The sequence below is a fragment of the Bos javanicus genome, chromosome 24 (assembly GCF_032452875.1).
Source record: "Bos javanicus breed banteng chromosome 24, ARS-OSU_banteng_1.0, whole genome shotgun sequence".
Taxonomy (NCBI): Eukaryota; Metazoa; Chordata; class Mammalia; order Artiodactyla; family Bovidae; genus Bos; species Bos javanicus.
Genome location: NC_083891.1, coordinates 6,154,802 through 6,226,890, shown reverse-complemented (window position 1 = coordinate 6,226,890; position 72,089 = coordinate 6,154,802). Strand labels below are relative to the sequence as shown.

Below are 72,089 nucleotides of genomic sequence, written 5' to 3'. Positions count from 1 at the left end.
CCACAATTATGCTGTTTAACATCTGTAGCATCTCATATAATTAGCATTTTGGTATGTGTGTGTTGTGAGAACATTTAAGGTCTACTCTCTTTGCAAATTTCAAGTATGTAATACAGTGTTATTAACTGTAGTCACCATGCATACCTCAGATCTCCAGAATTTACTTATCCTGCATGACTGAAACTCTGTGACCTTAGATCACATCTCCCATTAACCCTAATCCCCAGCTCCTAGCAGCTAATATTCCACCCTCTGCTTTTATGAATTTAAACTCTTAGATTTCACATCTAATTGAGATCGTGAAATATTTGTCTTTCTGTGCCTGACTTATTTATCTTAGCGTAATGCCTTCCATATTCACCCATGTTGTCATAAACAGCAGGGTTTCCCTTTTGTAAGCCTTCACATTATTCCAATGTATATAAATGTATACACTCCATCTTCTTTATCCATCCTTAACTGTCTGTGGACACTTCAGTTGTTTTCATATCCTCTGGTTGTTATTCAGTCACTAAGTCATGTCTGACTCTGTGACCCCGTGGACTGCAGCACGCCAGGCTTCCCTATCCTTCACCATCTCCCAGAGTTTGCTCAAATTCATGCCTATTGAGTCGGTAGTGCTATCTAACCATCTCATCCTCTGCCGCTCCATTCCTCTTTTGCCTTCAATCCTTCCCAGCATTAGGGTCTTGGTTACTGTGAATAATGTTACAGTGAACTTGGGAACACAGATAACTCTTAGCGTTTCCTTTGGTTACTTGAGCAGAAGGGGCATTGCTGGATCAACAGACAGTTCTTATTTTTTAATTTTTTGAGAAAACTACACTGTTTTCCTAAATGGCTGTACCACTTTACAGTCCCAGCCACAGTGCACAGGTGTTCGCTTTTATCCACGTTCTCACTGATCATTGCCTTCCGGTGTTCTTGCCTGGAGAATCCCAGGGACTGGGGAGCCTGGTGGGCTGCCGTCCATGGGGTCGCACAGAGTCGGACACAACTGAAGCGACTTAGCAGCAGCAGCAAGGCAAGATGAATGTATAAAGCCCTTCCTATGTTTTCACATACCTTATACAAGTCTCACCTTGTACTTTCCATTCTGCTGACCAGAATCCCACCCTTTATTCAGACTCAGTTTCCTCACACAGGGAAATGATATTAGCAGCTATACATTGAGCTCTTGAAGTTATCATTCGTACCGGGGTAATATTTGTTTCTAGGTCATTTCAGTGAATTTTTTTTTATTTGTGAATCTATATTAGTAGTTTCAATTCAATTTCATAGAATTTAACCTCATGTTTTTAAACTGTTTCCCCTTGTGTAATATGGTATATTAGAAAGCAGTGGCTAATAGCAAACCCATTATTTAAATGGCTCTCAAAAACAAGTATTTATTTCCTGCTCACGTTATCAGAGGCTCCGAGTCAGCTGCAGCTCTGTTCGGCTCTCCTGTGCTTACACAGCTTGGCTCCAGAGGTTTTCTTTTTGTGGATCATTGACTGAAGGATATATGCTGTGTTTAGGATTATTGCATCACCACGTCCCAAATCAAAAGGCAGTGTAATATCCTTTTCCTACAGGACGATAAGACAAGTCTCATGATAAGTGGAAGGGATGATACATAATTGTACAACAAGGAGAGCCAAATAATTGGTAGCAATGATCCAGTCACTGGTCTGGAGAAAATCAGAAATTCTACCCAGAGAGTGAAGCAAAGTTTATGTACTGTGATGGTTACTTTATGTGTTAACTTATTGGGGGATGTTCTTATAAAAACTATCTCTGGATGTGTCTATTAGGTATCTAACACAAACACAAAACTTTAACTGATGATGCTTATTGATACTAAACAGGCTTACAATGGGAGATGTGAGGATAATGTAGAGTGCTGCGTAAGTTATTTAAAACACAATATGTTTTCAATCAGGAAATGTTAATGATATTGCCAATTCTTTTTACAGACACACAGATATTATTTTACTCAAATGAAAGTCAAGTTATACTTTTCATCTTTGAACTTATTATGCTGCTGCTACTGCTAAGTCACTTCAGTCGTGTCCGACTCTGTGTGACCCCATAGACAGCAGCCCACTAGGCTCCCCTGTCCCTGGGATTCTCCAGGCAAGAACACTGGAGTGGGTTGCCATTTCCTTCTCCAATGCATGAAAGTGAAAAGTGAAAGTGAAGTCGTTCAGTCGTGTCCGACCCTCAGCTACCCCATGGACTGCAGCCTTCCAGGCTCCTCTGTCCATGGGATTTTCCAGGCAAGAGTACTGGAGTGGGATGCCATTGTCTTCTCCGTTGAACTTATTATACAAGCCTGGAAATATAAAGAGACTAGAACTTGGATTAAAAGAAAGAAGAAAACTTTCAGGAAACCAGTTTGGTAATATTTTAATATCTGCTTCTAGAAAGTACAGGTAAACTAGGAAGGATGCTGGAGTGAAAGACACTTTCATTCTTAGATGTGAAGTTCAAGGAGCAGTCTGACTATACAAAAATGAAAACACTGGGCAGAAAATTCCTGAGAATTCTGTTGACTGTAGTTTATTGAGTTCACATTTATAAATATTTATCTGCATCTTTAATCCCTGCAGTTTCTGAAATTCTTGACTATTTTCTGTCACAGAAATTCACAGCTCATCCTCTACTTTGTGTCTATGTATCTTTTGAGCTTTAAATAAAACAAGAGAGTTGGCAGTTTTAGGTTACATAGGCATAGTCATGATGGAAGAATAAATGGGACAATGCTGGGTCTTTTTCTCTCTGCTATTGCTTATAAGTTTCTACTGGATATTACTCTTAGGGAAAAAGTCCCAATCAGTCAGAATACTTTTAAATATTTGGTCATTACTGGGGCAAACAGGCCATGCCAGTTAAGCTCCCTAGTTTCATAAGCCAAAGTCATGTGCCAAGAACAAAATGACAGTGTAATTTTAAAACTATTAGCTTTATTAAACCTTTATTTAGAGTGTTTTTTTTTCACTATACTTAACATTTTAAATGATATTTATTGAATTGTTTCCACCTGAAGAGTCTTATAAATATGCTTCAAATTTTCCCACCATTTATTTAACTAATATATATGGCATGTCCATCAAGGCCCAGTTGCTATGGTGGCCAGTGAAGTTGAAACAGGGAAGAAAAAGTACACTTCCTAACATTTTAGTGTTTATGAGCTTAGAGCAAATGTAGAGGTACAGAGACTAATCAAAGTATAATGTTGACTATGCTCTCATTTGTAGAATGTATTTTATGTCTGTAGAAATTGCTCACTGCTGCATAAGTCTCGCTTATCTGAACGTATTAAATTTTGTGAGGATAACAGTGCATGGGGAAGAAAGGGGTCCTATTGTTACTTGTATACACTTCTGTACATTTGAAATACATTCATATGTGTTACCAATCTGATTAGAATAAACTGCTTAATAATACAAACTTGTACAAAAAGATGAAGCTGCCACACAGCAGAAGTATGGGCTCCTCTTGAAAGACAATCAGAGAGGCTCCTCAGAGGAAATGCCACCCATGGGTAAGATGAAATTTTAAAACATGCTTAGGAGATACGAAAGAAAGTCAAAGTGATGAGTAAATTGTAGGAGACTGGGGAAGAAGCCCAGAAAGGATAGTGTTTCCCATGGAGAAGACACTTTCAGGATGGGGTACAGAAAGAAAACTAGAGAAAGAGTGAAATCTGTGCAGTGTGCAATTATATGTGGACACAATATATATATTGTTGTATATGAACCTAGAAATAAACTACAGACCAATAACCCTCGTGAACATAGAGAAATCCTTAACAGAATATTAGTAAATGGAATTAAATAATACATAAATGCAATAAGACACCAAAGCTTAATCAGGGCTGATAGTAGGAATGCAAAGCTGGTTCAGTATCTGACAATAAATCAAGGTAGTGCACCGGATTCATAGACTGAAGAAGGAAAATGACATGACCCTATCAGTTGAAGAAAAGGCATTTGAAAAATGCAACACATTCAGGATGAAAAGTCTCAGAAAACAGGATGGAGTACTTCCTCCACTGGATAAGTAGTGTTTACCCCAAAATTCTGCAGTTAACATTATAGTTCACAGTGAAGAACAATGCTTTCCTCCTAAGATCAGGAACAAAGCAACAACGTGAGATTGGCACCTCATTCCAATGTGAGATGGACCTCTCCTTACGGGTTTCCCTTGTGGTTCAGTCGGTAAAGAATCCGCCTGCAATGCAGGGAACTAGAGTTCAGTCTCTGGGTTGAGAAGATCCCCTGGAGAAGGAAATGGCAACCCACTCCAGTATTACTGCCTGGAGAATCCCATGGATGGAGGAGCCTGGGGGGCCACAGTCCATGTTGCAAGACTGAAGTGACGACTGAAGAACTGGACACAGCTTAGCAATTAAACCACCAGCAGCTCTTGTTCAGTTCAGTTCAGTTCAGTCACTCAGTCGTGTCCGACTCTTTGCGACCCCATGAATCACAGCACGCCAGGCCTCCCTGTCCATCACCAACTCCCGGAGTTCACTCAGACTCACGTCCATCGAGTCAGTGATGCCATCCAGCCATCTCATCCTCTGTCGTCCCCTTCTCCTCCTGCCACCAATCCCTCCCAGCATCAGAATCTTTTCCAATGAGTCAACTCTTCTCATGAGGTGGCCAAAGTACTGGAGTTTCAGCTTTAGCATCAGTCCTTCCAAAGAAATCCTAGGGCTGATCTCCTTCAGAATGGACTGGTTGGATCTCCTTGCAGTCCAAGGGACTCTCAAGAGTCTTCTCCAACACCACAGTTCAAAAGCGTCAATTCTTCGGCGCTCAGCTTTCTTCACAGTCCAACTCTCACATCCATACATGACCACAGGAAAAACCATAGCCTTGACTAGACGGACCTTTGTTGGCAAAGTAATGTCTCTACTTTTCAATATGCTATCTAGGTTGGTCATAACTTTCCTTCCAAGGAGTAAGCACCTTTTAATTTCATAGCTGCAGTCACCATCAGTACCTGTAAATGGTATTACATTTTAATGTTCTCTGTCTCTATACCTGGTAATGAAAGTAATTGTTTTTCTTCATCTACCTCAATAAATATTGTAGCTGTTAAATTCACAAATATCTCCTAAAGCTTAATGGAGAAGGAAATGGCAACCCACTCCAGTGTTCTTGTCTGGAGAATCCTGTGGACAGAGGAGCCTGGGGGGCTGCTGTCCATGTGGTTGTGAAGAGTTGGACGTGACTGAGTGACTTCACTTTCACTTTTCACTTTCATGCATTGGAGAAGGAAATGGCAACCCACTCCAGTATTCTTGCCTGGAGAATCCCCCAGGGACGGGGGAGCCTGGTGGGCTGCCGTCTACAGTGTCGCACAGAGTTGGACACAACTGAAGCGACTTAACAGCAACAGCAGCAGACATAGAGATAGAGATATATGCCAGATAAAACTTGAACAACAATTCCTTAGGAGTCTCTCATAGCTCAGTTTGTTAAGAATCCACCTGAAATGCAGGAGACCCAGGTTCAGTTCCTGGGTTGGGAAAATTCGCTAGAGTATTCTTGGGCTTCCCTTGTGATTCAGCTGGTAAAGAATCCGCCTGCAATGAGGGAGACCTGGGTTGGATCTCTGGGTTGGGAAGATCCCCTGGAGAAGGGAAAGGCTATCCACTCTAGTATTCTGGCCTGGGGAATTCCATGGACTACAGTCCATGGGGTCACAAAGAGTTGGACACGACTGAACAACTTTCACTTTCTTTGGAGTCCTGCATTCAATTTTATTTGTATTTTCATTTTCCATATTAATACATACTCTAACAGTTATGACTGGAAACATGATTTTGATTAGAAACACATGATCATAAATTCCCCCCACCCTTTGTTTTCCAGGACATCACCTTCCAAGGTAAATATACAAGTGGAGATGCTGACAAATCCCAACACCTAAATGATAAACAAGCTGCACTGCAGATGCAGGAGCTTTCCTGTCACCAGAGAGGGAGCAAGAGGGGAGACAGCCTTAGGTCTGGCTCGCTCCATGATGCAGCTTCTAAAACTCCGGTGAGAAAACACATCCCAGGCGCCTCTTCCTGCTTCCTGGTCTTGAATGAAAGACGCCCATTTACAGAGTCATTTTCAGCAGCAATTTCCAGATTTAAAGCACCGTGGTCAGTAAAATTCTATTTAAATCAGTCCTGGCTTATGCACTCCCCAGCGGATTCTAACAGAACTTGTGGCTTGTGAAGAGTCTGCTTCACTTCCTCCTCCCTCTGAAGGAAAAGCTGACCATCAGTGTAATAGGGGAGCCAGCTCTGTGTTACACTGAACATTTCTCAACATTTCAGGATTATTTTATAGTAAGTTATTTCTGCCTCTGTACTGACATGTCTTCTAATGTAATTAACTAGAATTTCCTTTCAAAGTCATGAGAGGGGCTTCCCTGCTGGCTCATATGGTAAAGAATCTGCCTGAAATGCAGAAGTGGCTTCCATCCCTGGGTCGGGAAGATGCCCTGGAAAAGGAAATGGCAACCCACTCCAGTGTTCTTGCCTGGAGAATCCCGTGGACAGAGGAATCTGGTGGGCTATGGTCCAGGGGGTCACACAGAGTCACACGCATCTCAGCAACTAAGACTTCCCCTTTCAATGTCAGGAGGGTGTCCGTCATTCATCTTCAGCCATGGTATGTTTCTCACCAGGCAAAGTTACTGCTACTCGGAGGATTCCCCTGCTATTGCCATAAACACTACTGTTTTTTCACGGAGTCTAAAGATGATCCACAGAAAGAATGATACAGAGTTGATTTATAGATAAATATGCATACTCTATGTTCCTCATGCATGCGTGCTAAGTTGCTTCAGCATTCCTCATCTTCCCAAATTTTGAGAGAACTAAAATTACAGCATTTATGGTTGTGTATAGACTTGAGATAAAAGTAGTTATTTACTTATATTATATTTTAACAAAAGGCTTAAATTTGTTATAAGAAAATAGGACAATGTCAATTATAAAATTGTGAAATTCAACTTTCCAGGGTTGTTGTTGTTCAGTCACATCCGACCCTTTGCCACCCCATGGACTGCAGCACGCCAGGCTTCCCTGTCCTTCGCTATCTCTCACACTTTTCTCCAATTCATGTTGATTGGTGATGCCATCCAACCATCTCATCCTCTGCCTTCCCCCTTTCCTCCTTTCCTCAATCTTTCCCAGCATCAGGGTCTTTTCCAGAGTTGGCTCTTCACATCAGGTGGCCAAAGCATTGGAGCTTCAGCATTAGTCCTTCCAGTGAATATTCAGGATTGATTTCCTTTTGGATTGACTGTTTTATGTTTTCAAGGATAAGCATGTATATTAATAAACATACATCTTTTCAGACTTTCTTTAACAATATACACATGCTTATACAAACAGATTTTACAAAAATAGGTGCATAATATTTTATATACATTGTTTTTTTACAGTTTCAACACGGTAACATGGTCAACTTTCCATACTGGGCATAGAAACTGAAGTACATTATTTTAATAGTTTTATGAGTATTCCATGGTATGATTTTTTCCCTACTGTTAACATATGGGTAACAAACACATGAGCAGTTATGAACAATTCTGAATATTCTTTACTGTGCCTGCATTTCTACAACCCTGTGAAGTCAAGGCTGATTGTAGACTTTTTACCAAAAGCTTCTTTTTTGATGGATAGCACCCCAGTGACATGAAGAAAGATGCTTCAGTCGAAGGGCTTGCTGTCTTCCTTAACTCACAGTTGATGAATGGACTTGAAACCCTGCAAGTCCCCCTGAGAATGGGATAACCTCCAGGATGATAGCTGTTATTCTTTGCTTTGGCGCCTTCTTCCTTTTATTAAAAAATTTCAAAAATATCCAGTTCTTCACACATACTTTAGAGAATATATTTGACTCAAATTATATTTAGATAAATATGCAATGTCCTTTTTAATTCTTACCAGTGAACATTATATAATTTATATAAGTGAAAATCAAGAATAGGAATTCATGATGGCCTATGTAATAATCTTTTTCTCTTCTTTAAAGTCCATAAGTGTCTTGTTTATATTTTATGATAGACTACCGGAATATAACCAAAGTCCATGCACTGTGCCTAATGTCTACCTACCCCCACCCCCCATATTTTAAGAGGGGTAATCATATTCTTTTGACTGCTGGGTGTTTTAATATTTTCCCGTTTATGGAGATTTATACATAATTGCTGTTTTATACTGAAACTTGTCACCTTTCATTTCCTTGCACTCTTTTCAAATTCAATTCTTGGTGATGGAAATTGTTATGAAAAAATATATGTATTCCTTGGGTCTAAAGGCCTTGCTAAACTACAGTCCTATGAGTAACAATTTATGACTATCACATACCTAATTGTTATGACAGTTTCTATGACAGCTCATAAATAAAGCAAAAGCAACAACCAAATAAACACACAACTTTAAACCCCTGACATTCATTGTAAGAGAGCACTAAAGAATTCTGTTGAAGGGGAGGAAGGTGAGACAGCTTCGCAGAGATATCAAGGAAGAATGAGAATATCCAAGCACCAACTCTCACTTAACTTTTTGGTCAAGTTCTAGTCCTGTCTGTGTCAACTTAAGCTAGTTCTTTGCTACCACAAGAAAACGGGAGTTTTGTGCCAGAAAAAAGGAAGCTGCTACCAAGAACTTGGAGACATCCTAATAGTTACATGACTATATTCTTGGAGGCAAAAAAATAATGAATTATCTTTTCCTCTTTTATTGGTCTATAGTTGATTTACACTATTGTGTTAGTTTCAGGTATACAACAAAGTGATTCAGTTATATATATTCTTCTATATAAATATGTTATATATATATAAATATTCTTTTATAGTTTCTTTTCCAACATAAATTCTTAAAAGATATTGAAAATAGTTTGTATGCTATTTAATGGAAATCCATTTTTTCATCTATTTTATGCATGGTATTGTGTATCTGTTAATCTCATACTTGTGACTTATCCTTCTCCCTCCCCTTTCCCCTTTGGTAACCATAATCTTATTTTCTGTGTCTGTGAACCTGTTTTTGTTGTGTGAATAAGTCCAATTGTACTATTATTAGCTTCCACATGTAAATAATGTTTGTTTTTCTCCACATGAATTATTCAGTATGTCCCATCCATGTTGCTGCAAATGTCATGATTTCATGTACTGTGTCTTTGTGGTTCAGCAACATTCACTGTGTGTGCGTGTGTGTGTGTGTGTGTGTGTGTGTGTGTGTGTGTCTGCTGTATCTTTATCCATCCCTCTGTTGATGGGCACGTGGGTTGCTTCCATGTCCTGCTGCTGTGAACACTGGGGTGCATGTGTCTTTTCAAATGAGAGTTCTCATATTTCCTGAATACAACCCCAGGAGTGGGACTGCTGGATCATATGGTGGTTCTGTTTTTAATTTTTTGAGGAGCCTCCATACTGTTCTCCGTAGTGGCTGCACCGATTCAGAAAAAGAAATTACCCTTCTGAGTTTTCTGTGAATATTTTGACAGTGTGGACAAATCTTAGATGGTGGCAATATCTGAAAATTTAACAGGAGAGGGATGGAAGTAAAATAATAACAAGAATCAGGCAATAGTAGTAGTAATTTTTAAAAAACAGGGAATGAGGAGCAAGAGCTACACATAGAACATTCTGGGGGCCCAGCTTGCATCTGATATTGTGTGGTTGACAACACACTTGGCTGGTTCTATTCCATTGCTTTGGGGAATGTCAAGGAGTTGAAATTATTTGTGGGTAAAGCACAGGCTTCCCAGGTGGCGCTAGTGGTAAAGAACCCACCTACCAATGCAGGGAACAGAAGATAGATAAAAGTCCCTGGCTAAGGAAATGGCAACCTACTCCAGTATTCTTGCTGGAAGAATCCCCAGGACACGGGAGCCTGGCAGGCTACAGTCCGGAGGGCCGCAGGGTCAGAAGCGAGTGAACCTCTGAGCACAGAGGATGAGGTAGCTCCAGAACTGGCCGGCAGGGGGCCTCAGCGACCACCTTGGAGTGACCCGGCTAGAACCTCAGTGTCCCTTCTTCCTCTCACAGGCGTCCTCAGTCTGGACAAAGTGAAAACTGTGATGATTGGAAGGGTTTGGAACGACTGAGGGGAAGGGATAATTAAAACTGGAAAAGGGGGATTTGTCCGAAAACCTGGGATGAGGAATGAGAGTTTTCTATCATGTTTTGGCAGATGAGAGGCTAAAAAATGCTGTGAAGACTTCGTGTTTGGCGAGAATGGAACAGTTGTCAATGAGACTGATGTGTTAGATTCTACTTAATATACCTACGGGGACTCAGATCAACAGTAGCAATTCTCAGTTTTCGGTCATGTTGAAAGGGGCTTTTTAAAATTGTTATTATTTTGTGGAGATATAACTGATACATAGCACTGTGTGAGTTTAAGTCACACAAGTTTTCATACATTCATATGTTGCCACATAATCACTAGCACAGCCTTAGCTAACACCCCCATCGTGTCCCTCAATTATCATTCCTTCTGTGTGTGTGCTCAGTCGTTCAGTCGTGTCCAACTCTTTCTGACCGCATGGATAGTGCCAGGCTCCTCTGTCCATGGGGATTCTCCAGGCAAAAGTACCAGAGTGGCATGCCATTGTCTTCTCCAGGGCATCTTCCTGACCCAGGGATCGGACCCACATCTCCTGCATCCGCTGGCAGATTCTTTACCTCTGAGCCACCAGGGAAGCATCGGACCCGCATCTCCTGCATTGGCCGGCAGATTCTTTACCTCTGAGCCACCAGGAAAGCACTCCTTTTGCATAGAGAGCATTTAAGATCCATTTCTTAGTCACTTTGAGGTAGAGAATATGGTACTAACTGTAGTCACAGGACTGTGTGTGAGATCTCTTCTAACCGCAAGATTGTACCCTTTGACCTTTTAAAAATGTGATCTAGCTCCTGTAGTCAACCGCCTGGCCTGAGCCTTCAATAAGGTTATTTTCTTAAAAAGTAACAGCAGTGTGGTAAAAATGCTTAGCACTGAGCTCTCTCCCTATGCAGCCTGTGTGCTCGTCTCTGTGAGCAAGGCTGGGAAATTGTCAGGTTTAATTATAGGAAGGAAGGGAATTTTAGTCTCTCTGAAAGTTCAGACTGTTTCAGTGAATTAAAACTCAGGCAAAGGAATGCATTTTCAGAGGAAATTTCTTTAGATTGCTTATGGAGATAAGGAATCCACGATGCTCACTATTGCCTTTCAACTGGTGCTGGAGAGAAGTGTGTGTGGGTGGGTCCAACTCTTCGGACCCCATGGACTGTAGCCCGCCAGGCTCCTCTGTCCACTGGATTCTCCAGGCAAGAGTACTAGAGTGCTTTGCCAGTTCCTTCTCCAGGGATCTTCCCGACCCCAGGGATCAAACTCTGGTCTCCCACACTGCAGGTAGATTCTTTACCGTCTGAGACACCAGTGACGTTCTAAAGAGGCCCTAATCAGGAACTAGTTGAAAATAAAATGCTAAAGGTTCATGCTGGGGTGAGGAAAACTCCATTGGAAGTTTCCTGGCTGTTAAAGATCTGGAAAGGTTCACTACAAAATGGAGATGAAGCTGACAGGGGGAATGAGGATAAGTCTGGAGTCAGTGAGCTTGAAGATGTACGATAAACTGTGATGAGAAGTCAAAAGCATATCATGATGGCAATCCCTGATGCCTTTCATGGGAGTGACGAGTGTTGCCTTGCAGCTTCAGTGAAGGCAATAGGAAGGATGGGTTCAGAAAACTCCTGCTAAGCAATATCCAGGTACTGAAGGGAAACAAATAGAAACTATAGAGGAGGAAGAAAAAATGAGAAAAAATAAAGGATAGTAGGAACCACAGCCCTACACCCCATATAAACAAGAGCTTATTCTGTCTGGAGTATTTGTGATTTGGTTGATGTGGTTTCCAGACTTGTTTATTTGTTGTGGAACAGCTGGGGTTTCCAGGAAAAGTCTCAGTAGAACTGCAGGCCGCAGACTGAGAAATCCCAGAAAGATTAAGCTCCCTTGGTTGTTTCGAGTTTCACAATGCAAGCAAGTCTAGGAGGGAGAAGGGGAAAGGGAATTGGAGTCTTATCTACTTCTCTGTGAATTAGCAGGTCCTATTTCTCATGGGTTTATTAATGAAATCTGTGTGTCAGTTCAGTTCAGTCCCTCAGTCATGTCCCACTCTTTGTGACCCCGTGGACTACAGCACGACAGGGCTCTCTGTCCATCACCAACTCCCAGAGTTTACTCAAACTCATGTCCATCAAGTCAGTGACGCCATCCAACCATCTCATCCTCTGTCATCCCCTTCTCCTCCCACCTTCAATTTTTCCCAGCATCAGGGTCTTTTCAAATGGGTCAGTTCTTCACATCAGGTGGCCAAAGTATTGGAGTTTCAGTTTCAACATCAGTTCTCCAATGAACACCCAGGACTGATCTCCTTTAGGATGGACTGGTTGTATCTCGTTGCAGTCCAAGGGACTCTCAAGAGTCTTCTCCAACACCACAGTTCAGAAGCATCAATTCATCAGTGCTCAGCTTTCTTTATAGTCCAACTCTCACATCCATATATGACTACTGGAAAAACCATAGCTTTGACAAGACGGACCTTTGTTGGCAAAGTAATGTCTCTGCTTTTTAATATGTGTCTAGGTTGGTCATAACTTTTCTTGCAAGGAGTAAGCATCTTTTAATTTCGTGGCTGCTGTCACCACCTGCAGTGATTTTGAAGCCCAAGAAAATACAGTCTGTTGTGTGTATTAGCTTTCTATTGCTGCTATAACAAGTGACTATACACTTGGTAGCTTATGAAAATACAGATTTATTATCTTACAATTCCACAGATCCGAAGTCCCACATGGGTTTTAAGAGCTGAAATGCACGATGTTGCCAGAGCTGCTTCCTTTATGAAATGTCTCTGGGAAAATCCAAATTCCTTGCCTTTTCCAGCTTCTAGAGGCTTCTGACTTTCCTTGACCCATAGCTCCCCTCTTTCATTCAAAGCCAGCAAGGCTGAACTTCCCTGATCATTTACAGCAGCGCCTCCCCCCACAACACCCCCCCATCCCATCCCCCAACCCTACTCCCCCCACCCCCCACCCCCCGCCCCACCACGGTTCTTGAGCTTATCAGGAACAGCTCCTGTGTGCTCCATTGTGTCAGACTCTTTGCAGCCCCATGGACTGTAGCCCACTAGGGATTTCCCAGGCAAGAATACTGGAGCGGGTTGCCATTTCCTCCTCCAGGGGATCTTTCTGACCCAGGGATCGAACCTGCATGTCTTATGTCTCATGCATTGGTGGGTGGATTCTTTACCACTGGGAAGCCTGCCGTTTCTTTCCATGTGATGAAATTGGGCCCAAGTGGATACTTCTGGCTATCTCCCCATCTCATCATCCTTCACCTTAATCACATCTGCAGTGTCTCTATTATACAGGTGTACCTTAATTCATTGCATTTCCCTTCACTGTGCTTTGCAGATACTTTTTTAATAAATTAAAAGTTGTGACCACCCCTCAGTGAGCAAGTCCAGAGGTACCATGTTTCCAACAGCGTTTGCTCTCTTAGTGTCTGTGTCACATTTCAGTACTTCTCACAATGTTTCAAACTGTTTCTAACTTTTCATTGTTGTTACACTTGTAATGTTGATCTGCGACCTTTTATATTACTACTACTCTTCTCTGAAGGCTCAGATGCTGGTTAGCATTTCTTAGCAATGAAGTATTTTTTAATTAAGGTATGTAAGTTTTAAGTTGACTCATTGGAAAAGACTCTGATGCTGGGAGGGATTGGGGGCAGGAGGAGAAGGGGACGCCAGAGGATGAGATGGCTGGATGGCATCACTGACTCGATGGACATGAGTCTGAGTGAACTCCGGGAGTTGGTGATGGACAGGGTGGCCTGGCGTGCTGCAATTCATGGGGTCGAAAAGAGTCGGACATGACTGAGCGACTGAACTGAACTGAACTGAAGTTTTAGTCTTTTTTAGACTTAAGGTTATTGCACACATAGCAGACTATAGCGTAAACATAACTTTTACATTCAGTGAGAAACCAAAAAATTTACTTTTTACTTTATTAAGTAAAATGTTTAAAAATAATTTTTACTTTATTTATTAATTCTGTATTAATTTATTATATTTATTAATTATATTTATATATTTGTTATAATTTGTTGTATTTATTAATTTATTACTATATATTTATTAATTGTATTAATTTCTTCATTGTGGTAGTCTGAGAATGCAACCTTCAATGTATCTGAGGAATGCCTATAATACAATTTATTTACTGTTTCCTGAGAATAGGATTGGACCATTTGGGGGTGAGAGGGATGGGTTTTATTCTGCCTACCACACTTTGTAAAAATAACTTTTTCTCATCATTGGTTAAAGAATAAGGAGTAAATGGTATTATTACATATTGCTCTATGTGAACAATGTCTCGATGTATGAAAGACTTTATATGTTTTAAGGCATCAAAGTTTCATAATAAACATGAAGGCACTCTTGCCAATAATAGGATCAAGAGCAATTGGCCTCTGTAGCTGCAAAAATGTGTTCTTAGGTGAAGAAATTTCTTCTCTGAGCTTATCAGATACACGATGCAGAAATGGAAGTCAGCAGTCATTTGCATTTCCATAAATTTCATAACATGTATTGATCCCTCTTGCATGGAGTACATTTCCAGGTGAGCAGCCACTATAGTCACTATGCTTTCTCACCACCCTTTCCAGACGATTAAGCTTCAGAGTAGAATTTAAAGTCAACATCATCTCATTCTGCCCTTATTCTCGGATCAGGAGGTTTAATGTATAGATGTATTATTTCCCTGATAGTGTAGTGCCTGTTTATCCTATTTTCAGATAAAATGATTTAAGAACTAAGATTCTTGGAGAGTTCAGTGGCACAAGCAGCTTCTTTACAGCTATCTGTGACTATAGCATCAGGATTTCATGGTGGAAAGAGATTGCTTAGAAATTTTACCCAGAATCTGTCTGACCTCTATTTTAACAACAGCAGCTACAAATCTGTGACTCTTGACTGCTCTAGCAAAGCTCATGATTTGGGGTATAAAATTTGAAGTGGTACCAAGCACCTGAGATGGAGAAATTGGAGTAAAGTTGAGGTTATATTTCTCTATTTGAATTGATGCGACTTTTGTGCAGTGTAGGTGTGCTTGTGCTTTTGACAAAAGTAATTAATTAAATTGAATCAACAAAAACACTTCTCTTTTGCATTAACAATTAAAAGATTCTAATTTTGGCAAACATCACCAAATCTGTAGTCTCCATAACAACTTTTGTTCCTTTATTGGCATAACAGTTCTATAAAACAGGAACCATAGATGCATATTACTAAATGAAGGAGCCAATCTGAGATGGCTACATGATATATGATTCCAAATTTAAGACATTTAGGAAAAGGCAAAGCTATGGAGATATTAAAATGATCAGTGACTTTCCATGGGCTTCCCTGGTGGCTCAGATGGTAAAGAATCTGCCTGCCAATGCAAGAACCACAGGAGACCTGGGTTTGATCCCTGGGTCAGGAAGATCCCCTGGAGAAGGGAATGGCAACCCACTCCAGTATCCTGGCCTGAAGAATCCTATTGACAGAGGAGCCTGGCTACAGTCCATGGGATTGCAGAGTCAGCCACAGTTGATCGACTAACATGTTCACTTTCCAAGGGCTGGGAGTAGGGGAGGGAGAATGAATCTGGGGGAAGACAGAGGATTTGGGGGGCAGAGAAGATAATCTGATACTATAATGATGAATATATGGCATTATTAGTGACTGAGTGAAGTCGCTCAGTCGTGTCTGACTCTTTGCAACCCCATGGACTGTAGCCTGCCAGGCTCCTCCATCTATGGGATTTTTCCAGGCAAGAGTGCTATAGTGGGTTGCCATTCCCTTCTCCAGGGGATCTTCCTGACCCAGGGATCAAACCTAGGTACCGTGCTCTCAATTGTGCTGTGGACCTAAAACTGCTCCAAAAAAATTCTTAAGAAATTAAATGTTATAAGAATATTACCTCTTTAAAATTTGAAAATTAAATGATAGTATATTTTTGATGAGATTGTACACACATACATACAAACACATACACATGCCATTTTCCCCCAGATTAAGAATTCATGCTAAACTGGATCATTTGTGAATGTTAATTTTATTTGTTTTAATATCTCAAATTATCTATATGCTTCATCCTGAAACATTTTCTATGATTAGTAAAAAATTACAATAAAAACATAATTAACACATTTTCTAGATTACATAGCTGAGTTTTATTTTGCATATTTCAAATGTGAGTTAATTAATAATTTGCAACTGTGTATACAAAAGAGAAATGTATATTTCTCCATTCAGTGGAGATATGTACATATCTGACTGTTGTTAGAGAGCATGCCCTGTGGTTTACGATATGCAGTAACATTTTATTCTTTCCCTCATCTTTCCTTTTCCCAGTGAAATACTGAATTCTAAATGACCACCTGTCTAAAGAGCTTATGAAGTAGAAAGAACTGATTTATTTACAAGGCACATCTTGGCAAACATTCTTAGATCTCACCTAAAGTCTCAGGAAAACCAGAGACTCTTTCATCATTCAGAGGATCAAATGAAAGTACTTCACATCATTTTGTGTCATGAGCCAGGAGCATATAAAGTATTCAAACGCTATGAAAGAGCCTAAAATCCTGGTTCTTCAAATTCGTTGGGCGCTAGCCCCAGAATGTGGCTAATATCAAACAGTGGCCCCTAGTCGCCCGTGTCCTAAAGAAGGGCTCTGCTGTATGTAGCAGTTGTGCAGAAACACACTGGCATATGGAGAAAGTCACACACACACACACACACACACACACACACACACACACACACGGCTAAGGGATGAGCTTATGAATTTACTGAACTCACTTCTGTGGAACCAACACCATTTAAAAGAGAAACAGTACTACGCTGATATTAATCACAGAGTGGATATTTTGAAACTGCTATGCTTTTACCAAACATGTGGACTCAGATGAAAAGGAATGCTATAGCAATAGTCTTCTTGTGTTTTAAGTTATTTCTGTCTTTACAGATCTTCCTAGACTTACAACAGGGTTATATCTTGATAAACTCATTGTGAGTTGAAAATATCAGATGCTGAAAATGTGTTTAATACTGAGCATCATACTTTAGCCAAACTTACAGTAAATATACTCAGAACACATACATTAGCCTACATTTGGGCAAAGTTGTCTGAAACAAAGCTTCTTTAATAATAGTGTTGAATGGCTCATGTAATTTACTGACTACTGTACTGAAAGTGAAAAGCAGAATGGTTGTAAGTGTACTGGCTGTTTACCCTTGTGATCTCATGGCTGACTGGGAGCTAGGACTCACTGCTCTGCCCAGCTTTATGAGTGTCTTATAGCATATTGCTAGCACCGAAAAAAATCCAAATTCAAAATAAGGTTTCTAGTGAATGTGTTTCCCTTTTGCACTGGCATAAGGTGGGAAAAAAATCATAATTTGAACCATCACAGGGAAAGTCTTGTACAGATAGGGTACCCGTGTGTGTGTTAGTCGCTCAGTCGTGTCTAACTCTTTGCCACCCCATGGACTGTAGCCCGCCAAGCTCCTCTGTCCATGGGATCCTCTAGGCAAGAATACTGGAGTGGGTTGCCATTTCCTGCTCCAGGGGAGGGTACTCATACTTTCTTTTAAAAAGTAACATAGAACTTGGCGATGTTCAGGTACTAAATATTTGGGGGTTTAAAATATACACTGTTTTAAGATGCCTCTGTAATATTCAATAATACCATTAGTACTGTCAAATACCCAGCAAGGCAAATTAGATTAATTGATAGAAGGAAAATGACTCAGCTGCTCCTTTCTGTTCTGCTCTAAGGGCTTCCAGGGGTCAGGGAACAAAAAAAAAAAGAAAAGAAAAACACAGAGTCCTGGTGTGATGATCAGATATGCGGAAAGAGATTATAAGGGTACTGGGTGGGGTGCTGAGTCACCCTGGTAATGGGTTCAGATGATATTTTCAACAAAATAAAAACAAATCAATTGACCAAAAATGAGCAGCAGTTGAGTCTTGACTGGAAAGGAATTGATTTCCAATACACTTATTACCAACCATATCCCATCAGTGGAAGAAGGGTTGGATCTAAGTATTTTCTTCTATAAAGCAAAAGGGGTCAGATTAAAAGAGGAACAAAATGAATTTGTATCTTTTCCTCTTTAGTCACTGTATCAATAACTCTGCAGGAAAAAATAAAAATAGCCTGTGTGTTTCACAAAAATCTCCTACTTCCATTGAGTTAAATTATGCTGAAATAATTACAATAGGTTATTCATTAATCAACTATTCCAGAGGCCATTTTCCAATAATTCATTACCAGGGGACTAATTTAACAAAATTAGCTTTCTTCACTTGAGACACCAACTCAGGGAAACTAAACTACCAGGCTAAACTACCAACAAGAGGTCTTGGAATTTAAAGAACTAGAAAGTGCTAAGTTTTCCTGGGTTGTTGACACTTCTCAGAAATGGAAATGTCAGTCACTCTCGTATTTTCTACTTCTGGCTTTATGAAATTTATTTTCCAATCTGCATTTCCATTCTCATTGCACATCTGATATATGTTCTTGTACATCAATTAAATATATTTGTCTTTCTCCTGAACATGTTACCTGAGATGGTCTAACTATCATCACAGGTGTGTCGGGGAGGCCGGTCTTCACCTGGGTGGAAATGATAATGATTAAAAGGATTACTAAAATTATACGACATTTTACCTCCTATATTAGACCATTTTGTATATTGACTAAAAGTCCAAACACACATTAATAACTTGCCAGTGTTCCTGTAATTAGTAACACAAGTAAAATACAAAATTCATCTCTTTTTGAACATACAGTATGTTCATTCAACACATATATGTTTAAGTATCAAAAAGTTTTATTGGTTCTGAGGATATGAGCATGAACGTGAAACTTTTCCTTCCTGTGTCGAGTTTACGTGAACTTTTGATATTGAATTAGTTTCCTAATTTGTGGTCTCCATGTTTTCTTTCCCTTCACAAATCCTTCTACCTTATATTGACAGAATCGAGTTTCTAAGAGTTTGATAGAACACACATTCCCTCACAACCCAGTAATATCAAGTGATTATGTTATTAATCACAACTTGAAGTTCAACTGTCTTTGCTCAGTATGCACAACTCATGGTAAATTGCCTCCTGTATTTCAGACATCCTTCTTATCTATTCATTATTAGAATGAATAATTCTAATATTAGAATTATTGCCCCAAAGTATGTTTAAAATATCCCAAGGATGCCTTAGTGGCCAACACTCATCTTCATTAGCCTCCCCCTTTATCTATGTGAGACCAGTCCCCAGCCCTCAGCTCAGGCCTTCCGTCCCCCGAGTCCTTCCCTGACGCCCACAGTCACGTGAGCATCTCGCTTTCTAATCTGCCATAGCAATTATGATTTGTATGGCTGCTGGGACGTACATAGATTCCATCACTATTTTTTTTCCCATGTGTGTGTGTAACTGCAAACAGATTGGTAATTCAAAGAAGAGTTTTACCACACTAGTGGTTTACTACTAGTTTAACGATCACAATTTGTAAGGAAACATAATTTATTAAATAAGTGTATAAAAATACTTTGCTTAATTGAATACTTCCTTTATTTACCAATTCTACTATTTACTATAGATGTGCCAGGTGAGGTGCCAGAAGGTAGGTAAAAAGAGACCTGAAAGCAAATGATTCCTAGCATTAATGAGTAACACCCCAATAAATGCATAATGTTCACAGTGAGTTACTCATTATCTGTGACTTGCTGAATTTTGCCAATATGTTTATTTTTATATTATACTCAAACTAAATGTGTATTTCATAAAGAATTGTCTCTAAAGATTATATTGTTTAAATTAGTAATTTACAGAATCCTTTTAAAAGAAATCTCAATTGTAAATGTAATCAATTTACTAATAGATATTCTTGCTCTGTCCTAAATATATGTAGTCTCTCTCTATACATCCATCAAGAGTCTGCCAAAAAATGAGAAAATATCAAAATGCAGGAGGATATGAAGTAACATTCTCAGGGGAAATTCAAGATATGACAGACAAAACAATGCAATTATGAAAAGGAAAATAATTTAGCAGAAATCCAATAAAATCTCAGTAGTCATTTTTGAATTAACTTGGGAATGGTATCAGGTAGAGAAGGAAACATTAGTATTTAGTAGATATATTAAAATCCATTCAGTAATAAAAAGAACACACCTTAAATCAAAAAGAGAAAACTAATAACTTTGAGTCAATTACAGTAATTAGATGGTGTTGGGAAGAAAGTGAGAGTCTAAATGGTGTCCCTTCCCCCATTGCTGAACAAACTCAATTACACATTTTTGTCTCTATATAACGGTTTCTTCCTTTATATTTTTATGTTTCATCTATTTCCTCCAATTTCAAAATACATAGTTGTAAATTGGTATTCCTTGACATTTATTGGATCGGTTTATTACATATGTTTCAGCACAAAGGCAAAAATACATGATCAGACATTTCTTGATGGCTTTCTTTGTGAAGAATACTGGTTCTATGAGAGTCTTGAATGCTATTATCTACAGATTATTTTGGAATCAAAGTAGATTAGAAATGGAAACATAATTTAGATGCCACTGAATTCATGTCTTTAAATATATTGGAGAACTAAACTGAATTGAATTCCAGATGTTTTCACAACTAGAAAGTGAGTCAGTACAATCCAGTTTTTTTTAACAGGATACAGACCAATTGCCTATAAATTCTTGTTTTAATTTACACACTGAAAATTGCCAGTAAGTCTGTATGAATTTTGAAAATTCACAGACCAAAACTAGTGCACTGTTCCACTATTCAGAATTGCTTTGTTGTTCAGAATATATATTCTCCCTCTCTACATATTCTTTCCCTCTCTCTAAACTACAGGAGAAACAGGGAGGCATATTATGAGAGTAAGTCTTTACCTATCGTATCTCAGGGCACGATTAATAGAAGTAATAATGTGTAGTAAATTGTTTAAAAATTGGCTATTTTGAAATCACAAGGCAAATAATGGGAAAAGAGCAACAGGTGTCTAGGAAATTAAAAATGTGCTTAGTTGCTCAGTCATGTCCAACTCTTTGTGACCCATGGTCTATAGCCCACCAGGCTCCTCTATCTGTGGGATTCTCCAGGCCAGAATACTGAAGTGGGTAGCTAGTCCCTTCCCCAGGGGATGGTCCTGACACAGGGATTGAACCCGGATCTCCTGCATTGCAGGGGCTTCTTTATTGTCTGAGCCACCAGAGAAGCCCAAATTAAAAATAGTAAATATTTCATCCAATTTTATATATCTGGATAAAAGAAATGCTTTTCTTTGAAAATAGTTTAACTTATCAACACAGAAGTTATTAAAGATAGACCGTAAGCAAAGAATTATCATATACATTGTGAACTTTATGAAACAAATACCCAGGGTAAACATTTTAAGAGGAAGATACATTCAAATTGTCATCAATTTGCATCCCCAAATTAACTTACATAAAATGCTAAGAGAGGAAGAAATGGTTTCTTTTTTTGTAACAAAGTTAACATTGTATAAATAAAACCCAAACACCTTAGAATATTTGTAATTATATATGTTGATAAAAATTTTTCCTAGATACAGTAACAATAAAAATTTCAGATTACTTGAGGTCATTTATCTATTTCCTCAGAAATTAAGACAACAAATATTTAGACAGGAATGCATAAAAGATTTCAAGGTATTACTTCAAATCACAGGGGAAAGATGATTATTTATCCAACAATGCAGAGAACATGGGTTAAATTCCTGGACTGGAAAAATCCCCTGGAGAAGGGAAATGGCAACCCACTCCAATATCCTTGGCTGGAAAATCCCATGGACAGAGGAGCCTGGTGGACTATATTCCATGAGGTTGTAAAGAGTTGGGCACGACTGAGCAACTAAACAGCAACATGGCACAATTTGGTATTATTGAGTAAAAAAAAAAATTCTACCTAACTCCTTAAAGTAGATAAACTCCAGACTTAGAAGATATTACTTTGCTATTTAATGTATTCATGCAAGGACACTTACATAAACTTTTACACAGAATAATATATCAATTCTGTTTTTGGTCTGCATATACATTCTCCTCATCCTTGTATAATTATGTTTGTTTTTGGCTCTGCCTTCTGTTTTTCGTCTATTCTACATAGAAAAGCAATGCTCATCTATCTCCTGTGTTCACTAGGATGGATGTTTCCATATTTTCTCTGTTGCCCTCCATAGACAAATATGCATATCATATGAAGGGACTATTTGCATGCAAGTTTCCTTTTTTAAAGACTGTTTTTATGTCTTGCTTTTCTCCTTGGTAACACCTCATAGAAACCCCTGTAAGTCTGCTAGTTGACAGCTGACTTGTCTGTTTGAAGGGCTCTGTTGCTGATGGCAAATTTTGACACTGCTTCTAAGAATTTCCTTTTGTATTTTTGTTTTCAGCAATTATACTGTAATATCCTTGGTGTGGATTTCTTCGTATTCATACTGCTCAGGAGTAGTTGAGTTTTTACATGTGTTATTTGTATCCTTTTTCACCGTTGAGGGTTTCCTTTTGGTTATTTTCTCTTGACCTGTCTGCCTTTTCCCTAATTTTTCATTCTTAGTAAAGATAATAACCCTGGTACTTAAAGAACTTTGATAACAAAGCCAATATCTAGGTCCTCCGGGATCACTTTCTAATACAATTTTTTCTCTTATTTGACCTCTTTTGGTCCTATACTGGCCTGCCTTGTTTTTTAATGAAAGCCAACTATTTTGTGTGACAAACACGTAGAGATTCTAAAAGAGCTTATGTTTCTCTAGAAGAGCATCACTCTTTCTTTTCTGTCATGATTTCTCTAGGATTAAGATATCTGGTGGCTCAGATGGTAAGGAATCTGCCTGCAATGCAGGAGATCCAGGTTGATCCCTGGGTTGGGAAGATCGCCTGGAGAAAGGAATGGCTACCCACTCCAGTATTCTTGCCTGGAGTATTCCATGGACAGAGGAGCCTGGCAGGCTACAGTACTTGGGGTTCCAAAGAGCCAGACAGTACTGAATGACTAACATATGTCATGTCATGAGATATCTCAAGTCCTGGTGAACTAAATAGGTTTTGGATATATTCCAATACATTTTTTTTTCTTCTTTTGATCCTTTCATAGGAAATTTTCTACTTTTTTCCTACTTACATGTTTTCAGAGGGGCAATAATTTTTCACAAGTAAATGGATCATAGCCAAAAAGCAGGTGCGACCTTAATTTTGGTAAAATGGGATTTCTGCCTTTTATATTGGTGGATAGTGCTGTGTTCAGTCGTGTCTGACTCTGTGGCCCCATGGACTGTAGCCCACCAGGCTCCTCTGTCCATGGGATTCTCCAGGCAAGAGGACTAGGATAGGTAGCCATTCTCTTCTCCAAGTGGTCTTCTCAACCCAGGGAGAGAACCCATCTCAGATGACCTTTAATTTTATAAAATGAAATTTCTGCCTGTTAGATTGGTAGATAAGTAATGGGAAAATACATAACTGAAAGTTCCTCTTCACTCTCGACGGCTGCATATAAATTGGTAAGAACCTTTTATAGTATGTTTTTAAAATATACTTGAAATTCAGGATTATAGATACCTTTCAACTCAGAACTACTTTCCTTTTCTTTAGATATCTTGACTTAAAACGTACTCACACACTACTTTAACATTGCACATAAAGAATTTTATTGTGACATTTTAATAAATGTAAATATGACTATTGGCATAAATATTGATAGGAGTCTGTATGAGCACATGATGGATGAGTAGAAATACATAGAATATTTACTTTATAAAACTAGGTATAAAATTAGATCTTTGGATTATTTTCACAGTACCCAGCTTACACAGCACACAAAAATACACATACTTAATTGGGGTTATTGAGGTTATTTTCATATGAAATTATAAAAGACCTAAAATAAAGCTTCTTCAAGTAAGCCAAGCCATTTGTATTTAATACTGTTGATTAAAAGCATGAAATTGATTTATTCTAGGTAAAGTTGTTGACCCTTTATTGGGAAATTAAAATAAATATATAATTTTTCCTTTTTCCTTCTGCTATGTAGCCTCTTTCTACCTCAACATTCAGTGGCTCTTGATACTCTTTATATAATTCTACAGTATTAATTTAGTCTCTATGGAGGCAATCCCTTTCATAAGATTAGATGGAATCACATTCATGAAGAAGATACATGGGAATGAAGGCATGTTTTAATATAATCAACCAACAAATTTCATTTCTGTATAAAAGTGTTAGTTCCTCAGTTGCATCCAACTCTTTGCGACTGCTTGGACCATAGACTTCCAGGCTTTTTTGTAGAACTCCTTGTAATATTTTTCTACTTTTTTTTGGATTTTAAATTTCCCTTATTTTACTCTTCATCTTTTCAATTAATCCAAACAGGAGGTAGAATAAAAACATTGTAGTTATGGGAGGAAGGCTTAAGAATGAGGGGATATATATATATACATACAGCTGATTCATTTTGTTGTACAGCAGATACTAACACAATATCATTAAGCAAGCATGTGTGTCTGTGTGTTAGTCGCTCTGTCGTGTCCGATTCTTTGTGACCCCGTGGACTGTCGCCTGCCAGGCTCCTCTGTCCATAGAATTCTCCAGGCAAGGATATTTGAGTGGGTAACCATTCCCTTCTCCAGGGGATTTTCCCGACCCAGGGATCGAACCCAGGTCTCCTGTGTTAAAGCCAGATTCTTTATCCTCTGAGAAACCATCAGGGGAGCCCAAAGCAATCATGCTCCAATGAAAAAATTTGTAGCTAAAAAAAATCATGTAGAAATACAAATCACTTTTCAGATTGCAAAGGAAGGAAACATTTCAAAGAGACATCTACCCCTAATTGTTAGGAATTCACTGTCTCAATGTTGCACTTGATGATAAATAAAACACGAAATCTTGAGTTTCACTGAAATAAAATTCCATGCATATTCTGTTATAGAAGTCTGAAGCAAAAAGGCATAGTTAACATTTAAAGCTTCCTCGATATTGAATTTTCTTTCTCCTTTAAAATACTACTGCTAATGTGTATGTTCAGTATTCCTACAGCGGAAACTCAGATTTTCCTGCATGTTGACAGTGGTTGGCTGATCAAGCAAATCAGTTCTAAAGATGTGAATGAATTAAGGAATCTGTGGTTTAAAATGAACCTGTTCATCATATATTCTATTTTCGCTTTTACTTTTACACTATTAATTGTAAAATATTAGCACTTACTTTTGAGGTCATAAAAGTCAAGGATCTCAGAAGAGGCAGCTTCCAGCAGGGATGAGGAGCCAGTCAGATGTGTCTGTGCTCAGCATGAGGCTTCTTCAGCTGCAAAATAAAATGAATCAACCATAGAATCCGTGACAAGCTAATGGCTATGACTGTAGTGGTCAGATGACGTTATCTCTGTATAATTAAATTTTTAATTAAAGTGACATTATAAAATAGGTGAACATAAAAATTATAAACATCAAATATTGTAGTAGTAAAAAGACAAAATTGGTTGCCTTACTTGCTAATTTGCAGTTTATTTTGAGTTTCTAAGATTATATCATATATCATAGATAAGGAGATATTAATGCATGGGTTCTTTTTTTTAATATTTTTGAGATGGATGCTTATTCTAAAAAGGGTTAGAAGCATGCACATCATTTTACCTATTCTTATAAAGCACTTCCTTGTCTTCTCATAAAAAACCTTGGTCAGGTAATCAAGTTTAACAGCAACACTGCTAACCTATGTTGACAGCATGCATGTGCCCTTGGTATGAAGTAAAGGGAAAGGTTTACTGCTCATCTTCCCAAGTTCCGTGATGTCAGTCTAAACATGAGACAAACATCATGTAAGTTCTAACTGAGGTACATTCTACCAAACGCCTGACTACTTCTCAGAACTGTCAAGGTCTTCAAAAACAAAAAGAATTTGAGAAACTGCCAGTCAAGAGACATGGCAAACAAATGCAACGCCTGCATGGGATCCTGAAATAGGTAAAGGACATTAGGGAACAAGCAAAGGAACCTGACTAGAAAACTAAATGTTTAGAAAAGCGTTTCCTTGTGCATTGGTTCATTTAATCCTCCTAGCTATGCTATGTTGTCGATATTATTTAGTTTTGCTTTGGATAGACAACTGAGGCTTAGAAAATCTTTGGCCTGTTTCTTAACAGCATCACTCTAGTATAATATTGTGGAAAATGGACTTGAATCCATGTGATTGATCATGGGTTCTTTGTTACACAACCCGGATCATGAAACGCCACCACTATGGGGCCATTGGGTATTAGACAAGATTTTTGAAACATTTATTCAAGTTTCTTAATGATGTGTGCGGTGTTATCTATTGGAGTCTTAACTAGGTAGTGCTAGGTTTCTGAAGAAGAAAATATGTTATAGAGTTTAAATGCTCAGATAGGGGAGTATGTTTCCTAGATTCAAAGTCCATGGTAACACTTGGTAGCTGGACAACCTGGCCAAATTCTCTGTGACTTTTTGCTCTCTTCTATAAAACTGGAGTAATAGAATGACATATATTTCAAGGATATATTGATAAGATTAAATTTTATATATTTAAAGTATTTACAACAATTCCAAGTGCATAATCAATGTCCAATTATCATTATTTATAACAATTCCTTAATACATTTATCAAAGAGAGTCATCAGATTAATTTGGGTACCTGTAAAATTATTAGTTTGGAAATCTTAAAGGACTATATAGATGCTATAACAGATTAATGTGATTTAAAAACACAATTACATAATTAAACAGTCCAAGATATAGCGTGGAGTGCATGACAAGTTTTGCCTCATAAACCAAATGTAGCCCTTGCTATCTAATGGGGAGGATAACCAAGAAACCTTTGATTTCTCACTGAAGTAAATACCTTATGAAGTTTAAGAATAACTCTATACTATAAATTTTTGATTGTGATAGTCCTCTTTTCAAAATTATTCAATATTTAATATTGCATTAGATTATAGATGACCAGCTGGTATTTTCAGTAAAGAGGTTTCCAAAAGATTTTAAGATTCTCACAGATGGTCTGCATTTCCTTCATTAAATTCTACTAGTATCTGCACAGCTTATTCCAGCCACTTTATGTGCCGTTAAGTAGACATTTTGGGTAAAAATTATTAGGCATTTAGTGGATTAACCTTTCATATCCTGTTCAACATGCCTCCAGCCTGAGATGTTTCCAGACCTACCATGGCTTACACACTCATACATGTGTGATTATATCTCCGGGAAATAGACCCCACAGTAGGATTTATGAAGCAAATTCATATGAATTTATAATTTGATAAAACTGTGCCAAGTTACTTGAGAAAACATGGCAATTATCCACACTTTTATTAGCAATTTATGTGACATTGTTTTCTTTTCTACAGTTTTATTGTTCTCTTTCTTCCTCTTCTATTCCACCAGCCAGATCTGGCAGGTGAAATGATAATTTGCTTTTATTTGCATCTGTATGTTACAGATTACTGGTCTGGTTAGTACCTTTTTTGAATCTGTATGTACAGATTACTGGTCAGGTTAGTACCCTATCTTATTTTGAATTGATTATATTCTGAGTAACACTTACCATCCTTTACTTCTTCTTCTTCTTTTTTTTTTTACTTTATTAAAATTTGCTCCTCTCATTCTTGCTTTCTCATTCTTATCAGCATGTTAAAGTTTTAATACATACATTATAAGCAACACACCCTTCGTCTACAGCTTCGCACTGACATATTTAAACCACCACCTGCACAGTGGATTGCTGGTGGGAAGCTGCTGAACAGCACAGTGGGCTCAGCCCTGGGCTTTGTGATGAGCCGGAGGGGTGGGTGGGGAGGGGTGGAGAGAGAGGAGGGTGTAAACTGACGGCTGATTCACCTTGGTGTAAGGCAGAGACTGACACCACACGCCACAAAGCAATCATCCTCCAGTTAAAAGTAAATTTTAAAAATAAAGGGAAAAAAAGATTCTCGCCTGCTATAAATTTGACGTAGGTTTTAAATGCAATATCTTGCATAAAACAAAAGTAGTTAATGTTTACATCCGCATATCTGTTAACATTTTTCCTGTAAATTAGAAATTTCTTGCTTAAAAATATGCTGTACACTTTGGAAGTATTTTAATTTTTTCCTATTCCACCTAGAATTTGACAAATTAAATTATGAGCATTGATATTCTAGGAAGTTAGAAATTAATTGCTTTCATATAGAAGCCAATTTTATCTGCAGTATTTCTTAAATAAAACAGGTATTTAAATCCTCAATTCATAGTAACATCTCATATGAAACTATCATAAAATAAATGAGTGAATGTCTACATTCTATCTTGTTTCTTTTTTTTTTCTTTTTCCCCTCCCTGTGGCATTCAGTGATTTAAAGTATAGTTTAGTGTCTGCTAAAATTAAACCTTTCTTTATTCACTGGGTTTGGGTAAAATTTTAACTCCTAGTCAATTACTTAAGTTCTCTGTGCTTCATGTGACTTGGGAAAAATCAGAATAATGATAGCAGTCCTTCATAAGCTTGTTTTGAGGGTTAAATGAAACAATACAAGCACATGGAATGGTATCTGGTATCAGGCAGGCACTAATTGCTTTTAAAATATATGCATCAAGTTTTGGCTTCCCCCAATTATTGGTGACCATCAGTGATTTTGTGTTACTTTTCACCATTTACCACTTTATGCATATGTTCTTATATATTTGAGAAAGGAGATTAAATTTTATTTCTACATTTACTCAAAATATTGACTTTTGTTTTACAATCAGTGTATTTTTCTGCAGCTTATATTGAAAACCCATAGTGGTTTACCTGAGTACTGATCTGAACATATTTTCTGTCTGAAAGCACAGTTAATATTTTGTTTTTCAATTTCCCTCCAAGTTTTAGTTTAACTACATATCATCTGCTTGTAAGGCAAAATGGTTTTATTGTAGATGCAAAACAAAACATGCAGCCCTTTCTTTAGTAGAGGGGACACACACACACTTTCAGTTTCCAAATATCCGTATCATAAAGGCAATTTGAAAGCAATAAACTGTCATATGCCACAGAATAATAGACGGAAAATGAAAAGTGTTCTGAAGCATCCTCTTCTAATGCTGAGAATTCTGTTCTGTTTACATATTAACTTTTCCTTTTCCTAATGTTAGATAGAAGATATACTATAGTGTTGGGAATATTATCCACATAGAGTGAAGAAGCCTTATTAAACTGGTGAAAACACTTAGCTATTAAAAGTTTGGTATGTGTTCAGAGATACTATAAAACTATTGACATGCATTTACCTTCATTTACATTTGGTAGAGGCTGATTTTGTTTTATAAGTGTGTATACATGTATGTGAGCGTGAGCGTGAAAACCTAAGAACGCTTTTCACACATTTTTTGCATTAATTGCAGGGTTAGAGAAGGTGACAATGGTAGAATCCACAGCAATTAAGTTGACTGGATAAGCTCCCAGTTGTAAAGGATAAGAACAAAATAGCACATTGTCAACAATTTAGAAACAGTTACATTAAGTATGAATTTGTGCATGAAAAGGAACACATATCTGTATGAATATATTTAAAGCGCTATGCTTTGCCCTCATTTCAATAAAAGCATAATAGTTATGTGTGATATCTGTGAGTATGTCAGGTCTAAGGAATCTCAGACATTTTGTTCAAGCATGAAGAACGGAATAGAATAAGATGCAAAATACTAGCTTATGTCATGACCATTAAAAAAAAAAAAGTGAAAAACGATATAGCAAATCATTAAGGGATCCAGGAATGAACTAATAATCTCCTAGGAAGAGACATTCTTCCAACAGCTCCAAAATTGTAAATATTTGAAAGATACAATGGGAGAGATGTCGAGAAAAATCTCATTCCAGATTTTTACTCAGCAAGTCTCATATTCTTCCTGCAGAGAGGAGTGTGAAGGAAATCCTGGCCCAGCAGCTCTATTACTCTGGGCTAGATTTTTATTATCATCATTCCTTGGTGGGCTCCAAGTTGAACATAAATCATGAAAGGAGCTCAATGAGTTGGCGAGAAAACAGATTTTTCCCGCAGTATTTATTGCCATTCCAGTACTATGGAAATTGTATGTGTGTAACAGCAGATTGAATAGTCCTGCAGAGGTTTGAAGACATAGGTAAGTGATAGATAATAAATTTTATAGATATTTCCTTCTGTGCATTCGAGACTCACTTTTGAGGCTCGTGTGATTTCTTCCATAACATTTTGCCTTAGTGAACTTATTATTTTTTTTTTCAGGAAAATCCAAAGTAAATAAAAATTAAGCTGTCGCAGATTCACAGCTTTTCAGAATTCAATATAACTGAATCTTTCTAGATTCATAGGTCATTTCTTCACTATTGTTGAGTCAACTTGGCCTCCATCCAAAGGATTTCTGAATCTTATTTCACTTAGCAACACTGACTGTATTTTCCCTTTATTGGTTTTGCACATACCCTACATCTTAAGATTATCTTATGGTACACAATTACTCTCAGAAGAAAGGGGTCCAGAAAGTCAGGTAAGGGCTCAACCGAAGATCAAAGGGAAGAGGCAAGTAGAAATTAAGCTTGAATTTTAGTGCCAGGTGCCTGAAAAACAAAGATGAAGGCAGCAGAATGAATCCTGACTCTGTGTCAGCCTTGTGAATATGAAGATCAACAGCAACAGGGAGGGCACGGCACTGCCTTTACGTAAGGTTCATTATGACAATTAAGATTGAGCAACAATCATACAGATGTATATGTGATCTAATTCAGATGCCAGGAAATTGAGCTTGTAGGTATAACTGTAATTGTTTTCTAAATGCTGTCTATGATGTAATGATATATATTAATACCACATCTAACGGAAATCAATTAGTAAAAAATTAACCAGCCCTATAAATGTTTTGACCTCTGTATTCATTTCCTATAGCTTGTGTATCAAATTACTACAAATTTAGTAGTTTTAAAAAAAGTAGCAATTTATCTTAGAGTTCTAGAGGTCAGAAGTCCAAAATCAGTATTGTAGAAGAAAGTCAAGATGTTTACAAGGCTGGCTCCTTCTGGAGATTCTTAAAAGAAATCCTTGCCTTTTTCACCTTGTACAGACTCCTCCATTTGTTGCTTCCTGGCCCGCAAACCCCTAACACTCTATCCTCTCCTCTTTTTATCAGGTCTAATTCTGATTCTGACTTCTTGCCTCTCTTCTGTAATAAGGCTTCTCAGTCTACTGGACACACGTGGATAATGTGGGCTGCTCTTCCAAATTCCTTAACGTAATCACATCTGCAACATGCCCTTGGTCATATAAGATGAACATTCTTGGGTTTCAAGGACTGGGATGTGTACATCTCAGGAAAGGAGGTCTTATCCTGTCTGATTCAAGCACCTTCTAGGTTTATACTGTTGTCCTGTCTACTAAAGGGAATAAGAAAAATGTTGTGATCGTCAAAGAACATGAATGCACATGAAAAAAAAAATGCCTACTGTAGGTCAGTGGTGGATTAGGGCTTTCCCAGGTGGCTTAGTGGTAAATAATCTGTCTGCATTGAGGAGACCTGGGTTTGATCCCTGGGACAGGAAGATCCTCCGGAGAAGGACATCGCAACCCACACTAGTATTTAGGCTGGAAAATCTCATGGACTGAGGAGCCTGGTGGGGTACAATCAATGGTGGTGGATTAGGGGCTAGCTGGAATCCTCTGGGGAAGACTAGAGAAAGGATTGGGAATAGATGAGCCCTGATAGAAAAGAATCAAGTTGGAGAAAATAGTAAAATAACAAAAAAAATATTTCTAGAAAACAGGAAACCTGACTAAAGGAGCTTGTCAAAGTCAGGAAAGAGAAGTGCTTGAGGAAGCAATTAATGATTTATGAGGTCTATAGGATGATGACATGATTATGAAAAGCTTTTTATGGGATCCTAAGACCTTGGGTTTCTATCTGATCACTCATCAGTATCATCAAATACCTCTAAACACCTCTGATATCACGATTCTTTATCAGGTCTGCTTGGTACAAAGTGGATTCTGAGCATAAGTAATACCATTTTAAAAAATGTACACTCAGGCTGAAAAGCATTTTGAATTTCTAAAGACTTTAAATTTTACCCAAGCACAATGGAAAACTAAAGAAAGTTCAGATCTGACATGGTCAAATGTCTATTTTCAAAGATAAACGTGGTGGCTGCATGCATGTTACACTGGACTGCACAAGATCAGAAACAATATTTAGACAGCATCTGTTATTTTAAATCAGAAATTGCATGGACATTAAGTACAGTAATGGCAGTTTTCATCCCTTCATGTGGTTGATGGGTATAGAAATAAATGATGGTTAATGGATAATAAAGTTTTGAGTGATGCTTTGGGGGTGAATGTACAGGACACAGTCTTTCCTGTATGTAATGATTTTCACATTTTGATCCTCAGTCCTGACTGATTTCTTAACACTAGATGTTTTTAGGACTTCTGCAATTGAAGGTCATAGAAATATTTCAGATTTAGCACAAAGAAGATAAAAGTCTTCATTAATGGCTATCCCTTCCTCACTGTCAACCTTACCCTTTGTTTATGTGGTAAATTTATTCTTCCATTTGTTCTGGGAAGATATTTTGGAATTATCCTTACTTTTTCTTTTTCTTTCCCCTTCTCCAGGGGATTATCCCAACCCAGAGATCAAACCTGGGTCTCCTGCATTGTATCCTGATTCTTTACTGCCTGATCCACCAAGAAAGCCTTTTTTTTTTCCCACTCTAGCACTAAGCCAGCAAAAAATCCTGGTCTCTATCTCCAAACTATTTCAGAATGTCATCACTTCTGAAAAATTCCATCATGGCCACTTATCTTAGTTGGTAAGTGACTTTCCATTCCAGGAGCTCCTTCATAAGAATCAGAGAAATTCTTCTAAAATGGAAGTAAGGTCTCATCACTTTTCCTGCTCAAAACACCCCCATCTGCTTCTTATTTCTCTCAGACTAAAATCAGGTCCTAATTGACTGATGCCACTTTTTTTGTTTACCTGAAACCAATCAGCAAAACATGTTTATTAATTCAATCAAAGTGTAAAAATATAAGGAGGATTTCTATGAGCTTCCTCTATCTGAAACATGGTGATTATAAAGATGATTTGAGGCACATAGTAAAGGATATTTATGGATTGAAGGATTAGCTGACCTTGGACATGCATACTTGAAGTAGTTAAAAGAAATATGTTCACCCATTTTCTATCTTGTATGCTGCTGACTCTGCAAACTGGTGAGAATAAACAAACAAAATTACCCACTATGTAGAAGTTAAAAGTTGCTGAAGATGGTAAATGGAAATACATTTTACTGTGAATAACAGCAATTTACTAAGCAATTAGCAATAGGCAATAATGTCAATCACTACTAAGATGTAATTTTTAGGATCAGGACTTGACTATTATTCTAAATTTGAATCAAGGAACATTTTACAATTTTATGGTGTTAATTATTTTAACACCCAGGGATATTTTATGGAGTAAGATGGAGAAATTAAAAAAAAATATTTAAGAGTATTTTGTCATTTAAATCATCCCTTTATTTGCAGTCATAAAATCAGTGAGTTATTGTTAGGATAGTCAATCTCTCAAGTACAAAGATGCTATAAAATATTGAACTCTGAGACGTGTCTAGGAAAATTATTGAATAAAGAAGTCAAAAGGTTTATGGAAAATGATCTTTTGTTTATAGTCAAGGGAAACATACATTTTGTACTTTCCATTGCTGTTTTACCAGGGATAAAATATTTAGTGTAGTCCTGTAAAATATATTCTTAGAGTTACAGCTAAAATGGCTAAAATGACTCAGAGCTCTAAATACTTCAGGGTATGCTTAAAGGAAATTATTTGGTGTAGTTTTTTTCCCCCCTGTTTGTAAAACTATATTGTGATGTAGCTGAAAAGTAAAATAGAAATCACAATTTTAAGAAGAAAAACTACATATGGATGTGAAAACTAAAATTAGCTCATCAGTTCCCCTGCCATACAATTAACTGAGTACTTACATTAATTAAAACCTTCCTCTTTCAAATCCGAAGCCTGCAATGAAATCATGGGCCCCCCTGGAGGAGTTGGCTATGTGCTACAAGCTGGTGAAAAAAATGTTAATATGATTGACATACCTTTTTTTGTATCTAGTTTTGGATGATTGCTAAATTGTGCTTTTATCAAAAAACTTTCTGAATCTATGTATTTAACATCATTGGTCATTTTTGCTTTGTTATATGAAAACATTTTTAAGGGAATAGGACTCTTACTATTCCCAGCCCAAAGACTTCCATTTTATTCCAGGTTTGAGTACTTTTCCACGGCACCATAGATGGTCCTGCATTGGCAGGCAGACTCTTTACAACTGTACCACTAGGGAAGTCCAGAACTCCATACGTAGTATGTATTAAGATGTTCTTGCAGGAAATGGATGGATGCTTTCCTAAAGGAGTTCCTGAAGAGAGTTTTAACCTAAACTCAAGAAGGTGGAACCAGACAATTGTCTCATCTAAAGTAAAAAGTAAGATCTTATCCAAAATAGACCAGAGATTGCTTAGCTTTAGGAAGGGCAACTTCTGGCTAGATCCTCCAGCAAAAACTTTTCACAGAAAAATGTTTACCATGTAATATTTAAAGGTCTGAGAGTTGTAGGTCAGTTAAAAGTTACCAGCCTCTAAAAATAATACTTTCCATTTTTAGAATGGTCAATCTTATTTCTCAGGAGTTGTCGAGGTGATCATTTCAAAATCAGGTCAAGCATGTTATGTCCTGGTTCAAATACACTCCTACATTTACTGAGAAAAAGGTGAAAGTGAAATTGGCTCAGTTCTGTTCAACTCTTTCCAAGTCCATGGACTATACAATCCATGGAATTCTCCAGGCCAGAATACTGAAGTGGGTAGCCTATCCCTTCTTCAGCGGATCTTCCCGACCCACAAATGGAACCGGGGTCTCCTGTGCAGGCAGGTTCTTTACCAATTGAGCTATGAGGGAAGCCCTAGAAAAGGATAAGCCTAAGTTATTAATATGACTACATTACTTTCCAGATCTATGTTTACTGTGATTGTTTTCCTCTTTTGGTTTACTCTGGGAAAGTAATTTTCTCCTAACTTGACTCATTTGTTGTTTTGTTTTTTCCAACACGTAAGAAATTTTTGCACGCCGTGTTTTGGCATCTGTTCCTCCCACCTGCGATGTTCGCTAGTATTATCCAGCTCTATGAACCAATCACCTTTTCAGTACATTTGTGCTCAATTGCTTCGGTCCTTTCCGACTCTGCAACCCCATGGAATGTAGCCCACACCAGGCTCCTCTGTCCAAGGGATATTCCAGGCGTGAATACTGGAGTGGCTTGCCATTTCCATCTCCAGGGGATCTTCCTGACCCAGAGATCAAGCCTGTGTCTCCTGCGTAGGTAGGTGGGTTCTTTATCACTGAGCCACCTGGGAAGCCCCATCCTCTCAGTGAAGACTGTACTGTTTAAAATTTCCATACTGCCCAGTCTGTTAATTCTGTTTTGTTAGGTCTCACCACTAATATTCCATAAATGTTTGCTCATCAGTTGCTTATTACCTTCATATTCCTTTATAATATAAGCTCAAGGAGGATGAAAAGTCATTTTTATCCAATTCTATATTCCAGCCCTTCTTGAAGTACCCAGTCCATATTTATTTGTTTATTCAATTAATTAAAATTGAATAACAGCATTTGCTTGTTGTTCTTCTGTGTTAATACTTAAAGCAAAGTATTTTGACTGAAGTTTCTCTCCAGTTTACCTGCTGTGTGAAATTGAATACCTCCACTCCAAACTATATACAGGGTTTGGGGAGGCTCTGTCAATATTGAGAGGCTAATCACTTCATGGGAAACAGATGGGGAAACAGTGGAAACAGTGTCAGACTTTATTTTGGGGGGCTCCAAAATCACTGCAGATGGTGATTGCAGCCATGAAATTAAAAGACGCTTACTCCTTGGAAGGAAAGTTATGACCAACCTAGATAGCATATTCAAAAGCAGAGACATTACTTTGCCAACAAAGGTCCGTCTAGTCAAGGCTATGGTTTTTCCAGTAGTCATGTATGGATGTGAGAGTTGGACTATAAAGAAAGCTGAGTGCTGAAGAATTGATGCTTTTGAGCTGTGGTGTTGGAGAAGACTCTTGAGAGTCCCTTGGACTGCAAGGAGATCCAACCAGTCCATTCTAAGGGAGATGGGTCCTGGGTGTTCTTTGGAAGGAATGATGCTAAAGCTGAAACTCCAGTACTTTGGCCACCTCATGCGAAGAGTTGACTCATTGGAAAAGACTCTGATGCTGGGAGGGATTGGGGGCAGGAGGAGAAGGGGACGACAGAGGATGAGATGGCTGGATGGCATCACTGACTCAATGGACGTGAGTTTGAGTGAACTCCAGGAGTTGGTGATGGATAGGGAGGCCTGGCGTGCCACAATTCATGGGGTCACAAAGAGTCGGACACGACTGAGCAACTGAACTGAAATGAATTGAAGCATTTGCTGGAGAAGTTGCCTCCGGGATGTGGACAGTCTCTAAACCACATTCTGTTGTTTATGAGTGACTGACAGTGTGGAGGTGACCATAGAGAACCTTAGGTTGCTTGATTCTTGTTTTCACCTTTTCACAATCTGTGTTTCTATGAACAAAATATTATGTTCAAGTTAAGCTCGGTTTTAGATAGCACAGTCTTTACTGAGAAGGTGACTGATTCATGTCAGAGAACAGCGCAGAGAGGAGGAGGGCATATGCCAAGACACAGAGTGCAAGCAATTTCTTACATGTTCAAAAAACAGCAAAAAGTGCTTACAAGCTAAGCTCAATTAGCTAAACATAGTATAGCTAAATTCTCTCACACTTTGTCATAGACACTGAAATAGTCCTGTAAAACTCTCAGGAGAAAAACCATTTTCTAAATTTTAGACATTTTACACCTTTCAGCGGGCAGCGCTCTGTCCTAATTTCCCTTCCCCTGTTCCACTCTGTGCAAAGCCCTCCTGCTTGATTGATTGGAATTTCTTCCTTATCATCCTTCCTCATTTCTAGCTACCTCCTCTCCATGGGTGACTGACGTAATGAACTTGATGTGTATCATTGAAATTCTGTCCTTGATGAGTACTGTAGTTTTTGCACAACAAAATTTATTAAATCTATCAGTGCTTCTTACTGTGTATCTGATACTTCTAGCCACTAAATAGCATCTCACAGTGGGTATGTCCCTGGCTTTAATTAGTCACTCTAGTGATGGTGGACACCTGAGTTGCCCCATTCACAACCACCCCTGTCACAAATACAGAAAGATCAACCTCTTAAATGGACCACCATGAACCTATCACTATGAAAGGGGTTCTGTTTAAAAGAATCTATTCAAGGGATATTAAGGAAGATTTAACTTGGGAGTTTTGAATTAATGTAATCAATCACTGAATCAAAATGATCAACAAATAATCAAATGATATTGTCTTGGTATGAGTAGAAAGCCAATAAAAGTAGAAAGCCAATAAAAATATAAAGCCAAATAAAAGCAGGAGAAGAAAAATACACTTGGAAAATTTCTTTGTAGAAATTTCCAAAGTTAATATTTGATGTTGTAATGGTCAAAGAAAATGTTCAGTAATGAGACAAGATCTGTGACTCAGAAGTTCAATCAATCACAAGAGAAAAATGTGAAATCAAATCTATGACTATAAAAATTATAAAATATCTCATTTAGCAAATGGTAATGAAAAATTACTTATCTCTAGACCAAATGTCTATTGAAAACATTCTGTAAAAATGTCTACATTGCTATGAAATGGTATGCTTAAATTCTTTTTTTTTTTAATTTTTACTTAATTTTTGTTTTTTATTTTTTAACTTTACAATATTGTATTGGTTCTGTCATATGCTTAAATTCTAATTAGAAAATTTGTTTTAATATTAAACATGCATATATGTGTGTATATATAACACAGGAATTAATTTTTTTTAATTTGTAGAAAAATCAGTTTTAACTATGGTTAATCATAAAAATAATTTAAATTTTAGTATAAATATAAATGTTAGTATAAATATTTTCTTTTATTTCAACATTCATTTTTACTTTCTAGGACATCAGAGTTAAATGTTATTTAAATCTAATAGTTTTTTCAGACAATTTTCATGTAGATAATACATTTTGCAGGTAACTATATATATTCTACCCATTAAACAATACAGTGAACATCTTAAAATTATATTATGGTATTTTTGCAGTTATGCTGAGCTAACATATTAGAATAGTATGTTTGATGACTTGAAAATGCTTAGTTACAGCTACAAGGAAAAGAAAAACACTTTTTCAGACTTGTCAGAAATATTTTCCATGAGATTTGTAAAAAAGTGAAAAGTTTGACATTTATTCCATACATTTTGCAAGAACACAAAATATTTCTTGAAAATAAAAACTATCTTGTCCTGGAATTATATATCCAAAAATAAAACAGTTAAATAGAAGCAGGGAAAAAAGAGATTTATTTTAAAATGAAATGCTAAATTTGTCAAGTACCCTCTGGTAAACTTACCTGAAGAAAGTCACTTCTAGATTTATTCAAAATGTAATTTAGAACATATTTATAAACTAAATAAATGTTTTATATATATATGTGTGTGTGTATATATATATATATATATGTATATATATATATATATATAGTATAAAATATAAATGTAAGGGAGAAGAATAAAATGTCCAAAAATTCTGAACTCATAAAGCAAGCCAAAGAACTGTGTGGCATTCTGTGACCATATAGTCATTCAGAAATTATCACTATTCCATACTTTATATCTGCTATCCTCTTGCTTTTCTTAAGAGTTTGGCTTTACGTGTGCTTCCTTATGCAATATACCATCTCTTTTTTGCCTATTCTAATACTTTTTAAAATTAAAAAAATGTTATTATGTGTTTTCTTCTATATGTTGTCATTGTTTTTCATCATACTCTGATCAATGTTTGAAAAATTAAAGCCCACTGATTTTTTTGGCCCATATTTAGCAGAATTTGTATAATATTTGTTAATAAAGAATGAACATTTATTCAAATATGTACTTGTTTTTGAAATATTCTTAATATTTTTAATTTTTGTGGATTCTTTTTGATTTTATTGATTAATGGGAGATTTATATTTTGATGCCTCAATGGGATAAGTTGAGGCATTAAAGCACACTCAATGAAACACGGATCTTAATCAACATAAAGATCATTAATGATTCCTGTATCACAAGCCAGGAGCAATATACATCCAGGATCCTCCTTCAAAGGGGTATCAATCTATATACACAGTTTCCAGATAATGTCCATTTCTCTCATGCTGTGATACCTTTTGACTTTCAAGTCATAGGTAAATGTTTAATGCTGGTTTGAAATGCTTTCTGAGAAATCTTGTTGTTTGGGGGCTTCCTGATTTTTTTACTACATCAGTCAAGCAGATAGGAAATATGCACGTGACTAAATGTCCATTCTCCATCCATGTGTGCTGTGTTGTTGCTTCAGGTATATCCTACTCTGTGCGGTCCTAAGGACTATAGCCCACCAGGCTCCTCCATCCATGGGATTCCCCAGGCAAGAATCCTGGAGTGGGTTGCTATTTCCTTCTCTAGGGGGTCTTCCCAACCCAGGGATCAAACCTGCATCTTATGTCTCCTCTACAGGTGGGTTTTTTACTACATAAGTAGCCCTGCCCACTTCCAAAATCCATAAATTCTATATACAATGTAGAAGACAGTCTCTTCAATAAGCAGTGCTTGGAAAACTGGACAGACACATATAAAAGAATGAAATTAGAACATTATCAAACATCATATACAAAAATAAACTCAAAATGGATAAAGGACCTAAGTTTAATGTCAGACACTGTGAAACTATTAGAGGAAAATATAGGAAGAACTCACTTTGACATAAATTGCAATGATATCTTTCTTGATCCACCTCCTAGAGTAATGAAAATAAAAACAAAAATAAATAAATGGGACCTAATGAAGGAAAGTTATGACCAACCTAGACAGCATATTCAAAAGCAGAGACATTACTTTGCCAACAAAGTTCCGTCTGGTCAAGGCTATGGTTTTTCCTGTGGTCATGTATGGATTTGAGAGTTGGACTGTGAAGAAGGCTGAGTGCCGAAGAATTGATGCTTTTGAGCTGTGGTGTTGGAGAAGACTCTTGAGAGTCCCTTGGACTGAAAGGAGATCCAACCAGTCCATTCTGAAGGAGATCAGCCCTGGGATTTCTTTGGAGGGAATGATGCTAAAGCTGAAACTCCAGTACTTTGACCACCTCATGCGAAGAATCAACTCATTGGAAAAGACTCTGAGGCTGGGAGGGATTGGGGGCAGGAGGAGAAGGGGATGACAGAGAATGAGATGGCTGGATGGCATCACTGACTCAATGGACGTGAGTCAGAGTGAACTCTGGGAGTTGGTGATGGACAGGGAGGCCTGGCGTGCTGCGATTCATGGGGTCGCAAAGAGTCGGACACGACTGAGCGACTGAACTGAACTGAACTGAACTGAATGAAACTCAAATGCTTTTGCACAGCAAAAGAAACTGTAAGCAAGGTGAAAGGACAACCCACAGGATTGGAGGAAATATTTACAAACAAAGCAACCAGCATGGGACTAATCTCCAAAATACACTGACAGCTCTATGTCAAAAACAAAACAAACAAACAAACAAACAAAAAATAGAGGACATAAATATACATTTCTCCATGAAGAGATACAAATAGCCAAGAGACATATGAAAAGATGTTCAACATGACTGATTATCAGGTAAATGCAAATTGAAACTGCAATGAAGTAATTATCACCTCACACCAGTCAAAATGGCCATCATCAAAAAAAGTCTACAAACTATAAATGTGGGAGAAGATGTGGAGAAAAAGAAACCCCCTTACACTGTTGGTGGTAAATTAAATTGGTACAACCACCATGAAAAACAGTATGGAAGTTGCTTACAAAACTAGAAATAGAACTACAATATAACCCAGCAATCCTACTGCTGGGCATATATCTAGAGAAAACCATAATCCAAAACGATCCGTGCACCTCAGTGTTCATTGCAGCACCACTTACACTAGCCAAGACTTGAAGGCAACCTCATGGACAGAGAAATGGGCACAGATGTGGTACAGACATAAAATGGAATGTCATTCAACCATAAAAAGAATGAAATAAAGCCATTTAGAGCAACATAGATGGATCCAGAGATTATCATACTAACAGAAGTAAATCAGAGAAAGACAAATACCATATGATATCATTATCTAGTAAATAAAACAAATGAGCTTATTTACAAAGCAAACAGACCTATCAATATAAAAAACAAACTTAACAAAGAGAAAATATAGTTGGAGGGATAAATCAGGAGATTTGAATGAATATACACATCCCAGTATACATAAGATAGACAAGAAACAAGGTCCCGCTGCACAGCACAGGGGACTCTATGTTCTGTGATAGCCTATATAAGAAAAGAATCTAAAAAACAGTGAGTGTATATATGTATGAATCACTTTGTTATATGCCTGAAACAAAACATTGTAAGTCAACTATAGTTCAATAAAGTTAAAAATAAAAAAATTAAAAATCCCAAATTCATAAATTCTGTTTTTTTCAACAGATGATCTTGTCACATTAGGTGTTACATCTTAAAATTCTTATTTTTTGTTTCACTTTTTTTTTTCCAGATAAGATTTTCCAATGAATAGAATTCTGCCTAGCATTATATTTCCATATTTCCAAGAGCATCTGGCCTGAGTTTTTCATCACCTCAGTGTTTCACAAGGAAGAGAATATCATAGACTTTGATGCTAGCATTTGGGGTTAGGTGAATTCTGAGATCTGCAATGTATTGAAAGTATCTTTTCAAATATGTTGGTAGTGTATTTTGAAGGACAGAAGTTATTACTCTTAATGTGTTTGCAACCTCAGCCTTTTAATTTTTATTCTCTTCTGTTTTGGGAGCTTGACCTAACACCTATGTCTTCCTAAAGTGGAGATGATTTGCTTTAAACTTCTGTTAATCCGCCTGCACTGGATGCCTCTGCCTTCTAGCCTAAGAGCAGAGTGGGGTGCCCAGCTTATTGTCCAAAATAATGTGGGGAGAGTGAAGGCATGAGGGGTGTGTAAGGTGAGGTATGTGCACAGGACTCGGAGAACACCAGGGAGCATGTTCTGTTGTGCCAGTTGCCCAAGCACAACCAGTTGTGACCCTTGATGACACGGCCTCCATCATTACATCAAAATGGCGCCAGAGTGCCATCCCGACAGCAGAGACAGAAATCTCTTTTCTGGTTCTTTCAAGACTCTGACTTCTGTCTCCTCTGGAGGGCCCTCAGTATCACCAAACACCAAACCACTGAGCAAAACACCAGTGATCAGACTCATGAAGCCCCACAGGCTCACTGGAGATTGAGGAACTAGATTATTGACCAAATACAATGTTTAATTTGCTCTGTACCAAACATCTTATACTTTGGTTTTAACTAATCTCAGGCTTATTTGTATAGTTAGTGCTGGACTTGATGGGGACAGTGCTGTTGGCATTACATAATGGATTTATGTGTTTTATTTTAAAGTGTTCTTGCATGACTCAAAATAATGCACTTGAAAAATGTTCATCAAGTATTTTGCTTATACAGTGGAGGTCCACTCATTACCATGCACAAATGAGCTGTATCCTAATTCCTGCCAAATCTTTGTGTCTCGCTGAGCCCATCTCCAACTGTGCTGCACAATAACCCTTCTTTTATAATTAAATATTCCCCTGGAAACATCAGCTAAAGGGCATTAATATTTAATCACTTCATGCCCTATATTTTTTATGTTACAAAAGCACTCTACAAGTCCAAGAGATTATTTTTCCTTTACTGGAATCTCAACTGAACTCACAAAGCTCTCTCTGTTTTTTTTGTTTTTTATTTTTTGTTTTCTTGTGGCTTTGACTAGCCTACTTGTGTCTGTGAAAACCTCCTGTTACTTAGATATTTTCTTGTAAATCAGGACTCAATATCACCTTATGATAAGCTTGTTATAAAAGTGTAAAGGACTTTTCTTTTTCATTTCTCAGTCAGCTCACCAGAAAACCTCATTTTTTATGTTTTGTGGTTTTTTCCCATACAAATGATTTCCCATCCAGTTAATGCAATGACTGGGCCCGCATACGGGATGGTTTACACTGACAGCATTAGTCCAGCACCCAGTAATGAGACCTCACAAGGAGTGAGACTAGTTTCACCCATCCTGCAATATTGCCGTATTCTAATATCCTGGGGAGATATGTCAGAATTGCTGCAACTATGTTTGATGAAACACACAGTTACTGGATGTCTGCTACTGACACAGCGTGCCTCTCCCATGCCCCTGCTCACTTTGGGTACCTGTGGGCCAAGAGTCACATTCCAGTCCTTGCCTCTGATGCCTGCAGCCCAGTGTCCAGGAGAAGGATGACTCTGCCAATTCCTCCCTGGTCCAAAAAGCATAAAGAAGGCCAAGCACCGAAAAACTGATGCTTTGAAATTGTGATGCTTGAAAAGACTCCTGACTTAGACTACAAGAAGATCAAACCAGTCAATCTCAAAGGCAGTCAGTCCTGAACATTCATTGTTAGGACTGTTGCTAAACTTGAAATTCCAATACTTTGGCCACCTGATGCAGAGAGCTGGCTCACTGGAAAGGACCTTGAAGCTGGGAAAGATTGAGGGCAAGAAGGGAAGGGGGGGGCAGGTCAGAGGATGAGATGGTTGGATGGCATCACTAACTCAATGGACATGAATTTGAGCAAACTCCTGGGAGATGGTGAAGGACAGGGAAGCCCGGAGTGCTGCAGTCCATGGGGTCACAAAGAGTCAGAACTGGACTTGGCAACCACCACAATGTCAAGAAATATAGATTCATCAGTTTTCACTTCACAGAGAAACCAGTACCAGAGGAAAATACAGTTTAAATGATAACAAAAAAGTGTTTTTTTTTTTTTAAAGAGAACTATTTAAAATTAATGTAAATCAAAGGTATTTCCTGTTGATGTTTTGTAGTTTGGTATACTTTTCCTTTTTTTTTCTTTTTGAGACTGAATTCAATTTCTTTAAAAGGCTTATAAATATATTATGTTGCTAAGATATTTTATTTTACTGAAAGATAACATCAATTACCAATAAATTACATGGTATCATTTAACTAGGTGTTTTTGCTACTTTGAAATGTAATTTCAGTCTGTTATCTACCACATGCTGCATTTAGATTGATTTTAGGAATAGAGGTAGAAATATAATTTAAGAAAAAATAAAGGTCTTGTAAGAATAAAGAGCATTTATTCACCAGGTGTGTGTGCTTAGTCACTCAGTCATGTCCAACTCTTTGGGACCCCACGGGCTGTAGTCTGCCAGGCTCCTCTGTCCATGGAAGTTTTCAGCCAAGAATACTGGAGTGGGTTGCCATTTCCTACTCCATTATTCTTCCCTGATGTCTCAGCAGTAACGTATCTCCCTGTAATGCATGAGACACAGGAAATGCGGGTTTGATCCCTGAGTTGTAAAGATCCCTGGAAGAGGAAATGGCAACCCACTCAGTATTCTTGTCTGAAACATTCCATGGACAGAGGAGGCTGGCGAGTTACAGTCCATGGAGTTGCAAAGAGACACAAATGAGAGACTGAGCAGCACACACTCCATTATTCACCAGGAAATCAAGCCAAATAAGAAAGGAGTAATTTCACTTTCAGTAAAATGTGTTTATTTGCTAGCCTTAAATTTTTACTTGTGAAAAGCATCAGAGTCACGGAGACTCAAATAAAAGAAAGAATATCAGTAAGAGACGACTGTAACTGAGACTCTCAAACAAAGCAGCAACATGCACTCTTTAAAAAATATGTGGTATACCTCGGGCAGACAAAGCCAACACACTTTTGGAGTAATGGATTTCCTAGGGATGGAATAGGGTCTGTGAGTTTCTTTTGCATGGTTTGATACCAAGAACTGAAAGTGAATGTAGAACTGATTGAGAAGATGGGTGGTCCTTTATACACTCCAGAAAACTTTCAGAAAATAAGAAAGAGGCTTCGAGTTTTACTTATGTTGAATCTTGGAGATTTGTCCTGACTAAGATAGACATATAATGGCATACACATACACATATAGGCACACAAGAGCCGTAAGATTCCATTCAGTGCCTCACCGTGACCCGTAAATAACTTCTGTTAGCCTAGGGCACTGATGTACCTGTCTTTGTAGGCTGACACTTTTCAAAAAACAAGCAAGAAAAGCCGGATTGAATTCATCAATTATATTGTAAAGTAGGCTCTGAAAAAGCAAAGAAATGAAGAATTTACTGGGAAAAATGTCAGAGTCAAATTATGCAGTGTATTCAAAGATCTTAGCAAAAGTAGCAACACGCTTGTAGCAGAAATATAATAGTTCTGCATGAGGAGCTAGAGCCAAGGTGGGTGGTGATGATTGGAAGAAAATTGAACATCAAGAATAAAGTCCTTAAATCAACACAAAAAAGAATTAAATATACTGTAATCATAGTAAACAAAGTATAAGGAAGTATAAGTACAATTATTAATAACATACTTTATAGAGGGTAACAACCAGTTCTCAATCAAACCAAAGAATGCTAAAGTGAAAGAAATATAGAATAATATAAAGGGAGTATACATGCCAGTAAAAAAAAGACAAATTTATCAGGAGAGGAAAAATTTTTCAAATAGCAACTAAAAGCAGTTCATAAGGAATGCATATTAAAGGTAAAGATGCAAGAAAATTTTTAAAAAGATTGAAAAGATATATAATGAAAACACTATAAAATCAAAGTTGCTATATTTACCATAGACAAAGCAGGTTTCAAGAACAAAAGAGAGACAAACAGAAATATTACAACATAATACAAGTAGTAGTTAAAGTCCTGAATTGGTAAATTGATACCCATATTAACACATGACAAGGTTGAAATTAAAAGTAGGAACAGGAAAATCCACAGTCATATGTAAGATACTTGTGTCAGGAACACACAGGATGAATAAGCCTTCTTATAGTTTTTCATAAGTATTTATAGTTTTTCTTATAGCCTTCTTATAGTTTTTCTCAGTATTTACTGGGAAAATCTTGAAAGGCTTATGCTTCAGAATGATACTATGTTTAACTGATAATTTTAGCTTTATATTAATCCTAACAATTTTGCTATTTAAACATATATCAAACTATAGTAGTGGAATATTTTATTCTAATACTTTTTCAGTAAGATGAATAAATATTGGTAATTATAAATATATATATATATATATATATATATATATATATATATATATATATATACACATGGACTTTCCCTGGTGGCTCAGTAGTAAAGAATCTGCCTGTCAATGTAGGAGACCCGGGTTTGGTCTTTGGGTTGGGAAGACCCCCCAGAGGAGGGCATGGCAATCCTCTCCAGTATTCTTGCCTGGAGAATCCCATGGACAGAGGAGCCTGGCGGGCTACAGTTCATGGGGTCGAAAAGAGTCGGACACGACTGAAGCAACTGAGCAGGAGCAGCAGCATAAACACACATACACATATTAGTCTACACACACACACACACACACACACACACACACACGCACACACATCTCTATATATGGACACAAACAAAAAGATACATATCACTTCTCTTGTATTGGCATACCTAATTTCTTTTCCTTCTATTTTATTATTGCTTTGTCCTCATTGGTCAAAAGCATTTGTTATATGTCTTGCTGTTTCCTTTGGAGAGTGTTTAAAGCATTTTTTCTTTAGGTATAAAATCTCAAGTTCCACTGGACAGGTTTTATTAAGTTAAAGACAGTCTAGTTTGATAAATGCTCGTTTTTAAAATCAAGAATGAGTGTTACTGTTAGTGATTTTTCATCAACTATAAAAATGTTTTTGGTTGCTTGAGTTATATAAATATCTGGTAAAGAATATTTTTCCCTTATTTAGTCACCTTTTATTCTGAAGAATAAATCTGCTTGGCCAAGCAGCAGTTAACTCTGCCTCTCTTAAATGAGATATTTTTTATTTGAATAGGACTATGCTATGCTATGCTAAGTCACTTCAGTCGTGTCCGACTCTGTGCGACCCCATAGACGGCAGCCCACCAGGCTCCCCCATCCCTGGGATTCTCCAGGCAAGAACACTGGAGTGGGTTGCCATTTCCTTCTCTAGGGCATGAAAGTGAAAAGTGAAAGTGAAGTCGCTCAGTCGTGTCCCGACTCTTAGCGACCCCATGTATTGCAGCCTAACAGGCTCTTCCGTCCATGGGATTTTCCAAGCAAGAGTACTGGAGTGGGGTGCCATTGCCTTCTCCGGAATAGGACTATACCAATTATCTAAAATGTGTTAAAATGCTTTGCATGTTTATATGTTTTAGTTAATTTTAAATGAGAAAGAAAAATTTCATTGTACATTGTGGAGTAAAGCCAGTTAAGATCAAACCAGTCAATCCTAAAGGAAACTAACCCTGAATATTCACTTGAAGGACTGATGCTGAAGCTCCAATACTTCAGCCAGCTGATGCGAAGAGCTGACTCATTGGAAAATACCCTGATGCTGGGTCTTTTATAAATATATTTTGTTGCTAAGATATTTTATTTTACTGAAAGCTAACATCACTCCAGTACTCTTGCCTGGAAAATCCCATGGATGGAGGAGCCTGGTGGGCTGTAGTCCTTGGGGCCATTAGGAGTCAGACACGACTGAGCGACTTCACTTTGACTTTTCACTTTCATGCATTGGAGGAGGAAATGGCAACCCACTCCAGTGCTCTTGCCTGGAGAATCCCATGGACAGAGGAGCCTGGTGGGCTGCTGTCTATGGGGTCGCACAGAGTCGGACACGACTGAAGTGACTTAGCAGCAGCAGCAGCAACATCAATTAGCAATAAATTATGTGATGTCGTGTAACTAGGTGTTTTCATTACTTTAAAATGTAATTTCAGTCTCTTATTTATCACATGTTTTATCTAGATTGATTGCTGGGAAAGACTGAAGGCAGGAGAAGGGGGTGACAGAGGATGAGATGGTTGAATGACATCACCTACTCAATGGATATGAGTTTGAGCAAACTCTGGGAGATAGTGAAGGACAGGGAAGCCTCGTGTGCTACAGTTCATGGGGTCACAAAGAGTTGGACAACTTAGCGACTGAACAAATGAATGAACTCTAAAATCTAAACCTATGAACTCTATAAATGCTCCCAAATAAACAAAAGCTGGGGATTATAGGTAGTCAGTAAACAAAAGATAATGTTTGTGGACAAAAGAAAAGTCATGAGAAAACTAAATTATGCACAACTCATTGCTTTCAACTTGGTTTAACTCTTTGGAATTTACCTCCCATTTTTGGCACTCAAGGCTCTGAGTATAGCTGTCTGATTTCCACACCTCCTCTGTTAAACTGAAAACACCCAGTTCTTAAACCATAGTACTTGCATGAAGAGGGGGAAAATATAGGATACTTAGAAGAATGGAGGGGATTTTTCTATAATCCATTAGCACAAATAAATGGCATACAAAGAGGTGTATAGTTTACATATTACCATGTCAGAAAGATTGTTATGACATTCATGCAAACATATCACATGGGGGAGGGAGAAGGAAGGAAGGAAAGAACACGGGCAAGCCATGTTAACTAAGTTAGAATAAAACATAGTACACCAAAAATAGAGAACATTATCCATCTGTGTTTCACACTGAAAAGAACATTTGAGATTCTGAATAATTTAATAACATCTAAGTTTAAAGATGAGATAAATAAAGGGTAGAATTTAATGATACAGAAATTGCAGAGCTAGGGAAACAAACTAAATGCCAAATGAATAGCATTACAGAAGGGATAGGAACAAAATAGAACTTCAAGAAATAAAACAAACACAGCTGAAAACCTCATTTATGATATAGAGGACTGGCTTAATATAACCACAGTTGAATCCACATGAAAATAACAAAGTTCTTGGACCAATTAGAGACAAAACCTTAGAACAGCAAGATGGGCAAAGAATCTAACATGAAGGTAATTGGGAACCCTGGGGTAGAAAGTTAAAAAAAGGCAATGAAATACTTCTCTATAAAAATAATAGTATGTTTTCTTATAGAAATACAGTCCAACGTATTTCTGTATTAGAACATCTATCAACAATCCATAATAAGTTGAAAGAGAAAAATCACTTATACAATCCATAATTAATTCACTTGATGTGATGAATTTAAAAGCTTCAGATTCAAGCTCTATGTTACTGACAAGACTAGGGATTGGATAGTAAAAGATGCATATCAGGATTACAGCTCAATAAAAAAAATCAAAAAATGAACGAAAGACCTAGACATTTCTTCAAAGAAGACATAAAGATGGCTAAGAGGCACATGAAAAGATCCCCATCACTAAGTACAAAAGAAATACAAATCAAAACTACAAGGAGGTATCACCTCACACGAGTCGGAATGGTTAGCATCAAAAAAATCTACAAACAATGCTGGAGAGTGTAAGAAGAAAAGGGAACCCTTTTGCACTGTTGCTGGGAATGTAAATTGAGATCGCCACTATGGAAAACAGTGTGGAGGTCTCTTTAAAAATAAAGCTACCATATGACCCAATAGTCCTACACCTGGGCATAAAGCCTGAGAAAACCACAATTCATAAAGACACATGGACACAGGGTTTGTTGCAGCAGCATTTATTTATACAACATCCACGACATGGAAGCAGTGTAGACGTCCATCCACAGAGAAATGGAGAAAGAAAATGTGGTGCATATATATATAATGGAATATTACTCAGCCATAAAAAGAAATGTCATTGGGTCATTTGTGAAGATGTGGATGGACCTAGAGTCTGACATACAGGGTGAAGTAAGTCAGAAAGAGAAAAACAACTGTCATATATTAAGGTATGCATGTGGAATCTACAGAAATGGTACAGATGAACCTAGTCCCAGGGCAGGAATAGAGACACAGATGTAAAGACATAAGGGTCGGGGGCTGGGGGAGGCGTAAAGACATAAGGGTGTGGGGGGGCGCGAATTGGGAGATTGTCATCGACATGTAGACACTACCATGTATACAGTGTATAGCTAGTGGGAGGCTGCCACACAGCACATGGAGCTCAGCTGGGTGCTCTGTGATGACACCGAGGGGTGGGAGGGGGTGCTGGGAGGTAGGTCTAAGAGGGAGGGGATATATGAATATATATGGTGATTCACTTCATTGTATACCAATTTATAATTGTAAAGCAATTATATTCCAATAAAAAAAATCCAAGATACTTTCAAATTTAGTAGGAACACTTAATTTGGAATAAAATAAAGCAGCATTTAAAAAGTGAAACATTATTCACAGTGTGCTGAGTGAAAACCTAACTTTTGTTGCAATTGCCTATTTATTTGGTTGTCAACCTTGCTGTATACCGTACATTGTTTTTTTTTTTTTCCCTCATGCAATGAGGAAAGTATTTTAAAGTTATGCAAAATGAACTCTGAACAAAATATTTTAAGTGAGTTCTAATAAATCAATTTATGAATGGAGGAACTAAAAAATATCATACAATTGATTTTAAAAGTCTAGAAATGAGAAGAGAATTTCTGAGGCCAAGATTTGAGATTTAGCATCCTGAAAGTGGCTTTTGAACACAGTGAATTCAAGTAGAGCTTTCAGAGTTCATGCACACTTAAAGAACACAGACTTTTGACAAAGGCTGTAAAAGGGGATGTGGAATAGAAAACTGCAGCAGAGAAGGCAGATGGGCAAGTGGGAAAGCAGAGAAGAGCAATATCTTAGAAATTATAGGAGAACCATTTCAGAATAAAGGGAGACAGCAGTCATACCAATTGCTGCAGACAAGTTGGACAAATATTGAAAAGATGTCAGGTGTGACCCCAGCTGAAGCTATTTTAATGTAGTGGTTGAGGTAGAGAAATTAGATAGCAATCGAGCAAGAAGAAGAAAGATGAAGGCATCATACTTCCTGATTTCAAATTAGGTTACAAAGCTAGAGGAATCACAGCAGTACAGGAGTGGCATTAAAAAAGCATATAAGGAACCAACAGCTGGCGACCATTGTTCTTTCACTGAGCTTTGTCTTATCAAGACGATCATGTAATTATCCAATATAGAGCATGTTGTATATTCTTTCAGTTATATTTCTAAGTTCCATCCATGTTTATGAATATAACAGGAAGCTAGTTATTTTTTTCAGATTTTGAGTTCATATTATGAGTTGCATGTATGCACCACAATTTTCTTAGTTTAATTAGTTGGTGAGAATTTTGGTGGTTTCTACTTTTGGTGGGTATTTTTGGATGAGCTGTTAAGATATTTGAGATCAAGTCTGTTTGTTCACGTATTTTTTTACCTCTTTGGTTTAATATTTAAAACTGGAATTTCTTGATATGTAATCTACCTATTTAACTTTATAATAAATGGCCAAAAATATTGTAGAATGTTGTACCATTTTGCATTTTCACATGCAGTTGAGTTACATCATCAGTACTTTGTCCTATTACCAGTCTTTTTAATTCTAAGCATTCTAATAGGTGTCCGTTGACTTCTCATTGTAGTTTGAATATCTACAAAAAAAGATATTGATAACCTTATTATGGAAAGATGTTGATAACCTTATTATGTGCTTCCTTGCCATTTGTATATTTTCTGTTTAGCACTTTGGCTAAGTGAGGGTATAAATGTTTTCTAAAGGTTTTTCTTCTTCTAGGGCTGATAATTTGTCTCTGATTTTTAAAAGATGGTTCTAAATTCAAGATCAAACATTTTGATTCAAGATCAAAACATTGTTCTTCTGGAAGTTTTATATTTTTTAGCTCTTATCTTTAGGTCTAATATCAATTGTGTGTTTATTTTTGTGTGTGGTGTGTGGTAAGTGTAAAGGTTCAGCTTTTTTAATGGATTTCAAAAATTTTTAAATGTTTATTAATAACCATTTCCCATTGAAATACCTTGGAATATGTGCTTTTTTTTACTTTTATAAGTTTATCCTTTTGCCAATCCCAAATACCTTTGTTTACTGCAGGCTTTGAGCAAATTTTGAATTAAGTTGGCTGCATTAAGTTAATACAGCCAACTTAATTTTCTTTTATCAAATTTTTTTCGAGCCTTTCCATATACATATCTAAATTCAGTTTTCAATTTCTGTAATAATGTTTTCTGTGGTTTCCACAGGGTTGCATTGTTCTCTAGGTAAACTGGAGAAAATTAACATCTTAAAATACTGAATCTTTCCACTTACAAAACAGGTGAATCTCTACATTATGATATATCACTTAATTCCTCTAAGTAATGTCTACTGAGCTTTTGGCTTATATGTCACTTCTTGATTTTTTTTGAGGATGCTCCATACTCTTCCATAGGAGTTGCTACATTTTACAATTCTCATCAGTAGTGCATAAGAGTGCTAATTTCTCCATATCCTCACCAAAACTTTTATTTTTTTTTTAAATAAAAGTTATCCCAACTGATATGAGATGATATCTCCTTGTGATTTGTTCTCACCACACAGACACAAAGCAAACAACACCAACCAACAAAGGGACACAAGAGGACACATTTGGAGATGGCAGATGGATCCAGTTCCCTGACTGTGGTGACGGTGTTCTGAAAACACACATACGGAAAAGCTCTTCAAACTGTACATATTAAATATGTGCACGTTCTGTATATCACTTATGCCTCAGTGAAGTTGGGAAAAGTTTTTTAAAAGACTTACAAATGTTTGCTTTTTTAATGACTGGAATAAAAATGGTACATGCTTGGGTTGCAAATATATTACTAAGTAAGGAACAGAGTCTGGATAACAGTTTTGTATATATTATGATTAGGTTACACAAAATGGATTATGTTTGAGAATAAAAGAGTAGAAAGGCATTTTGCACTACTTGGAACAGTTCTACTTCTCAACTCGCTCTTTTTAATGTCTCTTTTGTTTTATAATTATAACAATGATGATAATGTGAAAATTCTAGGCTATTAATTTACATTATTTAAAAAGAATGATGTAAGAAAAATCGTAGAGAAAGCCATTCAAATAATGCCAGTGGAAACCTTACTTAAAAATGTATATTGTATTATTACATATTTCTATATTTTCAACAAATATTTAGTTTCAGTCTAAAGTGAGGGAGCCATAATTCCCATGTGTATTGGTCTGTCAAGGAATAATTTAAACAGAATTTTTATTCAGATATATTCTTTAATACAAATTTACTTGAAAACCTCCACATAATACTGTACAATAGTAGTACAGATACATATGATAGACAGGTAGATAGATGGATGGATGGCTAGATACATGAGAGAAAAAAGAGATGATAAATATTAGGTATGTCATTTTGATGTTATTCTTCACAAAAGTAAAGACTGTGATTTTTGGTTAAATATAATGAAAACTGCCAATTAAGAGAATAAGTTTTACTGTGAATACATTGTTATCATGTAGTTATTAAATTAGGGATCTAATCTGTTAGCATTAGAGCCTCCAGTTACTTACGCTACCTGAGTTTTTGACCCATTTGATGATATATCTGCTAGTTATCACTCCTGCTCTATACAGACATGACATTTTTCTCTCTGACCCTGTACACACCTTAAACATCAGTTACCCTTTGCCCGTTCCTTCATTGATCTTTTAGCAGTTCAGTATGAAAAGCAGTTTACATTTATAATAATAAAAACTATGATTTATTAAATATGCAGTCAGTGTCGAGTCAACATGCTCTATCTGCACTTATCAGTTATATAAATTAAACTCACACAAGTGCTATAAGTTAGACATAATTTCCTCCATTTTAGAGCTAAACTAAATTCAAGGAGCTTAACTGCCTAAATGACACAGAACCAGCAAGCTGTAAACTTAGTCCCTCTCACTTCAAAGCTGCTGCTTTCAGCCGTGCTGTGTTAACGGATGATGCCTCCGCATACTGATATCAGTACACATCCCACCACAGTGATGACCCTGCTAACAGAGCGAGACTAAGGGGTTTATTCAACGGGGCACAGCGCTGTTCCTCGTTATTACTAATACATTGCAGACCATCTCACATTCACTTCTTCAACTTTAAGACCATCTTAAGTACAACTCAGGATACAGAAGGAAAATGTCACATGTCTGGTGCTTTTCATTTTCTTAAGTCCCTCCTCTACAGGCTCATGGAGAGAGGATAATGGTGGTGTTTACTCTGTAACCTTTCTGCAACCCAGGGCTGGGATGGAGGGAGGGAGTGAGCGAGTGAGTGAGAGTGTGTCTGTGTGTGTGTGCGCGCACATGCGTGTTGTTTGAATCCAGGTCCATTTATGTATCTCATTCTCTCCTTCAGATCTTCTGTCCACTCCCTTTGACCCAGAGCTTAAAATGAAACTTATCAATATTAAAATTAAGCTATTCTCTAATCTGCTTTTCTTACACTTCTAAACTCACCCTTTGAAAGGCTAGGACTTGGATCCTGCAGACTATTAATTCTACTTTAACAGCTGATTTCCTAAGCAGTTTCACAAATTGTGGCCAATAGAAGGATCCTGAAAGATGAAGGGTCATGTTCCTCCAGTTTGCTTTCTATTCCTATTAACTCTGGAGAAGCAGTAGGCTTGTTCCCCGGCTGTCTCAGCCCTATTTGTCCGCATCATTGTAATGACCTCCATCACGCCTTTTCACCTCCGTCATTGCAAATATTCTAAAATCTCCCAAACAAGGAGTACAGTCTTGAGGGCCACACTTAATAGTCTCCATTTCCAGCAACCCAAACCAACTCCTTCTCCTATTAATGTGTTTCTCGGAAAAATGTAGAGCTTATTCAAATAATTTTTTATTTGAAAAAATAAACTGCACCCTTCAATCACACTGAATGACAAATTCCATGACAGTCCAATTTGGAAGTCCTGAATACATGACAGGCATCCCAGTCTATTACACTCCCTTCCATATTTTCTGAAGAAAGCCAGGGTCTGAGGCTGGGACATTCAACATAGAAAATCCTGGATGTCTCCCCAAAATCTACTTTAAATAATGGATTGTTCCATGGGATACCATTTTTTACTAGAGTTGTCATGCATGGCGTATATATTGCTTTAGGGTTTTTGACCAGGGGTAATTTTCAAAGGTTTTGGGATGAGTAGATGACTGAATAGCTCATTCTGCCAGAGGCAGTGAGCAAAATACATTCATTTGATCCCAAGAGCCCTAAAGACTAAGTCCAAAGTCTCATCTAAATATTATTCACATCAGATATACATGAAACTCAATGTGTGGTTCATATGAGGTCTTTTGCTCTCCACCTCTGAACTCAAACAAGTTAAATATTTTAAAAACACAGTGGTGGGCCAGGTAAAGGATGGACATAAGCATCCTGAAAAGGAGAAATAGGAAATGAGGGACAAGTAACAGGTCCAAGTAAGACCAAAACCTAACAGCGTGAACAACATTGTACTTAGTCATTCAGTCGTGTCCGACTCTGTGACCCAATGGACTGTAGCCTGCCAGGCTCCTCTGTCCATGGAATTCTCCAGGAAAGAATGCTGGAGTGGCTTGCCATGCCCTTCTCAAGGGGATCTTTCCAACCCAGGGACCCAACCCAGGTCTTCCACATTGCAGGCAGATTCTTTACCATCTGAGCCACCAGGGAAGCCATTAAATCCCCTTATCAAATGTTCAGCTGGCCACACCCTTCATATTCTCAGTTTTGCAATATGGATAGGCTGAAATTTCCCCAAATCTTTATATTCTGCTTGCTTTTTTCTTGAACAATTCCCTCTTTAAGTAATTTCTCTTTTCTCACATTTTACCATAAAAAGTCAGGAGGAGTTAAGCCTTCAACACTTTTCTAGAAATCTCTTCACTCACATGTTCTGCCTTCCACAAAATACAAGATTAGAAACACAATTCAGACAAGTTCTTTGCCTTTTCTCTTGGTTCCAATAGCACATTCCTCCTTTCTATCTGAAATCTCAAAGGAATGGTCTTTACATTCCTCATTTATACCAACATTCTGTTTATGGTCACTCAAGTATTCTTTAGAAGATAAACAGCTGTCCTCTTTTCTTTCTGAACTCTCAACAGAATCACCCTTAACAGACTATTGATGACAATGTAGGCTTTCCCAGTATGCACCTATAAACTCTTCCATCATCTACCCATGACCCAGTTCCAAAGTCACTTCTATCTGTTTGGTATTTGTTATAGCAGCATCTCACTCTTGGTACCAATTTCTTACAAAAGTACCATTAGCAGTACTATATCAAACTACCATAGGCTGGGTAGCTTATATTTGTGCTGTGCTGTGCTTAGTCGCTCAGACTTGTTTGACTGTGATGCCATGGACTATAGCCTGTTAGGCTACTCTGTCCATGGGATTGCCTGGGATTTTCTAGGATTTCCTCCTCCAGAGCATTTTCCTGACCCAGGGATCAAACTTGTGTCTCCTTGTATTGGCAGGTGGATTCTTTACCTGCTGAGCCGTCACAAAGCCCAGGTAACTTAAATAAGAAACATTTATTTCTTACAGTTCTGAAGGCTAGTCAACTCAAGATGAGATTTAGTGTCTGTTGAGAACTGCTTCTTGGTTCATAGACAGCTATCTCCTCCCTGTGTCCTCACTTGGCAGGAGGGATGAGCCAGCCCTCTGGAATCTCCTTTCTAAGGGCACTAATTTCGCTCATGAGGAGTCTCAGTTCCCAAAGTCTTCTTTTCCAAAACCCATCAAATTGGGTGTTAGGATTTCAAGATATGGATCTGGAGCCAGGGCAGTACAAACCTGCACTCCAAAGTAGTATCTTTTATCGTGTTGAGAAAGTTCTGTAAGGCACTAAAAATAACAAAGTTGTGTAAAAAATATTCCAAGCTCTTTATTTTGGTACCAAGGGGAAGGTTTTACTAATCAAGATGAAGACTACAATGGATAATATATCTTAAGTAAATTTATATTAAAAATTGGGATTCCCTAGTGGCTCAGCAGTAAAGAAGCCATCTGCCAAAGCAGAATATGTGGGTTCCATCCCTGGGTTGGGAATATTCCCTGGAGAAGGAAATGGCAACCCACTCCAGTATTCTTGCCTGGGAAATTCCATGTACAGAGGAGCCTGGCAGGCTACAGTCCATGGAATCGCAGAACCAACTGAGCAACTACACAGCAACAACATCTTTAAAGTACTAGACTTTTTGTGGCATTGATTACAAATTTGTCCATCTCTTAGAATTACATCTCTCTATCTCCTTCTGCCCTTTACCTTACTCAGTCTTACCCATGACCAAGAAAAGAGCACAAAAGTAATATTTTCCTGGCTGTTAAATATTGAATGTGGCATGCCTACAGACAGAGGGAAAAAAGACACACTAATGTGAGTTTCAAGTGAGCCCTCTCTTTATGTCAGCACTTAAACTACTGAATTGCAAATGAAATTCCAGGCAAGATGTGATACCTCTATTTTCATTTAACAAGATTTCTTTAATACTCGTGAGATTCATAAGAAATTGGATGTTATCCGAAGAGCAAGGATTTGTAATAATGGCCCAGGTATTATGAGGATTAGAAGAATCTGAAGGAACAATCCCTTAGCTCATAAAGAAAATGATAAAGGATAAAAGGTAGCATTAACTGTTCAGTGATGTGGTACATTCACTGTATGTACAGCTGCATTAAATTAAAAGTCACTTACTTGATTAGAAGCTATTTTCTTTAGCTGACTATTTTGCACCTACATAAACAATGAATGAATTGTTTGAATTAAGAGTTAAGTGTTAATGTAGTCATAATCTTTATTGGAAAATATTATTTAATGTCTTCCTATAATTGCCCCTTATTCATTTTTAAAGAATTTCACTAAAGACTTGTGTGTTAGGGCTTCCCTAGTGGCTAGATGGTAAAGAATCTACCTGCAATGCAGGAGTCCTGGGGACAATCCCTTGGTCAGGAAGATCCCCTGGAGAAGGGAATGGCTACCCAACTCCAGTATTCTAACCCAGGAAAGTCAAATCTTAGGTCAAAACTTTATTTGCAGAGATATATTTGAAAAATATATATATATATATTTATCATTGTCAGTGGGAAATGGGAAGTTTTAACTAGTTCATCCTAAAATCTGTTCAAGGTTTCCCCAATTGCCCTTCTTAGGGAAGTGCCTTAGGCTGGTGGATGAAAACCTAAATTACCCATCATTCTTGTAATTTGACCAATTCTACTTAAAAATGCCAGTTATTTATTTTGACTGGTTTTTGAAGGATATTGATGAGCTATCTTTGGGATTGGAATGAAAACTGACCTTTTCCAGTCCTGTGGCCACTGTTGAGTTTTCCAAATTTGCTGGCATATTGAGTGCAGCATTTTCAGAGCATCATCTTTCAGGATTTGGAATAGCTCAACTGGAATTCCATCACTGCCACTAGCTTTGTTCATAGTGATGCTTTCTAAGGCCCACTTGACTTCACATTCCAGGATGTCTGGCTCTAGGTCAGTGATCACACCATTGTGATTATCTGGGTCGTGAAGCTCTTTTTTGTACAATTCTTCTGTGTATTCTTGCCACCTCTTCTTAATATCTTCTGCTTCTGTTAGGTCCATACCATTTCTGTCCTTTATCGAGCCCATCTTTGCATGAAATGTTCCCTTGGTAGCTCTAATTTTCTTGAAGAGATCTCTAGTCTTTCCCATTCTGTTGTTTTCCTCTATTTCTTTGCGTTGATTGCTGAGGAAGGCTTTCTTATCTCTTCTTGCTATTCTTTGGAACTCTGCATTCAGATGCTTGTATCTTTCCTCTTCTCCTTTGCTTTTCGCTTCTCTTCTTTTCACAGCTATTTGTAAGGCCTCCCCAGACAGCCATTTTGCTTTTTTGCATTTCTTTTCCATGGGGATGGTCTTGATCCCTGTCTTCTGTACAATGTCATGAACCTCATACCATAGTTCATCAGGCACTCTATCTATCAGATCTAGGCCCTTAAATCTATTTCTCACTTCCACTGCATAATGATAAGGGATTTGATTTAGGTCATACCTGAATGGTCTAGTGGTTTTCCCTACTTTCTTCAATTTCAGTCTGAATTTGATAATAAGGAGTTCATGATCTGAGCCACAGTCAGCTCCTGGTCTTGTTTTTGTTGACTGTATAGAGCTTCTCCATATTTGGCTGCAAAGAATATAATCAATCTGATTTCCGTTTTGACCATCTGGTGATGTCCATGTGTAGAGTCTTCTCTTGTGTTGTTGGAAGAGGGTGTTTGCTATGACCAGTGCATTTTCTTGGCAAAACTCTATTAGTCTTTGCCCTGCTTCATTCCATATTCCAAGGCCAAATTTGCCTGTTACTCCAGGTGTTTCTTGACTTTCTACTTTTGCATTCCAGTCCCCTATAATGAAAAGGACATCTTCACATGTTAGTAAGGTAATGCTCAAAATTCTCCAAGCCAGGCTTCAGCAATATGTGAACCGTGAACTTCCAGATGTTCAAGCTGGTTTTAGAAAAGGCAGAGGAACCAGAGATCAAATTGCCAACATCTGCTGGATCATGGAAAAAGCAAGAGAGTTCCAGAAAAACATCTATTTCTGCTTTATTGACTATGCCAAAGCCTTTGACTGTGTGGATCACAATAAACTGTGGACAATTCTGAAAGAGATGGGAATACCAGACCACCTGACCTGCCTCTTGAGAAATCTGTATACAGGTCAGGAAGCAACAGTTAGAACTGGACATGGAACAACAGACTGGTTCCAAATAGGAAAAGGAGTACGTCAAGGCTGTATATTGTCACCCTGTTTATTTAACTTATATGCAGAGTACATCATGAGAAACGCTGGACTGGAAGAAACACAAGCTGGAATCAAGATTGCCGGAAGAAATATCAATAACCTCAGATATGCAGATGACACCACCCTTATGGCAGAAAGTGAAGAGAAACTAAAAAGCCTCTTGATGAAAGTGAAACAGGAGAGTGGAAAAGTTGGCTTAAAGCTCAACATTCAGAAAACGAGGATCATGGCAGCTGGTCCCATTACTTCATGGGAAATAGATGGGGAAACAGTGGAAACAGTGTTAGAGTTTATTTTTGGGGGCTCCAAAATCACTGCAGATGGTGACTGCAGCCATGAAATTAAAAGACGCTTACTCCTTGGAAGGAAAGTTATGACCAACCTAGACAGCATATTAAAAAGCAGAGACATTACTTCGCCAACAAAGGTCCTTCTAGTCAAGGCTATGATTTTTCCTGTGGTCATGTATGGATGTGAGAGTTGGACTATGAAGAAGGCTGAGCGCCAAAGAATTGATGCTTTTGAACTGTGGTGTTGGAGAAGACTCTTGAGAGTCCCTTGGACTGCAAGGAGATCCAACCAGTCCATTCTGAAGGAAATCAGCCCTGGGATTTCTTTGGAGGGAATGATGCTAAAGCTGAAACTCCAGTACTTTGGCCAGCTCATGCGAAGAGTTGACTCATTGGAAAAGACTCTGATGCTGGGAGGGATTAGGGGCAGGAGGAGAAGGGGACGACAGAGGATGAGATGGCTGGATGGCATCACTGACCTGATGGACATGAGTCTGAGTGAACTCCGGGAGTTGGTGATGGACAGGGAGGCCTGGTGTGCTGCGATTCATGGGGTGCAAAGAGTCGGACACGACTGAGGGACTGAACTGAACTGAACTGATGAGCTAAATTTAAAAATTATTGGCCCTTTTATAGGGATTCAGTCTCATATCTGAAAAATTCAAGTAACTTAAGATCTTCAACTAGTTTTTCACTGTAGTATGAGCAGGTACTGTGCGTTGTACAGTGACTGTCATACAGAGTGAAGAAAGTCAGGAAGAGACCAACAAATAACATATAAAAGTGCTTATATGTGAAATCTAGAAAAATGGTACAGATGATCTTATTCATAAAGCAGAAATTGAGACACAGATGAAGAGAACGAATGTATGGATACCAAGGGGCAAAGGGCAGTGGTGGGATGAATTGGGAGACTGGGATTAACATACACACATTACTATGTATAAAATAGATAGCTAATGAAAATCTACTGTATAGCACAGGGAACTCTTCTCAGGGCTATGTGGTGACCAAATGGCAAAGAGATCCAAAGAAAGAAGGGATACATGTGTACTTATGGCTGATTCACTTTGCCGTACAGAAGAAACTGACATAGCAGTGCACAGCAACTATACTCCAAAAAAAAAAAAAAAGGAACAAATTCACCTTTGTTAAGAAGCAATTGGAGCTTATGGTTACCAAGAGGGAAAAGGTAATGGGTGTAAGCATGAATTGGGAGGCTGGGATTGACATATACACACTGCTGCTGCTGCTGCTGCTGCTGCTAAGTCGCTTCAGTCGTGTCGTGTTGACTCTGTGCAACCCCATGGACGGCACCCACCAGGCTCCCCCGTCCCTGGGATTCTCCAGGCAAGAACACTGGAGTAGATTTCCGTTTCCTTCTCCAATGCATGAAAGTGAAAAGTGAAAGTGAAGTCGCTCAGTCATGTCTGACTCTTAGCGACCCCATGGACTGCAGCCTACCAGGCTCCTCCGTCCATGGGATTTTCCAGGCAAGAGTACTGGAGTGGGGTGTCATTGCCTTCTCCACATATACACACTACTATATATAAAATACATAACTAATAAGAACCTACTTAGCCCAGGGAACTCTACTCAATACTCTGTGATGACTTACATGGGAATAGAATCTAAACAAGTGTGGATATATAATATGTATATGAATAATGGATTCACTTTGCTGTACAGCAGAAATGGATACAACGTTGTAAATCAACTAGTGTTGTTCAGTAGCTAAGTGGTGTCTGACTCTTTGTGACCCCATGGACTGAAGCAAGCATTCCAGGACAGGCTTCCCTGTACTTCACTATCTTCCTGAGTTTGCTCAGCTCATGTCCATGAAGTCTGCAATGCCAGCCAACCATCTCATCCTCTGTCGTCCCCTTCTCCTCCTGCCTTCAATCTTTCCCAGCATCAGTGTCTTTTCCAATGAGTCATTATTTGATCCTGCAAATAAGCTGCTGCTGCTGCTAAGTCACTTCAGTCGTGTCCGACTCTGTGCAACCCCATAGACGGCAGCCCACCAGGCTCCCCCGTCCCTAGGATTCTTCAGGTAAGAACACTGGAGTGGGTTGCCATTTCCTTCTCCAATGCATGAAAGTGAAAAGTGAAAGGGAAATAAACTATACTCCAATAAAATCAATTTAAAAGAAAATAAAAAGAAAATGGGGAGAGAAGGAAGCAACTGTAAAAATGTGATTATGAGAAATTACCTTCTGACCTCCTTTTCCTAACAAACCTAGTTTATTTTATGATAAATGCAAGGCAGGTTTAGGAGCAAACTCTAATATTAGGGATTTAAAAATATTTTGAACATATTCCCAATGGATATAATTTACTTTTATTTATCACTTTATCTGTGTCCGTGAGGCCATGGATTGAGTGTAAGTTTCTCTGAATAACCACTGTTTCCCTGTGTAATTAATTACCCCTCAACCCCAAAGTCCGTGGGTGGAAAGAGATATTTCTGACACCAAAACATTATTATCTTTCTCCACAGAACACCCAAGAGCTCTACCAGATGAGTCAAGATGGCTGAAAACCTGTGTGTTCTTCATTTTCAGAAGACAACTGCTCAGTCTGTCTTGGCACCTGAGGTTTGCATTCTTTTCACTGCCACTCTAGAAGGAATAACACAAAACCTGTTGTGGAGAAGTATTGGAAGGATGAAGGAACAAGAGTAAGGTCCCAACAACTGCTAACCAGGTAAGGTGTCAGGAAGGTCGGTGGGATATGCCAGCCATTATTGAATAGCCCAGAAGTCTCTGGATTCTGGGTGTATTGTGTTCTTTGTTTCAGAGGCAAACATCATTTCAGTGTTTCTCCAGGAGACACAAAAATCATCAGTTTGCCTTATGGGAACAATACACAAAAAGCATCATGCTCTTTTCAGAAGGTTCTACACACTAACACACTGGAAAAGTGTCAAAGAAAAAGTACGATAGCTTGCCCTAGATCATTAAATTTCAGTAGTTAGATGGAAACACTTCTCCCACATTAGCTCCCCATTCTCTATTTGATATAGGAAAACTGGGCATCCAACAAGTTAGATGTGTTCTCAGAGTCACAAAACTAGGAAATGGCTTACTAAGCAGTATAGAAATTGGTTATTAACTGTTGGAGTCACCATACCACAACTGCCTCAAAGACACTGGAAAATTCTTCTCTACATGGATTCTAAATGCAAGTGTGTTCTCAGTTTCAGTGGAACACTAACTAAAAAAACAAGGTACAGAGAAATCAACTGAAAATAGTGATCAAAAGTATCTCTCTCTTTATACATAGATAGATACATAAATCTATAGAGACTAATATCTGTCTTAGATCTAACAGTAGATACTAAGCACATTCTTAACACTACACTTAAGTTCTATAATTTCAACTTGTTCTAATTCATGCTGAAAATTCTTATCCATCCGTTGCAAATTGGCTGAGCTTTTTAGAATGCCTTAACTATGTCCATTTTATTCAAATTCTAGACTTCTATTTTAAATTCTCTATTTTCAAGGTAATAGAATAAGATATTAGAAATTCTAACGTTCGCTGAAATGTTTTTCAAGGCATGAAAATCAAATCTGAAAAGAAATTGTTCTTAATTTATTTTCTCAATCTTTTCAGTATAGGTGATAAAGCTATGAGCTAGTTTGCCAGGTATTGGAAGGCTGAAAAAAGTGTTGAATGGTAGCACAGAATCCAAATTAAGGTATGAAGAGGATAATAATTAACTATAAAACCACTTAGGAGAGACTCTTCCCAGCAGTATCAAAGTGTTACATGGAAACAGCAGCACATTTGGGGCCAAACTGCAGTCATTAGCATATATTAAAAAGAAACGTTCTCACCTGCACTCTCCTTAGTTTAATACCAGTTCAGTAGGCACAACATAAAGACAAAAAATAGCTAAATGCAGAAAATACATTCTGCTCAAGACTCTCTGCATTTTCAAGTTTGCAAATATCTCAGAGTCTCATGAATCTGGAGATAGAGAAAAACCTGTAGCTATAAGCAAGTAAGCCTAGGTTGCAGGAAAAAGGCTAAAATAAAAATCCCAGGAATTTCCATGAGTTTATCAGCAGTCTCTGGATAGTATGAGGGAATAATCCCTCAACACAGCAATAAGTTTTCTGAATGCACCACATCACAGGTTACTAAGATGGACTACCTGCTTATCAATACTTGAGGAGAGAGTCTTTGAACTGTAAGGAGAATCTAGTCTCTCCTCTGGAATCATCTCAATTTATCAGTTATGTTATCTTCTGAATAGATATTTTGCATCGATCCTGAGAAAGCCTTTCTAGCATTCAATCTTAGAAGAATCCAACTGGTATCACTGCTTTATGAAGAGATACAAACCAATAAAAGCAACTGTAAAGAGTACAGATTCTTTAATAGCTTTTTGTTTTTTCCTTTTCAGAAGATTTTCTTCATTGATACATTGGCTAGTTTTAAACAAGTCATGGAATGCCATCCACATCTTTCCTAACCCACAGTCAATAAAAATACATACTGCCCTCAGGGTTCAACTAATCCTAAAACAATCTCAACAGTGTGGGGAGACCAGGTTACTAAAAACAGAAATATGGCAGTCTTTTTACAAATGCCTTACATTGTGAAAGCTAATATTATGTAATAAATACCAGTAAGCAGCTTTGACTTTCTACTGCTGTCTACCTGGTCAGTGTGGCTAAATCACCTTGTCCCTGTGGAGAAAAACAACTCTGAAGTCATATTTTACTTACACTCAGAAGTATTTTGATGTGGATTCCAGATGAAGAGAAGGCAGTTTTACTAGAATCTTTATGTTTTGGTTTATTATCCCCATTTTGCTAAGCATAAGCACTTTAAAATATATTTCCTTTCAAGTTGGATAAAAGCAATTAACATAACTTTACCCACTTCTTATCAAGTGAACTTAATTACAATCTCAATTTTAAGAAGATATTTTTCCTTCTTGCTTTTCACTCAATCTGAGGTGCCCCTGATCAAATATGACGTATACCGTTACAATATTTAATACACTCTACTCTCACTGTTAAACACCTTTTTTATCTTTCTTAATCACCTCAGTTCAGTTCACTTCAGTCACTCAGTCATGTCTGACTCTTTGCGACCCCATGAACTGCAGCATGCCTTGCCTCCCTGTCCATCACCAACTCCCGGAATTTACTCAGATTCATGCTCATTGAGTTTGTGATGCCATCCAACCATCTCATCCTCTGTTGTCCCCTACTCCTCCTGCCCCCAATCCCTCCCAGAATCAGGGTATTTTCAAATGAGTCAGCTCTTTGCATCAGGTGGCCAAAGTATTGGAGTTCCAGCTTCAACATCAGTCCTTCCAATGAACATTCAGGATGGATTTCGTTTAGGAATGACTGGTTGGATCTCCCTGCAGTCCAAGGGACTCTCAAGAGTCTTCTCCAACACCACAGTTCAAAAGCATCAATTCTTTGGTGCTCAACTTTCTTTATAGCCCAACTCTCACATCCATACATGACCACTGTAAAAACCATAGCCTTGACTAGATGGACCTATTTTGGCAAAGTAATGACTCTGCTTTTTAATATGCTGTCTAGTTTGGTCATAACTTTCCTTCCAAAGAGTAAGTGTCTTTTAATTTCATAGCTGCAGTCAACATCTCCAATGATTTTGGAGCCCAAATAAATAAAGTCTGCCACTGTTTCCACTGTTTCTCCACATATTTGCCATGAAGTGATGGGCTCGGATGCCATGATCTTTGTTTTCTGAATGTTGAGCCAACTTTTTCACTCTCCTCTTTCACTTTCATCATGAAACTCTTTAGTTCTTCTTCACTTTCTGCCATAAGGGTGGTGTCATCTGCATATCTGAGGTTATTGATATTTCTCCTGGCAATCTTGATTCGAGCTTGTGCTTCATCCAGCCCAGCATTTCTCATGATGTACTCTGCATAGAAGTTAAATAAGCAGGGTGACAATATACAGCCTTGACGTACTCCTTTTCCTATTTGGAACCAGTCTGTTGTTCCATGTCCAGTTCTAACTGTTGCTTCCTGACCTGCATACAGATTTCTCAAGAGGCAGGTCAGGTGGTCTGGTATTCCCATCTCTTGAAAAATTTCCCACAGTTTACTGTGATCCACACAGTTAAAGGCTTTGGCATAGTCAGTAAAGCAGAAATAGATGTTTCTCTGAAACTGTCTTGCTTTTTCGATGATCCAATGGATGTTGGCAATTTGATCTCTGGTTCCTCTGCCTTTTCTAAAACCATCTTGAACATCTTAATCACCTAGGAGTAGGTAATTGGTATTTTTGACTTAATATTCCCAGTAACTAGCACATAATATTAAACAGAGTTTTAAAAATAAATGCTTGAATGAGTTTATTAATTGGTATTTTTAGACATTAACTTCTCCAGATCATTTATTATCTTGAACATTAAATTTAAGACAGTTACACTAAATGTATATAGCAAAGGCTTCAGTGACAAAAGCAAACATTTATGCACAAACTACTTTGCTTTCTCAGAAATTATTTAATTGCACTTTAACTTTCTAAAGAATATGCTGGTCACCTGTAAATCACAAATTCATGAGGAAATACATCAGATCAGATCAGATCAGTCGCTCAATCGTGTCCGACTCTCTGCGACCCCATGAATCGCAGCACGCCAGGCCTCCCTGTCCATCAACAACCCCCGGAGTTCACTCAGACTCACATCCATTGAGTCAGTGATCCCATCAAGCCATCTCATCCTCTGTCATCCCCTTCTCCTCTTGCCCCCAATCCCTCCCAGCATCAGAGTCTTTTCCAATGAGTCAACTCTTCCCATGAGGTGGCCAAAGTACTGGAGTTTCAGCTTTAGCATCATTCCTTCCAAAGAAATCCCAGGGCTGATCTCATTCAGAATGGACTGGTTGGATCTCCTGGCAGTCCAAGGGACTCTCAAGAGTCTTCTCCAACACCACAGTTCAAAAGCATCAATTCTTCGGCACTCAGCCTTCTTCACAGTCCAACTCTCGCATCCATACATGACCACAGGAAAAACCATATCCTTGACTAGATGAAACTTTGTTGGCAAAGTAATGTCTCCGCTTTTGATTATGCTATCTAGGTTGGTCATAACTTTCCTTTCAAGGAGTAAGTGCCTTTATATTCATGGCTGCAGTCACCATCTGTAGTGATTTTGGAGCCCAGAAAAATAAAGTCTGACACTGTTTCCACTGTTTCCCCATCTATTTCCCACGAAGTGATGGGACCGGATGCCATGATCTTCGTTTTCTGAATGTTGAGCTTTAAGCCAACTTTTTCACTCTCCACTTTCACTTTCATCAAGAGGCTCTTTAGTTCCTCTTCACTTTCTGCCATAAGGGTGGTGTCATCTGCATATCTGAGGTTATTGATATTTCTCCCAGCAATCTTGATTCCAGCTTGTGTTTCTTCCAGTTCAGCATTTCTCATGATGTACTCTGCATATAAGTTAAATAAGCAGGGTGACAATATGCAGCCTTGACATATTCCTTTTCCTATTTGGAACCAGTCTGTTGTTCCATGTCCAGTTCTAACTGTTGCTTCCTGACCTGCATACAGATTTCTCAAGAGGCAGGTTAGGTGGTCTGGTATTCCCATCTCTTTCAGAATTTTCCACAGTTTATTGTGATCCACACAGTCAAAGGCTTTGGCATAGTCAAGAAAGAAGAAATAGATGTTTTTCTGGAACTCTCTTGCTTTTTCCATGATCCAGCAGATGTTGGCAATTTGATCTCTGGTTCCTCTGCCTTTTCTAAAACCAGCTTGAACATCAGGAAGTTCACAGTTCACATATTGCTGAAGCCTGGCTTGGAGAATTTTGAGCATTACTTTACTAGCGTGTGAGATGAGTGCAACTGTGCAGAAGTTTGAGCATTCTTTGGCATTGCCCTTCTTTGGGATTGGAATGAAAACTGACCTTTTCCATTCCTGTGGCCACTGCTGAGTTTTCCAAATATGCTGGCATATTGAGTGCAGCATTTTCACAGCATCATCTTTCAGGATTTGGAATAGCTCAACTAGTATTCTATCACCTCCACTAGCTTTGTTTGTAGTGATGCTTTCTAAGGCCCACTTGACTTCACATTCCAGGATGTCTGGCTCTAGGTCAGTGATCACACCATCATGATTATCTGGATCGTGAAGATCTTTTTTGTACTGTTCTTCTGTGTATTCTTGCCATCTCTTCTTAATATCTTCTGCTTCTGTTAGGTCCATACCATTTCTGTCCTTTATCGAGCCCATCTTTGCATGAAATGTTCCTTTGGTATCTCTGATTTTCTTGAAGAGATCTCTAGTCTTTCCCATTCTGTTGTTTTCCTCTATTTCTTTGCATTGATTGATGAAGAAGGCTTTCTTATCTCTTCTTGCTATTCTTTGGAACTCTGCATTCAGATGTATTCTAAAATAATTCCAACAAAAAAGTGTTTAAAAGTTTTCTTACTATTGTGTTTTTTGAATGAGTTAAATTACTAAAATAAAGATTTAACTGAAGTGAAAAACTAAAATTAAAAACACATGCAATAATAAATAATAAAACACATAGAGCTGCAAAAGATAAAATATAACCAGCTGAACATTTAACTGTAGATAGTTTTATGCAAAAAGACAAATCAAAACAAAGGACCATATGATGACAATGTCACTGCCAGTGGTTTACAGGACTTTGTAAGTGATTGAGCAAAGGGTACCAGGACCAGCCTTATCCTATCATAGCCAATGAGGCAATGAGCTATACACAGAATAGAGAGGCTGATATTTAATTCTGTGGCAAATCTTGTCTGTATTTGTGTATTTTTATGTATCATTGTACATAAATCTTACATATATGATAAAAGTTTTATTGCGTGCCTATATTTACACTTATATTTGATATGTAGAACTATTTTGTGTGTTTGTTTATTCCGTTTAGCTGAGAACAGATAAAAATGAAGGACCACAAACATCCTCTGTTATTGTTAATACTTGATAATTCAGTTATTTCAGTTAGCAAGAAGCAAAGCTCTTTATATATAAAGAATAAGTGCTGAAAAGGCAGCAGGTAAGGTGCATAGTGATGTATCAGTATACTCATCAGTATAAACTATTGTAACTTACTGTCGTCAGGTAAATCATGTTTGAGGAAATCCTCATTTTTCAAATCCTTTACAGTTGGGTCCATGTTTCCTCTGTGCGTGCTGTGACTGTATTTTAGGATGTATTCTTAATAAGATTTGAAACAAAAATCATGATTGTTTTTAGACCTATGACAGCTAATAGCTAAAATGAGCTAGAACTTTCTAAGTCTCTACAATAGACTCTCAATTGCTATCATTATATAATCATCTGATTCTAGTTTTATCACTATCAGTATTCTTAAAATTAGGTACTACTAAGGTTCTGGAAGTATTTCACAGTGATTTGTAGTCCACCTTACATTGTGAAACAGCTGAGTCCTAATACAGCTGAAGGAATTTTAAATGATCTTTATGCAACCCTCACATTTAGGAAAAATAGAAGTATGCATCCATCTTATAGAATAAAATTCTTTTGACATTTTAATAATTGAATGTCTATATTTCTTTAAGGATTAAGGTAAGGTTAAATTTCATGAACAGCTTATATAAAAAGCCATTTTTCCCTTCATATCTGATAATAGTCATTCAGAATACCCCCTGCTTTGAGTTTAATGCCCTAGGAACAGCAATCCCACTACTGGGCATATACCCTGAGAAAAATCATAATTCAGAAAGATGCATGTGCCCCAATATTCAGTGTAGCACTATCACAATAGTCAGGGTATGGCAACAACTTAGATGTCCATCCACAGATGAAGAAGATGTGGTACATATATACAGTGGAATGTTACTCAGCCATAAAAAGGAACAAAACTGGGTCATTTGTAGTGATGTGGACAAAACTAGAGTTTGTCATACAGAGTGAAGTAAGTCAGAAAAAGAAAAGCAAATATCATACCTTAAGGCTCAGACTGTAAAGAATCTGCCTTCAATGGAGGAGCCACAAGTTTGATCCCTGGGTCAGGAAGGTCCCTTGGAGAAGGGAATGGCAACCCACTCCAGATTCTTGCCTGGGAAACCCCATGGACAGAGAAGCCTGGCGGACGACACCCTATGGGATTACAAAGAGTCAGACATGACCGAGTGACTCACATTCTCATATATATATATATATATATATATATATATATAAATATTATATATGTGTGTGTGTGTACACACACACATATAAAATCTAGAAAAAAAATGGTACTGATGTTCCTAGTTGCAGGGCAGGATTGGAGAAGCAGACACAGAGAATGGGCTTGTGGACATAGCTGGGGAAGGAGGGGTGGGCTGAATTGAGAGAATGGCTTTGACCTATTACACAGCCATGTGTATAGGTAGCAGGATGCTGCTGTGCCATGCAGGGAGCTCATCTCGGTGCTCTGTGATGACCTAGAAGGGTGGGAAGCAGGGTGCCAGAGGTCCAAGAGGGAGGAGACCTAGGTATACATGGAGCTGACTCACTTTGTCATCCAGCAGAAACTGACCCAACATTGTAAAACAATTATACTCCAATTTTAAAAAATTTAAAAATAAATTAAGATGCCCTGGGCCACTGCCTCGAGCTCTGGAGGTGAGATCCAGTGGCACAGAGAAGCATCGTCTCATGCATGGACTCTGTGCTGCAGTCCCCCAGGGTGGTTCCTAGCGCCCTTCTCTGCTCCCTGGCTCCCAGTTTTCACCTGCCTTCCCTTCCCCTGCTTGAACCTCTTAACCACACCCGCCTGCCATGTCTGGATGGAAGCAACTGGGTCCCTGAGCTGGTGGGCTCACGTTGTCTTCTGGCTGGACCTTGGACCCAGTAAAGTTGGGTCCTGGATGTGCTCTGTATCGGAGGCAGGAAAATTGTACTTGTCCCTGCCCTGGTGTGATGATGTTACAGACATCCAAGGAGATGACCCCATGGTCCTGCCTCCATCCCTGATCCAGGGACTGAGCATTTCCAGTGTGACGGTTGCCATCCCATGGGGTCCTGAGTCTGCCCTGTGCTGGGAACATTGACCTCCTAGCTCTGGCCTGGGTCCTACATTACCATTTTGCTCTTGATTCTGCAAAATGTGTTGCTCACTCCAACTTCATGTGAGAATAATGTGCCCTATAAAGTACAGGTATATAAAATCCAACCAGCACACTTGGAAGCGTATTATGTTCTTACGGTGGGGGCGGGCATCAATTTTTGTTCAACTAACATGAAGCAAGATATTTTAAGGGTGTAGAAGATGTTTAACCAACTACTTAAGGAGGCAGAGAAAATAAAAAGAGTTAACTGAGCAGAGAAGATGAAATTTGAATTAGGCCTCTTAAAAGATGAGCAAAGTTCAATAGGCAGAAATGAAACAGAGAAAAATTATTCTAGATATTGGGAGCAAAGTGAGAATAACTAAGGAAGAGAGAGATTGAACAATATGTGATTTGTCCATGGGGTTGGAATTCAGAGCATCTGAAAGTGGGAGAAGATAAAACTTGGCAATTGTAGAAAGAAGGGATTATCATGTTGTTAGACTCTAGAATTTGTTCATGAATAATAGTCACTATCAAATATTTTAGAGACATGAAGCTTATTTTGAAAGCAAAGATTTCGAAGCTCGAATATAACTGTTGGTCAAATTTCCCAACAGCATGGACATATTTCAGGTCGATTTCTTGTTAGAAAACACTGAACCAGCGATTTTCCCCCTGACTATCAACCTCTTGGGAGCCTCAGCCCGAACAAATAGAATACAAATAGAATTTAGCAGATGAACTCTCTCTGGTCCACGATAACTTTCAAATCAGTGAAACCCCTTCCTAGTAGTGAGATATGCCAGACACGTTACTCTGTAGAAAGAATGCTACTCATTAGGAATTATCTTATATATACATACTTCTTAAATCAGTTAAGCTCTTCACTGTTTAA

The 72,089-nt window shown here is 38.0% G+C and overlaps 1 long non-coding RNA gene across 1 annotated transcript; it reads right to left on the bottom strand.

Moving 5' to 3' along the window:
* Positions 1-18,144: 18,144 nt before the first annotated feature.
* Positions 18,145-43,900, bottom strand: LOC133237370 (uncharacterized). Its single transcript, XR_009733160.1, has 3 exons — positions 43,496-43,900; positions 25,329-25,427; positions 18,145-18,718 (listed from the first exon to the last, which is right to left on the bottom strand). It is a non-coding gene; the product is annotated as an uncharacterized LOC133237370 (long non-coding RNA).
* Between the last annotated feature and the right edge of the window lie 28,189 nt (positions 43,901-72,089).